This window comes from Hyla sarda, chromosome 2 (genome assembly GCF_029499605.1).
Source record: "Hyla sarda isolate aHylSar1 chromosome 2, aHylSar1.hap1, whole genome shotgun sequence".
NCBI classification, from domain to species: Eukaryota; Metazoa; Chordata; class Amphibia; order Anura; family Hylidae; genus Hyla; species Hyla sarda.
The window spans coordinates 149242969-149315057 of NC_079190.1; positions in this window are offsets into that span (position 1 = coordinate 149242969).

Sequence of the window (72089 nt, forward strand, 5' to 3'; positions counted from 1 at the left end):
ATGCTGAAGAGATAGGCTACGGGCCTAGATTTGTCTTGTAGGTATGCACGGTGCTGTGTTCTCTCTGTTAGTCCGGAACCCAAGAGCGAGATGATTGGAAACAGCGCCCTTATATGGCAAGGGGACAGGCTCAAAGCTTATTGGATCCCCAAACCTGTCAGTCATATTACAAAGGATTGTGGTACATCAGGTGGCACAATCACGTGACCTGGAAGGTCCTTAACCTTAGCATAACACATTTACTGTAGATCACATGACCTAAGGTCCTGGAAGTAACCTTTATAAAATATATACAATATACACGTTAAAATAAAGAAGGTAGAGGTGACTACGGATTATCCCATTAAGAGACTCCTATCAGGACGAAGGAACTCGGACTTTGGGGACTTACGACACAAGGTACAGGAACATTTCGAGTACCGGGATACCACACAATGGTCCACATTTTGTATGAGCACATCAGTCAGTAACAAATCAGGAGTAAAAAAGAGAGAGAGAGAGAGAGAGAGAGAGAGAGATGTCAGAGACAAGCTGGGGAGACAGGAGATAATGGTGGAAGGGAAATTTTTATTTATTTATTTATATATACTGTTTCTGTTATTCACTCCATAAAGCCCAAGATTTTTAATACACTCTCCACCTCCTCTTAGAACCTCAAATCCCTTCACTTTAGAAATTAAAGGGGTAATCCGCTGCTCCCTGCAGCACCTGGCGTTCAGCCATGAATGGAGGGGGCGTGGAGTGACATCACAAGGGGGCATAGTGTGATATCACGATCACTGCCGCCTGCACCCATCAATTTAAAAAAAAATTTGAAACGCCGGGTACTACAGGGAGCAGCGGAGTACACCTTTAAGTTTAACCAATTCCTTACATCCAGCGAGGCATTCGCAAACCACTTTCTTAGGACCAACAATTTACCAAAAATAAAAACATAATAAAAAGTTAACTACATTTTTCAAAAGTCCCAGTGTCACCCAGAATCACATTCAGGGCAGTACCCTTCAATCTTATGTCAAACTTTCTTTCCAATGTACAAAAAAATCTCTGTCAAAAAGTTTCTATTTTGGGGCACTCTCACTTTTTTTTCTAAATTAAAAAAAAAAGGGATACTAGTAGGAGACAAATTGATGGGGCAAGATTTGTAAATACATGGCCATAGAGAGAATCTAAATGTACTGTATGTACACACCAGTGTGATGCATAATGCTCATTTTGGTTCATTTTGGGGACATTCATGAGGTAAAAGTCAGTGACAAAAGGCTGGAAAAAAGTTGAAATCTGGAAAACAAGCCTGGTGACCGGAGGTAGAGATGAAGTTTGTTACAAAAATCTGCAGCTCTGAACAGCACACCAGAGGCAAAAACTAAAGTTATTAAATTTGATTTTTATATTTGATTATTGATTTTTACATTTTGTTATTAGTTCAATAATATCTATACACAATTTATGACCATTAATAATACATTTATCCCTCCATTTATGACAATGAGACTAGTTCTAATTAGAGAGAGGTATTATGATAAGCTACTACATAAATATTGTTCCAATAAGAGCATACTTGTATCATTGAGAGATCCTTGCATACAATGATATGCCTTCAAGAACCCATTTCTATATCTAATTATAGAAGCATGTAAGATGCATGGTTTTCAAGAATAATAGCTGGAAGATAAACAGTTTTTTTTCTGCATGATAAACTAATACAATTACTGAAAGGACATTTTCAGACCCTATGTGTAAATGGACATAGTATAGGTTTGGTAAAGCTTTTAAAATTCATAATGTTATGAGTCCCCTTAGAAATATCCAGTAAACATCTTTACAACCATGAAAAATAAGTCTTACTCTGACCAATATGGTGGTAGAATGCGGTGGTACGAGGCTTAGGCTCCAAGATCGTGGGTCTCCATAGCAGCCCAGGGCCTTCTGATTACCCACAGGCCAGACTTGTATGTGCCTCTATATAGTTGTGGCTTTTTTTTATTAAAAAAAAAAAAAAAAAAAAAAACAACCCAGCCCATTCAAGAGAAAAATAAGAAAGCTATGGGTCTTGGAATGTGGCAACATTATTATGCAAATTATCATGAATAAACTAATTTAGCAAATCTCCCTTATTATTAAAATATTATACAGTGGTACCTCAAATCACAATATTAATTGGTTCCAAGGTAAACATTGTATATTGAAATAATTGTAATTTGAGACCATGGGGGAGATTTTTCATTAGGTGTCTATTGTAGACACAGATCTACCCCTTTACACTGCTTGTCTAATTTACACTCTTGCTCAATATTTACTAAAGTTGTGCACGTCCTTAGATAAATTTTGTGCAAATATAGAAATGCCCCCCCCCCCGCTCCTGCTCTACCGTGCACTCCTTCTCTACCTCACACTTCACAGAGCTGTGGCATTTTCCCGCGGTACACTGCTCACATAACTAGAAGTGCTGGAGCAGCAGTGTGCGCCGAACAAGAGTACACAGAGGGAAGAGATTCTAAAATAAATTTGCACTAAAAAATAAAATAAGAACTATTTTGCCACGAAAAGTATCGACCACACTTTCAAAGAGCTTTTATGCCGCTGTTTACACTGTTCATGTCAGTTTTGTAAAAGTGGGCGTGTCCACGTATATTGTCTGCTTTACATGATATTTTCAAAGGGGTGAGAGTCCAGTTTACATCAAAAATTTCACATCAGCTTTTTGACAGTGTAGAAATCACAGAAATGGTTGTAGTTTTATTGTTTTTTCTTCTTATTTTAGATACGTAAATGCAGAGGACTACGTCAGGTTTGGCGGATTGAGATGATGAACAGGGTTATTTTAAATGTGCCAATAAAAGGGTTAACAAGGGATGTGGGGGAGTGTTTTTTTTTTAAATAAAATTTTTTTTTCAATGTGTTGTGTTCATTTTAACTGAATTTTCAGGCTTAGTAATGTAGACAGAATCCATTACTAAGCCAGGGCTTAGCATTAGCCCCAAAATAGCTAGCGCTAAACCCCAATTATTGCTCCCCAGTACCCAATGCCACAGGGGTGCCAGGAAAAGTCTGTACCAACAGGCCCGGAGCGTCAAAAGTGGTGCTCCTGGGCCTAGGCGGTAACAGGCTGGTGTTATTTAGGCTGGGGAGGGCCAGTAACATTGGTCCACACCCACCCTTTTAACCTTAGGCTGTTGCTGCTTGGTTGGTATCTGGCTGAGAATTAAAATAAGGGGAACCACACACATTTTTTGCATAAATAATTAAATAATAATTTAAAAAAATGCAAAATGCAAAATGCATTGTTACTGGCTATCCGCAGCCTAAATAACGGTAGCCTGTTATCGCCCATGAACAGGAGTGCCGCTTTTGACTCTCCAGGCCTGTTGGTAAAGTGTCTTCCTGGCATCCTTGTGGCAGTGGGTTCTGGAGTAATAATTGGGGATTAGTGCTAGATGTTTTTGTGGCTAATGCTAAGCCCGGCTTAGTAATGGACTCCGTCTATAAGACAGCTTCCACTGCTAATCTTGTTAAGAAAACTAAAAAAAAAAAAACACAACACGTTTAAAAAAAATTATTGCAAAAAACACTCTCCCACAACCCCTCATTAACCATTTTATTAATATTAAACAAAAAACAAATGCTAGTCTTCGACGTAGTCCACCAAATCCAAAGAAGTCCTCTGCCTACAGGGATCTCAAATGAGAAGACAAAAACACGGAAAATATGTTAATACATTTATGGTGCTTCCAGCAGTTGGTAAACTACAACCCCCATCCTATGGGAGAGGAGAGTTTTAATTTAGCAACAGGGAGCCTCCAGTTTAGCAACTGCTGGAGGCACCCTGTTCTTAAACTACAACTCCAATCATGGGAGTTGAAATTTAGCAACAGCCAGGGAGGCCCGCATATGAACCACCACCTGGCCACATGACTACAGCTCCAGCATGTCCTCACTGTAAAGGCGTCCTGGGAGTTGTAGTTTTGAGGTGCGGGCTGGAGGGAAGCTTGTCACCCACTCACACATCTCCCACCAGCCTGCACCACATGACTACAACTCCCAGCATGCCCTTACAGCAAGGACATGCTGGCAGTTGTAGTTGTGTGGTGTGTGGGCGCAGGTGATAGATGCGGGCGGGCGGTGGGGAGCGGAGCCTGACAGCCGGGAACCTTAAGTATAATACTACGGCATTGTTATTTCAGATTCCCCGCCCGGAGCTGTGATTGGCCGAGAGGTCTCAGTCAATCACAGCTTTAGGAGGGAAAATTGAAACTACAGTGCCATAGTTTCATATTCCTGTGAGCTTGCCAGGGAGCGGAGCCCTTACAGCAAGGACGTGCTGGGAGTTGTAGTTGTGTAGTGTGCAGGCGGCGGGCGGTGGGGAGCGGAGCTGGCCGGCCGGGAACCTTGATAATAATACTACAACATTGCAATTTCATATTCCCCCGCCCTAAGCTGTGATTGGCCGAGGGGTCTCCGCCAATCACAGCTTCAGGAGGGAAAAATGAAACTACAGTGCTGTAATTTCCTATTCATGGTAGCCAGTTAGGGAGCAGAGCGCTTGTCACTACAAATTGTAGTTGTGAAGTGCGGGCAGGTGACAAGCGCTCTGCTCCGCTTCCCAGCCGGCTATCATGAATATGAAACTGCGGCACTGTAGTTTCATTTTTCCCTCCTGAAGCCTTGATTGGCCGATACCCCTCGACAAATCACAGATCCGGGCGGGGGAATATGAAATTACAATGTTGTAGTATTATATAAAGGAGATATTTAGTGGTGAAAAACGTATCCCCTATCCTAAGTTTCAGATCGTAGGGGGTCCGACCGCTGGGCCCCCCCGCGATCTCCTGTACAGGGCCCTGACAGACCATGGGAAGGGGAATGTTGACATCCGTACGAAGCACCGTTTGACACGCCCCCTCAATACAACTCTATGGCAGAGCCGGAGCACCGCCTTTGGCAATCTCTGGCTCTACCATAGAGTTGTATTGAGGGAGCATGTCGGCTGCCACTTCGTGCAGTGGTCAATAGCGCTATCTGGCCAGCGAGCCAGGGCCCCGTACAGGAGATCGCGGGTGGCTCCAGCGGCCGGCGGTACATGCAGCTACACTGCACTGCATGCCGGCTCCTGTATACAATGTCAAATTTCATAATCCCCACCCAGGAGATGGGAGCTCTGATTAGTGAATAGCTCTTCAGAATCAGAGCTCTTGACAGCGGTGATTATGAATTATGAGCGGTGTATACAGGAGCTGGCGGCTAGCGCAGTGTAGTCGCATGTGCCTCCGGCCTTTACAGTTAATAAATGCGGATCGCAGTGGATCTCTGGAGAATGACCCGGTGTGATCTGCACCTCAGCCCCTGGGCTATAACTCCCATCATGGGCAGAGTCTGTCCATGATGGGAGTAGTAGTCCTAACTGTCCCAAAATAGTTAATATAATTCTCAGATGCTTTAGAACAATTTGGTATGTGTCCTACGAGGTTGTGTATATTTGCGCAAGAAAAGTGCATATGCGCATTTTTTTGCGTTTAAAAAAAAAACATTAAGGAGGACATGTATCATTGCCTTTAGACTACTTTTCATGTCAACAGATTTTGCGCAATTGCACTTTTTTTGCATTTGAGCTGCGTTTTTTTTTTTTTGGGTGGATGATTTTCTAAAGTTGGTGCACCATAGACAACTTAATCCAGTGGACTGGAATGTATCATTTGCAGAAAAAAAACTTACATTTTTTTTTGCGCAATTGTGCTTTTTTTTTTTGCAAAAATCAACTACAAATCTACGAGTGGTAGCAAGGACACGTAGAAAAGTGTCTGACGCTGGACCATGCAGGAGCCAGTACTCAACACTGCAATACTACAACTTCTCCCATCATGGGACAGAATCTGTCCCATGATGGGAGTAGTTGTAGTACCGCAGCGCTGAGGGACAGCTCTTGCACATCCCCTGGCTGCGGGACTCTAGTGGGACTGTTAGGACTACTACTCTCATCATGGACAGACTCTGTCCATGATGGGAGTTGTAGTCCTGGTGCTGCAGAGATCCGCTGCGATCCACATTTATTAACTTAATAAGCTGGCGGTACACTGCGCTGTCATAATTCATAATCCCCGCCGCCGGGACACGGGAGCTCTGATTGGTCAATAGCTATCCACCAATCAGAGCTCCCCTCTCCCTGCGGGGATTATAAATTATGACAACTGTATACAGGAGCCAGCGGCAGCGCAGTGGAGGGACAGTAGAGATCCCTGAGTGGGGAGGCCTGGCCCATAAAAAAACTGGGCAGGCAGGGACAGATCGACCAGGGGCTGTTGGGAACAGATGAGCGCCGTGCAGGCAAGCATGTCTGCTTCAAGCCCCTGTCCCTGCCTGCGTCCAGGCTATATTCAGTTCAGTGGCACCTGGGCTGCACAGAAGAAGTTTCCTCCGCCCCCATCCTGGCTCAGGCATCTAGTATCGCGAGGTCCACTGCCTCTGACCCCGTTATATCCTGCACCCAGCTGCTGATTTTCTGGAGGGTGAGTAGACGGCGAGGGGAAGGGGATGTGGGGGGTTGGTGTTGTTTCGGGGGGGGGGGGGGGTGGGTGATGGTGAGTGGGGGAGGGGTGTGGTGTTTACCTAGCCCAAAATTTATCAACTAAGGTGCCTCAAGTTGTTGCAAAACTACAGCTCTCAGCGTGCCCGGACAGCCATGCTCTGTCCTGGCATGCTGGGAGTGGTAGTTTTGCAACAGCTGGAGGCACCTTGGTTGAGAAACAGATGTATATGTATCTATGTATGATATTTATGTATGATGTGTATGTATCTATGTGTGATGTGTATGTATGATGTGTATGTATCTATGTATGATGTGTATCTATGTGTATGTATCTATGTATGATGTGTATGTATCTATGTGTGATGTATATGTTTGATGTGTATGTATCTATGTATGATGTGTATCTATCTATGTATGATGTGTATCTATGTGTGATGTGTATGTTTGATGTGTGTGTATCTATGTGTGATGTGTATGTATGATGTGTGATGTGTATCTATGTATGTATCTATGTATGATGTGTATCTATGTATGATGTGTATGTATCTATGTATGATGTGTATCTATGTATGATGTGTATGTATCTATGTATGATGTGTATGTATCAATATATGATGTGTATGTATGATGTGTATGTATCTATGTATGATGTGTATCTATGTATGATGTGTATGTATCTATGTATGAGGTGTATCAATGTATGATGTGGTGTATCTATATATGATGTGTATGTCTGATGTGTACATTCTTCAGTAGGGAGTAGTAGTCCTAACAGTCCCAATAGAGTCCCGCAGCCGGGGAATGTGCAAGAGCCGTCCCTCAGCACTGCGATACTACAACTACTCCCTTCATGGGACACAGAATGTCCCATGATGGGAGTAGTAGTCCAAAGGACAGATCGCACTGGGTCTCATTCCTGAGACCCCCTGCTACCTTTATTACTCTGCCCCTAATGATGACCTAGGCCTAGGCAGTAACAGGCTTGTGTTGTTTAGGCTGGGGAGGGCCAGTAACAATGGTCCTCGCCGACCCTGGTAACATCAGGCTTTTGCTGCCCATGCTCTGTCCTGGCATGCTGAGAGTGGTAGTTTTGCAACAGCTGGAGGAACCTTGGTTGAGAAACAGATGTATATGTATCTATGTATGATATTTATGTATGATGTGTATGTATCTATGTGTGATGTGTATGTATGATGTGTATGTATCTATGTATGATGTGTATCTATGTGTATGTATCTATGTATGATGTGTATGTATCTATGTGTGATGTATATGTTTGATGTGTATGTATCTATGTATGATGTGTATCTATCTATGTATGATGTGTATCTATGTGTGATGTGTATGTTTGATGTGTGTGTATCTATGTGTGATGTGTATGTATGATGTGTGATGTGTATCTATGTATGTATCTATGTATGATGTGTATCTATGTATGATGTGTATGTATGTATGATGTGTATGTATCTATGTATGATGTGTATGTATCTATATATGATGTGTATGTATGATGTGTATGTATCTATGTATGATGTGTATCTATGTATGATGTGTATGTATCTATGTATAAGGTGTATCAATGTATGATGTGGTATATCTATGTATGATGTGTATGTCTGATGTGTACATTCTTCAGTAGGGAGTAGTAGTCCTAACAGTCCCAATAGAGTCCCGCAGCCGGGGAATGTGCAAGAGCCGTCCCTCAACACTGCGGTACTACAACTACTCCCTTCATGGGACACAGAATGTCCCATGATGGGAGTAGTAGTAAAAGGGACAGATCGCACTGGGTCTCATTCCTGAGACCCCCTGCTACCTTTATTACTCTGCCCCTAATGATGACCTAGGCCTAGGCAGTAACAGGCTTGTGTTGTTTAGGCTGGGGAGGGCCAGTAACAATGGTCCTCGCCGACCCTGGTAACATCAGGCTTTTGCTGCTTGGTTGGTATCTGGCTGAGAATGAAAATACTGGGAACCCTATGCGTTTTTTTTTAAATAAATAAATAAAAAACGCATAGGGTTCCCCATATTTTCATTCTCAACCAGATACCAACAAAGCAGCAACAGCCTGACGTTATCAGGGTGGACGAGGACCATTATTACTGGCCCTTCCCAGCCTAAATAACACCAGCCTGTAACTGCCTAGGCCCAGGAGCGCCATTTTTTACATTTTGGCCTGTTGGCTCTGGCCCTTCCCGGCACCCCTGTGGCGGAGGGTACCAGGGTAATAATTGGGGTTAGCACTAGCTGGTTTGTGGCCCTGGCTTAGTATTGGATTCTGTCTACAAGATGCCTTCCACTACTAACCCTGAAAATGTAATTATAAAAAACACGACACATTGAAAAAAAATTATTTAAAAAAACACTCCCCCACAGCCCTCATTAACCCTTTTATTGACATTAAAAAAACTTTGGTCATTGTCGCAATCCTCCGAATCTGACGTAGTCCTCCGCATTCAGGTATCTGAAATGAGAAGAAAAGAAAAAAAGGTTAGTACATTTTTGTCGCACTCCCCTGGGGAGTGCGCCCATACTGCAGTGTAACAGGGAGGCCTGGGTCTCATTCCTGAGACTCCCTGCTACCTTTATTACTCTGCCCCTAATGATGACATCATTAGGGGGTGGAGCTACACAGTCCAGGTCTGAGGCCAGGGTGGTAAGTATGGCTCTGTTCTTATTATGCGTTTTACATAATGGGAACAGAGGGGGAGATTTATCAAAACCTGTGTAGAAGAAGAGTGGTGCAGTTGCCCATAGCAACCAATCAGATCGCTTCTTTCATTTTTAAAATGGCCTCTGAGAAATGAAAGAAGCGATCTAATTGGTCAATATGGGTAACTGCATCACTCTTTCTCTACACAGGTTTTGATAAATCTCCCCCACAGCCTTTCTGGCAGTGTGTTCCCAAACAGGGTGACTCCAGCTATTGTTTAACTACAGCCCCCCATGATGGGAGTTGTAGTTTAGCAACAATTGGAGGCTCCCTGTTTAGGAACACACTGCATTATGTGCGCTCTCCCCAGGGGAAAAAAAATACTAACCCATTTTTTGTGTTATTCTTTTTTTCTCATTTCAGATACGTGAATGCGGAGGACTGTGTCAGATTCGCTGAACTGCATTTTTTTATGTCATTAAAATGGTTAATGAGGGCTGTGGGGGAGTGTTTTTTTAAGTAAAATTTTCTTTTTCAATGTGTCGTATTTTTTATAATTGAATTTTCAGGCTTAGTAGTGGAAGTCATCTTGTAGACGGAATACATTACTAAGCCGGGCTTAGTGTTAGCACCAAAAACAGCTAGTGCTAACCCCCAATTATTACCCTGGTACCCACCACCACAGGGGTGCTGGGAAGAGCCAGTACCAACAGGCCTGGAGCGTCAAAAAGTGGTGCTCCTGGACCTAGGCAGTAACAGGCTGGTGTTATTTAGGCTGGTGAGGGCCAGTAACAATGGTCCTCGCCGACTCTGGTAACATCAGGCTTTTGCTGCTTGGTTGGTATCTGGCTGAGAATGAAAATACTGGGAACCCTATTTATAAATAAATAAAAATGCATAGGGTTCCCCAAATTTTCATTCTCAACCAGATACCAACCAAGCAGCAACAGCCTGATGTTACCAGGGTGGGCGAGGACCATTGTTACTGGCCCTCCCCAGCCTAAATAACACCAGCCTGTTACTGCCTAGGCCCAGGAGCACCATTTTTGACGCTAAGGCCTGTTGGCTCTGGCTCTTCCCGGCACCCCTGTGGCGGTGGGTACCAGGGTAATAATTGGGGGTTTATATCTGGTTTGTTGCCCCGGCTTAGTAATGGGTTCTGTCTACAAGACGCCTTCCACTACTAACCCTGAAAATGTAATTATAAAAAAAACACGACACATTGAAAAAAAAATTATTAAAAAAAAAAACTCCCCCACAGCCCTCATTACCCCTTTTATTGACATAAAAAAAACATTGGTCATTGTCGCAATCCCCCGAATCTGACGTAGTCCTCCGCATTCAGGTATCTGAAATGAGAAGAAAAGAAAAAAAAAAGGTTAGTACATTTTTGTCGCACTCCCCTGGGGAGTGTGCCCATACTGCAGTGTAACAGGGAGCCCCCAATTGTTGATGTCTACCTACTGTATCCTGTATATACAGTCATTTATAGATGGGTGTATATACAGGATAGCGCACAAAGACTTAACCCAGAACTGCTCAGCAGCAGCGTGGGTTAACGCTTTCTTTGTTGGGCTCCTGTATAGTATACTTGGGTACACTATGCACCCCTGTATACTATACAGCTGGCCAGAGGTAAGTAGTGATGCTCTGCACCCTGTATATGTGCATACTATACAGCCGGCGGAGGTGAGTAGTGATGCTCTGTACCGTGTATATGTATATGCTATACATCACTCCTCACCTCCGCATCCGACCCACAGAGCGGTACCTGAAGGCAGTGAAAAAAATCACCACAGGGTAAAAAAATGATTGTTTCCGCACACCAGCAAAAATGAAAGAAAAAACGCAGGAAAAAGCTGTGACAGTTTTTCTGGCCTCAAAGAATGGAATCTGAGCCTCAAAGCAGTAGAGCAAAATCCCTGTGTCCACTTTTCCTATTAGGTGTAGATCAGGTGTACAAATAGAACTGTGTGTAAATTTAGAACTTTGCACAAAATTTATCATGTGCCTTGCACAAGTATGGTAAATTTGGTGCAATTGCACCACATTTAGACCAACAAAACATAGCCCATCTAGTCTGCCCAATAATCTGAATCCTATGAATAGTCCCTGGCCTATCTTATATGAAGGATAGCCTTATGCTTATCCCATGCATGTTTAAACTCCTTCACTGTATTTGCAGCGACCACTTCTGCAGGAAGGCTATTCCTTGCATCCACTACTCTCTCAGTAAAGTAATACTTCCTGATACTACTGCATAAATCTTGGCCCCTCTAATTTAAAACTATGTCCTCTTGTAGTAGTTTTTCTTCTTTTAAATATGCTCTCCTCCTTTATCAAAATGATCTAAAAAAGACGTCTACCTACACCAACATTGATACATGTCCCCCTAAGTTAATACATTCAATTCTACAGTAGAAAGTGCTCTATGGTAAACATAACGGTAGATATGGCTATGAAGAATTCTATCAGATTATGCAAAATAAATGCAGAAAAACTCTTGCGCAAATTTTTGCGTTAAAAAATACACAAAAAAGCTCTCTATATATAATGATAAATTTCCCCCATAGAATGTATCTTATAGTCCATATATATAAAAATTTTCATCTTTGTTGACTTAAAGGGGTACTCCCCCCTTAGCATCTTATCCCCTATTCAAAGGATAGGGGATAAGATGTCAGATCGCGGGGGACCCACCGCTGGGGACCCCAGGGATCTCTGCTGCAGAGCCCCGCTATCATTACTGCACAGAGCAACCAGTGGTGGGAGCATCGTGATGTCACGGCCTGCCCTCTCAATACAAGTCTAAGGGAGGGGGCGTGGCGCCCATCACGCCCTCTCCCATAGACTTGTATTGAGGAGGCGGGCCATGATGTCATGAGGGGGCTTGACATCACGATGCTCCGGCCCCTGTATCGCCGGTCATTACAAACAGAGAGTTTGATCTGTGCAGTAATGATAGCGGGGCGCTGCAGCGGAGATCCCGGGGGTCCCCCTTTAAGTCTGATAGTTTGTTGTATATGGAATAAACGTTTCTCTCTTTAATGTAGAAACTTATAAACCTTCCCCTCCTCTCCCCTCTTTTCTACCTTTTTATATTGTAAGTACAGTTAACAAATACTGTGTGACCTGGACCAACTACAAGTGCTTAATGTGTGCTCCTTTTTCTTTTGCTCCCAAAATAATAGCAAAACAGTTTAAATTAGCTGTGGCAAGCCAACTGAAAGGAACTTGTTATGTAAAACAGAAGCCAAAAAGTACAGAGCACAAAATGTCATATTTCACATGCTCAAGAACAAACCCATTATGATTTTTTCAAGTATCAGTTAACCTGAAAAGTTCAGGCCTGCAGCAACAGTTTATGTAAAAAAAGAAACCTACAAGTTTAGTCAGGTTATGAGGCATAACAGGATCATTTGTGATTCATTTAAATTCTGATTTACCTTTATAAAATAACATAAGGACATTTACCAGAAAATAAATAAATCCTGGAGGACCTGTTTGAAAATGTTGTGACTGTTTAATAAAAAAAAAAAAAAAAAAAAAAAAAAAAATTATAATAATAGTAACAACTAGTTAATAATAATAATAATAATAATAATTGTGATATAGAAATTGTGTAAATGCAACTGATGATAACCATAAGAACTGGCTGCATATTGACTATATAGGTAGTTGTGCAAGACACAAAATTGTCATATATTAATAGTACGTTGCACCAGTTATCTATTGCATATAGCAGAACAACCTAAGTTAAATTCTGCAATGTAAATTTTAGCCACTTAAAAAACACATCTGAGTAAAACATATAAGATCACAATCAGAATACAGTAAGCCAAATAAATTGTTTGTCATACCAGACATCATTTTGCATCAACATGCAGAAAAATTAAGGGCTTAAATATTTGATATTTTCATCAGGAGGAATAGGAATGTTAAAGGGGTACTCCGGTGGAAAACATTTTTTTTAAATCTACTGTTGCCAGAAAGTTAAACAGATTTTTAAATTACTTCTATTTAAAAAACTCTTTATCCTTCCAGCACTTATTAGCAGCTGCATGCTACAGAGGAAATTCTTTGCTTTTTGAATTCATTTTTTTATCTTGTCCACAGTGCTCTCTGTTGACACCCGTATCAGGAACTGTCCAGAGCAAGAGGAAAACCTCAAAGAAAACCTATGCTACTCTGGACAGTTCCTGACACAGACAGAGGTGTCAGCAGAAAGCAATGTGGACAAGACAAAAAAGAAATTAAAAAATCAAAGAATTTCCTCAGTAGCATACAGCTGCTAATAAGTACTGGAAGGATGAAGATTTTTTTTTTTTTTAATAGAAGTAATTTACAAATCTGTTCAACTTTCTTGCATCAGTTCATTAAAGTAAAAAAAAATCCACCAGAGTACCCCTTTAAGGGGAGTATGAAAAAGAAGAGCAAACTAGCTCTGACTGTCAAGACAAATAAATAGCTTTATAATAAGTGTGTAAATTCGGCACACAAAACTGCCATGTAATTTTTTCTGGATAAGCTGGCTACACGAGACACACGGTCTATTCTTCTCTCATAAAATAGAAAAATAATAATTTGGTACAGTGGAATCTCCCAATAGCGGACACTCACGGGTCCACTATTGTGAGATGTCCCCTACTGGGAAAAAAAAGCTTAAAAATCTCTCTAAATGATGGAATACCATTCTGTACTCACTCCAGAGTGTAATTACCTAGAAAACACGATAAAACACTAAATATAAATCAATAATTTTTCACTGTAATAAAGCTTTTAAAAAAATCTCAACAATATAATTAACTAGGAAAAGTAATGCCAAATCATTCCCCTCACAATGCCAAACCATTAGCTTATCCCCCTGTTCTTCTTACTTCTTACCTGGCCAGCAGGCAGTGACAAGTGACACTCCTCTGCACTTCACTCAGTGAGGGCAGTGGCAGCTGTCAGTGAGTGAAGCACAGAGGAGCGCCACTCGTCACTGCCATTGGGGATGAGGGAATGGAGGAATGATTTGCCATTGGGGGGGGGGGGGGGTAGGGAATAATTAGGCATAAGGGAGATGATTTGGCAAGGGGACAAGGGAATGGAGGAATGATTTAGCATGGGGGGATGATTTGGCATGGGAATGAGGGAATGATTTGGCACAGGGGGGGGATGATTTGGCACAGGGGGGAGGATTTGGCACAAGAAGTATGCTGGAGCTGGTACAAGGGGGTCCAGCAAGGGCCAGGGCCCCCTGGGAACCCGAGCCACTTACTGGGCTACTGATGGCAGCCCTGTGTACAAGGAAGGGTGGCACATAAGCCTAGTTGTCCCCTGTTGGGAGTGTTTTGTCCCCTATTAGGAGAGTTTTGTCCCCTATAAGGTATGTCCATGACCACTATTGGGAATGACCCCGTATCGGAGGGTGCAAATACATTAAGTCCTGTGAGACTCTGCCGGGGAATTAAAAACTGTCTGCTATTGGGAGGTGCCCTAAGTATCTACTAAGGGATATTTCACTGTACTATAATAGGGACACACTGTAAAAAATATAATATTATATAATAATGGCACAAAGTTTGTACAAAAGAGGTATAAAAACCTAGATGTAATGCGTAACCCTAGGTATTTATTTAATACTTGACAGTTTTTGCTATTTAGCAATCAGAGTGCAACTGCTAAAATTAACAAGTATTGAATAACCACAGATAAAAAGCACCATTTCAGAGGTACTAACTGTATACAGCCAACTGTATTGCATTGTGTGTTTTTACTCACATGGCTTTGATTGTATCTAGGGATGGGCAAATCGAATCTGACAAATCCGAATTTGTTACGAATTTCAGGAAAAATTTGCTTCACAACAAATCTGAATATCCCCTCGATTCAATCACGCAAATCGCTTCATTATACTCCATTTAGTGCGTTTCAGGCATCTAGAATGGCGGATCCACATGTGAGGACATGGACTGGAATATTTACTGTCATTGGAATATTTACAGAGCTGGGAATCCTCCCATTGGTCCTGAATCACATGCAGCATGCAGCCTGCAGCCAGCCACCCCTGTGATGTCACAGCCCTATATAATCGGCAGCCATCTTGTGGCCAGTCACATCAGCATTTTATTTCAGAGAGAGCGATTCACTGCAGGGAGAGATAGAGCGTTGTATGGGTTGCACAGAAATATAGCTTCACAGCTGAGATTGATCACAAGCTCAAATCACTGCATAAAAGCACTGACAGAGAGAGAGAGAGAGAGAGAGAGAGAGAGAGAGAAAGAGAGAGAGAAAGTAAACTTTTGGGTGTTATACACTGCTGCAGTGGGGTGTACAGCAACTCTGAAGCTTAACCCCTTAAGGACGCAGGACGTACTCAAACGGCCCCTTTTCTGAGTCATTAAAGACTCAGGACGTTTGAGTACGTTCTGTCAAATCACGGCCCCCCGCCGCTAGCTGGAGGGGAGCCGGTGCCCGATGCCTGCTGAAATTGTTCAGCAGGCTTCGCTGCATATCGCCCAGGGGGGTCATGATGACCCCCCATGTCGGCGATGGCCGCAGATCGCTGGACAATTCAGCCCAGCGATCTGCGGCGGATTCCGGGTCAATCGGGTCTCCAGTGACCTGGTGACCTGGAATTACAGGTTGTTCGGGGCCGTCTCTGACGGCCCCAAACAGCCATAGCCAGCAGGGGTGAGGTGGCACTGGTGCCACCTCACGATCGCCATGATTCGACGGCCGGTTTACCGGCCGACCAATCAGGGCACCTGCTGCGGGTGTTACTCCCACAACCCGCTCCGCCCCTCTTCTGGAGGACGTGATCGGGTGCGGGAAGAAGACCCCGGCAGCTGGGGACCCCGATCCCTGGCGGCGAGGGACTGACCTGCAGCGGCGGCGTGGATCAGCAGTTGGAGATAAGTGACAGCCTCCTGCTGTTGCTTAGCAACAGCTCCGAGCATGCAAAAAGGGCATGCTGGGAGCTGTAGTTGCAACAGCAGGAGGCAGACCACCACAACTCCCGCATTCCCTTATGGGCATGCTGGGACTTATAGTTTTGCAACAGCTGAAGGCACATTTTTTCTATACAAAAGTGTACCTTCAGCTGTTGTATAACTACAACTCCCAGCTTGCACAAACAGCTAAAGTGCATGCTGGGAGTTGTAGTGGTGCATCTGCTGGTTGCATAACCACAACTTGCATGCCCAGCATGCCCGTTGGCTGTCGGTGACTGCTGAGAGTTGTAGTTTTGCAAAAGCTGAAGGCACATTGGTTTTTACCTAACTCAGTTTTTCACGACCTGTGTGCCTCCAGCTGTTGCAAACTACAACTCCCAGCATGCACCGTATATGCTGGGAGTTGTAGTTTTGCAACAGCTGGAGGCACACATGTTGGGAAACACCGAGTTAGGTCACAAACTCAATGATACACATCCAATGTGCCTACAGCTGTTGCAAAACTAAAAATCTCAAGTCTGTCAGCGCATGCTGGGAGTTGTAGTTTTGCAACAGCTGGATGTCCCCCCCCCCCCAATGTGAACGTACAGGGTACACTCACATGGGCGGAGGTTTACAGTAAGTATCCGGCTGCAAGTTTGAGCTGCGGCAAATTTTCTGCCGCAGCTCAAACTGCCAGCGAGAAACTACTGTGAACCCCCGCCCGTGTGACTGTACCCTAAAAACACTACACAACACTACACTAACACAAAATAAAATAAAAAGTAAAAAACACTACATATACACAGCCCCCTACACAGCCCCCCTCCCCAATAAAAATGAAAAACGTCTGGTACGCCACTGTTTCCAAAACGGAGCCTCCAGCTGTTGCAAAACAACTACTCCCAGTATTAGCAGACAGCCACTGACTGTCCAGGCATGCTGGGAGTTTTACAACAGCTGGAGGCACCCTCTTTGGGAATCACTGGCGTAGAATACCCCTATGTCCACCCCTATGCAAGTCCCGAATTTAGGCCTCAAATGCGCATGGCGCTCTGACTTTGGAGCCCTGTCGTATTTCAAGGCAACAGTTTAAGGCCACATATGGGGTATCGCCGTACTTGGGAGAAATTGTGTTACAAATTTTGGGGGGTATTTTCTGCTTTTACCCTTTTTAAAATGTAAAATTTTTGGGAAAACAAGCATTTTAGGTAAAAATATTTTTTTTTACATATGCAAAAGTCATGAAACACCTGTGGGGTATAAAGGTTCACTTAACCCCTTGTTACGTTCCACGAGGGGTCTAATTTCCAAAATAGTATGCCATGTGTTTTTTTTTTTTTTGCTGTTCTGGCACCATAGGGGCTTCCTAAATGCGGCATGCCCCCAGAGCAAAATTTGCTTTCAAAAAGCCAAATGTGACTCCTCCTCTTCTGAGACCTGTAGTGCGCCAGCAGAGCACTTTTCACCCCCATATGGGGTGTTTTCTGAATCAGGAGAAATTCGGCTTCAAATTTTGGGGGGTATTTTCTGCTATTACCCTTTTTAAAAATGTAAATTTTTGGGGAAAACAAGCATTTTAGGAAACATATATATATTTTTTTTACATATGCAAAAGTCATGAAACACCTGTGGGGTTTTAAGGTGCACTTTACCCCTTGTTACGTTCCCCGAGGGGTCTAGTTTCCAAAATAGTATGCCATGTGTTTTTTTTTGTAGATGTTCTGGCAACATAGGGGCTTCCTAAATGCGGCATGCCCCCAGAGCAAAATTTGCTTTAAAAAAGCCAAATGTGACTCCTTCTCTTCCGAGACCTGTAGTGCGCCAGCAGAGCACTTTTCACCCCCATATGGGGTGTTTTCTGAATCGGGAGAAATTGGGCTTCAAATTTTGGGGGCTAGTTTCCAAAATAGTATGCCATGTGTTTTTTCTCTTGCATGCTGAGAGAGATCAATGGAAGAAGAGAGAGGTGGTACAGGGCAAGGACGGCATCTGAAGGTGTGCCAGCAGTCTTGTACCCCATGGTAACATACATGGCCTCATCCGCACCCATCCTTGACAATAACAGCAGCTGATAAGTCCCGGAAGGATTAATATTTTTTAATAGAAGTAATTTACAAATCTGTTTAACTTTTTGGCACCAGTTGATTTAAAAATCAACAGAGGCAGAGAAGTGCCAGGATGTGCATAGAGGAAGAAGCCTAAATCAATCAGGTGCAGACAGAGGTCGCAGCAGAGTAGAGGCATGTGGCAGCAGGAGTCGCAGCGAGTGGTCTGAGTTCCCAGTGTCTAGCTAGCAGTCGTGTCTCAACCAGCAATCCACCAGCCGTGATTGATTTGGTTCACTCGATCACCCACTTCCTCCCAAGTGACATACGACATCCCCAGTCAACAGTCGATGGGTTCCTCAGACTCAACCCTCAGTTGGCATGGTCCCCATGCTGATGTTGCCACCTCCAGGCTCTCTCATTGTGCCGCCATGTGGTCTCCTCATGATGATGCTGCCACCTCCAGGCTCTCTCATTGTGCTGCAATGGTCTCCTCATGCTGATGCTGCCACCTCCAGGCTCTGTCATTGTGTTGCTATATGGTCTCCTCATGCTGATGCTGCCACCTCCAGGCTCTCTCATTGTACCGCCATATGGTCTCCTCATACTGATTCTTCCACCTCCAGGCTTTGTCATTGTGCCACCATTTGGTCTACTCATGCTGATGCTACCACCTTCAGGCTCTCTCATTGTGCTGCCATGAATACTGCCATAGGTGCTTGTCCCCAGTTACAGAAATTCCTCCGCATTAGACCACAAGGAAGTATTGAGGATATGAATTAGCTAAAACTTTTCTTAAAATAAAATACATGGACACAATTTTTTTTTTTTAAATCTAACAAAAGGAAAGGTGTGTAAAAAACACCATGTGCAAAAAGGTGTGCAAAAAACACCATGTGCCACCTACACCACAAGTATTAATGTAATGGAAGGGAACAATGTGTGGTCCATTGTAACAGGTAGGGGTAAAAACTTCCCCCGTAAGGCTCTTCTCTTGCACTATTAATTCCCTTCTTGGCAAGTGTTACTCGCCCTTAAAATGGTAGCCCCACACAGGAACCTCTCCCTATTTCCACCTAAAAACACTGCCATTTCCCAGGTTTTTGTTGGAAATAGGGAGAGGTTCCTGTGTGGGACTGCCCTTTTTAGAATGAATAACAATTGCCAAAAAGGGAATTAATAGGGCGAGAGTAGGGCCTTACAGCGGAAGTTTTTACCCAAACCTGCTACAATGGACAATAAGATGTTCCATTCCACCTTTTGGAGGCAAGACTCGTCCTTTAAAAGGGCTGCCCCACACAGGAACCTCTCCCTATTTTCAACTAAAAACCCTTGGAAATGGCAGTTATTTTAGGTGGAAATGGGGAGAGGTTCCTGTGTGGGTAACACTTACCAAGAAGGGAATTAATAGTGCGAGAGTAGGGCCTTACAGGGGAAGTTTTTACCCCCACCTGTTACAATGGACCATACGTTGTTCCACCTTTTAGAGGTTTTTGCATCGCATCAATACTTGGTGGTGTAGGTGGTATTTTTTGCACACCTTTCCTTTTGTTACATTTCAAAAAAAATTTGGGTCCATATATTTTATCCTAAGAAAAGTTTAATTTTAGTTAAGAAATATCTTCAATATCTTCAATACCTACATATGCACACCAACATTTTGTCAAAAGAGACCGTTTTCTTCTGCCTACCTGTCTTAACTATTATTCTGATCCTGCCACCCGCCTGATGCCACACATCTGATGCTAAGTTCTCCTTTTTTTACCCACCTTCGTCACCGGGTAATGGCATTAACACCCATCACCCCCACTCTACCAAAGTGTACCAAAGGGCCCGGCAGCGCTGACGTGTGGAGCTGTAACTACGGTCAGGGACAATACATGTCCTTTACGGCCCACTGGGTGAATGTGGTTCCTGCACAGCCACAACACCAACTTGGACAGGTCACAGCGCTTCAGCCTCCACCCTCTCTGGCCGTTGGTCCTGCGACAGTGTGCGACTCCGCCTCTTCATCCTCCACCGTGTCCTCAGCCTCCTCTGCACGGAAAAGTCTCAGTGCCCCTCCAGCATATAATGTGTGTAGGGCACGGCAGTGTCATGCTGTTCTTCACATGGTTTGCCTTGGCCAACGGAGTCATACAGGGGAGGAACTACTAAAAGTCATTCATCAAGAAATTGAATCATGGCTTACTCCACAAAAACTGGAAATGGGAACCATGGTGACCGATAACGGGAATAACATCTTGTCTGCGCTGCGTCAAGGAAGCCTGAGCCATGCACCCTGCACACGTGTTCAATCTGGTTGTCAAGTGACTCGTACACCACAGAGCACACCCTCCTTGAGCTGAAGGGTCAGAACGGTATCCCCCAACATAGTCTGGTTTGCGACGTTTCCACCTGTTGGAATTCCACCCTCCATATATTGGACCTATTATATGAACAGAGAAAAGCATCTCCGATTTCTTGATGATCCAAGCGGATAGGGGGACTCCCCAGTGTAACTTCAAAGTCAACCAGTGACAGCTCATACATGACACCTGCTGTTTGCTCAGGCCCTTTGAGGAAGCCACGTTATTAGTCAGTCGCCAGGATTACAGGATGAACTATGTCATTCCACTGCTTCATATCTTACAACACGTGTTGGATACGATAGCTGGTCAGGGTACCGGAGACCTGGTGCCTACATCTCGAGGCCACATGAGCCCTTTGGGGGCTGAACTGGAGGAGGAGGGGGACAGCGGTGCACAGGCAAGGTTTTGCGAAATAGGTGGTTTTTATAATCACCTGACAGGAGAGGAGGAGTAGGAGGAGGCTGTGGAGCTACAGGGTGATGAGGAAGATGAGATAGAGGACCCAGACACCCCGTGGCCATGTGGTCACCTCATGCTGCTGGCACATCTATTTTAAATCTTCAATTCAAATTTTCCAAAATATCTTTAACCTCTTAAGGACGCAGGGCGTGCCTGCGCTGGTCGCGGTATATATCGCGGGGTCCCAGCGGCTAATGACAGCCAGGAGCCTGGGCTAATAGCGTGCGGCACCAATCATTGTGCCACACGCTATTAACCCTTTAGACGCAACGTTCAAAGTTGATCGCTGCGTCTAAAAGGAAAGCAAAAGCTTTCCGGCAGCTCAGTCGGGCTGATTGGGACCGTCGCTGTGAAATTGTGATGTCCTGATTAGCTAGAATGCTGATCAGTGATTGATTGCTCGAAGCCAGAAATCAAGGCTTGAGCAATCGACCGCCAAAATACTGATCTTTGCCGTGTCAATGCACGGCAATGATCTGTGTATGAGATCAGTATGTTCAGTGTAATAGCCACTAGGGGGGCTATAACACTGCAAAAAAAAGTGTGAAAAAAAGTTAATAAAGATCATTTAACCCCTTCCCTAATAAAATTAAGAAGCACCCCCTTTCCCCATTTAAAAAAAAAAAAACTGTGTAAATAAAAATAAACATGTGGTATCACATATGTGTAATCGTTAATTAAACCGCATGGTCAATGGCGTATGCGCAAACAAATTTCAAAGTCCAAAATAGCGTGTTTTTGGTAACTTTTTATCTTATGAAAAAATGAATAAAAAGCTATCAAAAAGTCTGATCAATATAAAAATTGTACTGATAAAAACTTCAGATCAAGGCACAGAAAATTAGCCCCATAGCGGCCCGAACGTGGAAAAATAAAAAAAGTTATAGGGGTCGGAAGATAACTTTAAACGTATACATTTTCCTGCATGTAGTTATGATTTTTAGAAGTAATATAAAGTCAAACCTATATAAGTAGGGTATCATTTTAACTATATGGACCTACAGAATAAAGATAAGATGTAATTTTTACCAAAAATGCACTGCATAGAAACAGAAGCCCCCAAAAGTTACAAAATTGAATTTTTTCTTCAATTTTGTCGCACAATTAATTTTTTTTCCGCTTCGTCGTGGATATTTTGGTAAAATGACTAATGTCACTGCAAAGTAGAAGTGGTCTCACAAAAAATAAGCCATAATATGGAATTGTAGGTGCAAAATTGAAAGCGTGATGATTTTTAGAAGGTGATGAGGAAAAAATGAAAATGCAAAAACGGAAAAACCCTGCGTCCTTAAGGGGTTAATCTTTTCACTTGTGAGACCCTATGGTCTTGTCAGGCTGCTGCCACATCCAGGCTGGGTCATTCTGCCACTATATAGTCTCCTCTTGCTGCCGCCAATTCCAGGCTTTGTCATTCTGTCTCATTATGATCTCCTCATGCTGCTGCCACCTCCAAGCTGTGTCTTTGTGCCACCATATGGTCTCCTTATGCTGTTGGCACCTTAAATTAAACTTTAAAATGTTTAATCTATTTTAAATCTTGAATTCAAATTTACAAAATATCTTTAATCTTTTCTATTGTGAGGCCCTATGGTCTCATCGGGCTGATGCCACCTCTAGGCTCCTTGTTATACTGGGTTTTGTATACATACAGTATTAGTTGAAAGTAACGCTTCGGGCACCCGGGATATTAAACTTGTGAATTTAATCAAAATCTTAAATTTAAAAAAATTGATATAATCTTTTCATCAACGTCATATATTACCTGTGGAATTACCACAATAAATAAATGAAACGCCTCACGGAGGACTGCCAGCTCGATTTTAAGATACACACTTAAGTACACACTTTTTCACTCCAGACACTTCTAGCTTTTTGCGCCCAGTTCTCCAACGGCACAGAAGCTGAATATGCTCTGGTCCAAGTTGCTGGTACTCCCTTTTCAAGTGGACACTCAAAACATGGGGGTGTGCTGAGAGGCAGGGGCTGGGACAGGCGGTAGCTGGCCTCGCAACAGACCACCAGCTCAATTTTAAGATACAACTAGGAGCTTTCATTTTTAACAAGGCCTCTGCAAAATGAAAGAAGCAATCTGATTGGTTGCTATGGACAACTGGGCAACTTTTCCTTTGCAAAGGTTTTGATAAATCTCCCCATCAGTGTTTGGCAACCAGTGTGCCTTCAGCTGTTGCAAAAGTTACAGCTCTCAGCATGCAGTGACAGTCGGAAGGCATGCTGGGACTTGTAGTTATGCAACAGCTGGAGGCATACTACTAAAACTCCCAGCATGCCCTTTGGCTGCCTGTGCATGCCGGGGGTGTACTGTAGTTATGCAACATTTGGAGGGACACTGGTTGCAAAACACTGGGAGTTTGTTACTTAACTCAGTGTTTCGCAATCAGTGTTCCTTCAGCTGTTGCAAAAGTACAACTCTCAGTATGCACTTACAGCCGAAGGGCATGCTGAGACATGTAGTTTTGCAACAGCTGGAGGCACATTACTGCAACTCCCAGCATGCCCTTTGGCTTTTAGTGCATGCTGGAGGTTGTAGCTATGCAACAGCTGGAGGCACACTTTTTCATAGAAAAAATTCGCCTCCAGCTGTTGCATAACTACAACCCCCAGCACGCACAAACTACCAAAGGGCATGCTGGGAGTTGTAGCTAAGCAACAGCAGGAGGACAGCCTTACCTTCTGCTGAAGGATCTCCAGGCCTGCCACCGCTGACTCCGCTCCTGGGGCCCCCTATCCCACCACCGATGCAGGAGATCAGGGGTTCCCGCTCAAGGTACAGACACCCGACACCCGCTCTCGCCCTCCGTAATTGGGGCAGACCAGGTGCTGTTAGGGACACCCCCACAGCAAGAGTCCTTATTCGTCAGCCAGTAACGGTGCCACCTCACACCTGCTGCTACAGGGTGATAGGTGCCATCTTGGAAGGCACATATTACCCTTTTTCCGGGGTCATGGGGACCCGATTGACCCGGAATCACCGCAAATCGCCGAACTGAATTGATCGGCGATTTGCAGTGATCGCCAACATGGGGGGCGGACCCCCCCAGGCATTGCCACAGGATGTTTGCTGAATGATTTCAGCAGTCATCCAAGTCCAGTACAGGTACGCCCTGGGTCCTTAACCCCTTAAGGACCAAGGACGTACCGGTACGTCTTTGGTCCTGCTCCCGTGATATAACGCAGGGTTACACGGTAACCCTGCATCATATCACGGCGGGCCGGCGTCATAGTGAAGTCGGGACCCACCGCTAATAGAGCGCAGCGCCGATCTCGGCGCCGCACGCTATTAACCCTTTAGCCGCGCACTCAGAGCTAAGCCACGCGGCTAAAAGTGAAAGTAAAAACTGCTGGTTAACTCATTGGGCTGTTCGGGATAGCCGCGGCGAAATCGCGGCATCCTGAACAGCTTATAGGACAGCGGGAGGGTCCCTACCTGCCTCCTCGCTGTCCGATCGCCGAATGACTGCTCAGTGCCTGAGATCCAGGCATGAGCAGTCAAGTGGCAAAATCATCGATCACTGGTTTCCTATGAGAAACCAGTGATCAATGATAAAGATCAGTGTGTGCAGTGTTATAGGTCCCTATGGGAGCTATAACACTGCAAAAAAAAGTAAATAAAGAACATTTAACCCCTCCCCTATTAAAAGTTTGAATCACCCCCCTTTTCCCATAAAAAAAAAACACAGTGTAAATAAAAATAAACATATATGGTATCACCGTGTGCGGAAATGTCCGAATTATAAAAATATATAATTAATTAAACCGCTCGGTCAATGGCATACGTGCAAAAAAAATTCAAAAAGTCCAAAATAGTGCATTTTTGGTCACTTTTTATGTCATTTAAAAATGAATAAAAAGTGATCAATAAGTCCTATCAATGCAAAAATGGTACCGTTAAAAATTTCAGATCATGGCGCAAAAAATGAGCCCTCATACCGCCCCAATTTTGACGCACAATGATTTTTTTCCCGTTTCACCGTAGATTTTTGGCCAAAATGACTGACGTCATTACAAAGTAGAATTGGTGGCGCAAAAAATAAGCAATCATATGGATTTTTAGGTGCAAAATTGAAAGAGTTATGGTTTTTTAAAGGCAAGGAGCAAAAAATGAAAATGCAAAAACGGAAACCCCCCCGGTCCTTAAGGGGTTAAGGATCGGGGATGCAGGGCGTACCTGTATGCCCTGCGACCCCAAGAGGTTAAAAAAACTCAAACTTTTTTAACAAAATTAGTATGTTTAAAATCACTCTATTTTGACTACCTATTACTAATTTTTTGCACCGTGATTTGTTGTTTTTATCGGTACCAGGTTTTTTTGAATGTAATGTGACAAAAAAAAAAAAAAATGTATTTTTGGACTTTTTTAAGTTTATGCCATTGACCATATGGGATCATTAACATTATATTTTGATAGTTTGGACATTTATGCTTGCGGCAATACCAAATACCTCTGGCCGCCATGTTGGATGATCGGATCCCTGCGGCCATGATGCGAATGATCCGATCATCCATTCAATCACCTGCATTGCCGCAGATGCCATAATCTGTATTGATCACGGCATGTGAGGGGTTAATGGGGGACATCAGCATGATCACCATTACCGGTGGGTCCCTGGCTGCTGGTAGCAGCCAGGTCCTTCTGTGCATAATGTGAGCATAAATATACGTCCTGGTAGGTTAAGAAGGTTAAGAATCAGGGCACCATTAAGAACCAGGGCACCAGGGCATACATTTATGTCCTGTCTCCATAAAGGGTTAATATATAATGAATTGAGTACACCATATGTATGCACTTTATCATGTATGATGCATTGATTCATGTATTGTATGCACGACCATACACTGAGAGGCACTTCATATCATTTGTTCTTTTATGAATATTAATCCTGCACTTTTTGCTTATACACATTAATATGTATTAAAAGCATTAGGGTGCCAACATATTTAATTTTATGTGCACATTTCCGGACGTAATTGTGTAGGGTAAAATAAAATAAGTTGGTTGTCTGTATTATATTTATACATACAATGCTATTTTTTTTAAACATCATTAAAAGTAGTTCATACAATAACATAAAAAAGAAGGAATGTAAATATCAAATTATAGGACGATATCTCCAGAACCTGTGTTTAGCAATAAGCAATATGTACCGAGTATGATTGTATATAAGACAGAATAGTAAGTCCAAAAAGTACTTCATCTATATACATAGTGGATTTGCAACACAGAAAGCCACATAATAAATGACATGAACAAAGATATAGTATAATGCCTCTAATTAGATTGCTGGCTTAATCAAAATGTCATGTGCAAAATAGTGCCAGAATATAGAAACACAGACTATAATTATAAAGTGCAGGGTGCAATTATAAATCAATCAGACTAACCTAACAAGCTAGTGCAGCAAAAAATGCAGGTGTCGGGATAGCATCACTCCAACGCGCGTTTCACAATGTTTGACCTTCTTCCGGGAGAACTGAGTGTCTAACTGTCATTTGGAAAAACTTTTGACATGTAGCCCATATCAATCAGGTGGAATAAATCACCTATCTGCAGTGATTAGATAGCTAGCTAGATAGATAATCGAAGCTACAGGCAATGAAAGTGTGGTCAGGATAAATAGACTGCACTACAATAGACCTCTTTGTTTTGTAGAAAGATAGATAAATAGATAAACAGGTGCATAAAATGTCTTTTTGTTATTTGTGTTGCACTTTTAAAATCAACATGCATAATGCCTAGAAATCATTTAATTCCTTTATTAATTTCCAAAATGATGCTCATCTTTCGCTTGCGGAGGAGACTTCACTGGTGCTGCCCTTTTGTTTGGTTAGGTAATCAAACATGATCCTGATGAAAACACCTCATAGTAATTGCACCTCATTTAAAAGTACTTTTTCATCAGCTTCTGTCTTTGATTTGATTCAAGATTTTTCTCATTAACATTCACCACACGTGTAGGCATAAATAAAACCAGCAAAATAATGAAGCTACACTTGAGATTAATCTGCCTTCTTGGAAGAAAGTGTAATAGGCACACTATTAACAGGCCATTCATTCTTTCAGAAGTAATGTTAATTGTATTGGCCGCTGTATGGAAAAAGAAAATTTGTGCAGTGAATTTAATTTATTCAAAACATTAAGACTTTGAGATGCACCATTTAAAGATTTATAAAATAGAAAACACAATAGTTAATATAAAATATGTAACATCAATAACATATGGTTTTATATAAAAAAATTGTTTAGAAATGTGCATTTTTCAGTTTCAATACATTTATTTAACAACCAAATCTGCCTTGTGAAACATTTTTACTTTTCCATGATTAATGCAAGAAAAAACAAGAATACTGTAGTCTAAAACCTTTTTTTATAGTGCAGATTTGTTTTTGTGCAGACATTTTACTTACATATTTTGCAGTGTATAGCAGATGTGGATCAGGACAATATAGTGTGGGTCCAGAAGCTAAGCATGGAATTCTGGCTGCCCTAAGAAGGTCAGACAACACAACTTCAAGGGCAAATGTTTTATGGGTACCAAGTTACAGTGATGCACCTTATAACCACAGGATGCTTGATACAGTCTGCAGAGAGTAGTCAACACATGTGAGTCATTCTTAAATGCTCTTAATTTTATTATCCATGCACTGTCAAACAACACTGTGTCAAAAAAAAAACAAAAAAAAAAAAACATAACATTTCAGGCTTCAGAGAACCCTTCTTTTAAGCGAAGAGTCACTTAGCAGTGGGGAAAAAAAGCCAAATACATTCAGCATTTGTCTAAAGTGCAAGATAAGTCAAAACAACAAACAAAACACTGAATGTAAGGGAAACAGGTCAGAACACAAAGAGATATCCAACTGTACTGACAAACAGGGAACTAGGAATATAAAATGGCAGGTATACAGAGTACTGACAAACAGGGAACCGACGAGATAAAATGGCAGGTATACAGAATAAAGAATACTGACAAAAAGAACCAAGGAGATAACACAGCATGTATAGAGAGTACTGACAAACAGAACCAAGGAGATAAAATGGCAAGAATGCAGGGTACTAACAAACAGATCCAAGGCAATAAAACAGCTCATTTACCAAGTACTGACAAACAGAGCCAAGGAGATAAAACAAAAGGTATACAGAGTACTGACAAACAGAACCAAGGAGATAAAACAACAAGTATGCAGAGTACTGACAAACAGAACCAAGGAGATAAAACGACAAGTATGCAGAGTACTGACAAACAGAACCAAGTAGATAAAACAACAGGTATACAGAGTACTGGCAAACAGAACCAATGAGATAAAACAACAGGTATACAGAGTACTGACAAACAGAGCCAAGGAGATAAAACAAAAGGTATACAGAGTACTGAAAAACAGAACCAAGGAGATAAAACAACAGGTATACAGAGTACTGACAAATAGATCCAAGGAGATAAAACAACAGGTGTACAGAGTACTGACAAACAGAACCAAGGAGATAAAACAACAGGTATACAGAGTACTGACAAACAGAACCAAGGAGATACAACAACATGTATACAGAATACTGACAAACACAACCAAGGAGATAAAACAACATGTATACAGAGTACTGAAACAGGGAAATGAAGAGAAAAAGCAGCAGATGTGCATAGTACTGATAAACAAAGATCCGAGGAGAAAAAACAGCAGGTATACAGAGTACTGACAAACAGAACCAAGGCGATAAAACAACAGGTATACAGAGTACTGACAAACAGGGAACCAAGGAGATATAACAGCAGATATTCAGAGTTTTGTCAAATAAATACAGGGTACAGGTATATAGGACCAAATACAGGTCAGAATATAGATTCAGGTTCAAAAGAGAAAGCAGAAGTACTAACATACAAGGCAAGGCACAAATCAAGAAAAAACAATGAATCAGACCTATACTAAGATGAAGTACAAAACACAAATAAGAATACAAGTTTAGATAAAAACAAGTCCGAGCTACAAATCAAGAGCCCAGCCTGAAAGCTGAGCAGGAAACTAAATGTCCTACTTCAGCAGCTGATTGGTCAGATGCCTGTAACTCCTCAATGACCAGAGAGCAGCATGCACAGTCTGGTTAAGTGTGATCGTTGCACTCTGGACCTGATGTGTTTAGTGCCAATTGGAGGGTTTCTTCCTTCACCATATAGACAACCCCCCAACACAACATGATTAAGGTTGTCAAGGAAAGCAGAGGTCTAAAAAAGGCCATTCAACCTGTCATGCTAGTCATATTATAAGCAAAGGTACAGCTTCAAATAAAAATGTTATGACAAAAAAAGTTAATTGCACCTTCTTTTTTCATTTATCTTGTTGAAAAATAGAAACAACAGTACAACATACAATATATGGTTTTGCCATATTCAGAAATGTCAGAACTGTTAAATATCATGTTTTTTTTTAATGATTTAATATTGATAATATTGTAAAGTTACATAGTTACTTAGTTCATAAGGTTGAAAAAAGAGTCCATCAATTTCAACCTATATCCCTAATGAGTTCCTACCGAGTTGATCCATAGAAGGCTCATACTAGAGGTAAAAATTCCTTCCCGACTCCAAATATGGCAGTCAGAATAAATCCCTGGATCAAGTTCTGTCCCTATAATTCTAGTATGCATAAGTTAATAAGTAAATGTTTTAAAAACCTAACCCAAATTACAATATTGGAATTCCATTAATTTCCATATTTCTACACACATAGCTTTGAAAGAAAGAAAATAATGCCTAATGAAAGATTAAATATAAAAATAAAAAAGATAAATAAATAAATAGAATTAGTTGCATTGTTGAGAGATTTAACCTGCTGACAAAGGGGGTAGTTTGAAATCTAAAATCTAAAGATCTGGAAATGTTATTTAGGGTTTGGATCATCCAATAGGAACACAGACACTTACTGACTGAGGCCTTGGTAAGGTGTAAGTAGTTGGGCTTATTCTCCCCAGCCCATTCCCAGTTGGCCATGTTCTTGGGGATTCTTAAAGGGGTATTCCAGGAATTTTTTTTTTATTTGACTATGTTACAGGGGCTGTAAAGTTAGTGTAGTTCATAATGTAGTGTCTGTACCTGTGTGTGACGGTTTTTTCACAATTCTTCTGTGATTTTCACCCCAATTTTATTTTTATCAGCATACAAAGCGACTATTGTCTCAGATTTTTCCAAGGTTGCAATGTGGCCGAGACCTGACTCACTAGTCAGCTGATGACAGGGAGCCTGTCTGCTTCAATGGGTAGAGGGATCACTTGGTGGGAGAGAGATCAATCTGCAACTAATGTAACAGCTGTAGGCACCCTGGTTGAAAACCACAGGTCTTTTGATGGATGCAGCTCATTTATGTTTCAATGGGTGGGGTGGATGATGTGTGGGAGTGAGGAAAATGGAATTGTGGGATTTGTAGTAAAAAAAAGAAAAGTCAAACAGGAAATACAAGTTCACAAAAAGCTAGCCACAGTGTTATGGTAATCTCATGACATAGCCATTCAGCCCCAAGACAAGCGCAGATCCTTCATAAGCATGTCCATTACTGCCTGCCAGGTATGTACTAAAATCACTTTATGGTAGATAACTCCTTTAATTTCAAAAGCGTCTTCATCTTCTGAGATGTTATTGTTTAAAGGGGTACGTCGCCCCTGGATATCTCCTTTGGATAGCGGATAAGATGTCTGATCACAGGGGGACCCCCGCGATCTCCGGCCCGGCACCCCGACATTCTGAACATTTATGTTCAAAAAGCTAGATTCGGGCAGCCATGGTCATGATGTCACCCCACGCCCCCTCCATTTATGTCTATGGAAGGGGGTGTGACGAGCGACCACAGCCGTCATGCCCCCTCCCATTGACATGAATGGAGGGGTCCTGCGTGGCGTCATGACCATGGCCACCTGAACCCAGCGTTCTGAACAAAAAAATTTCAGGATGCCGGGGTGCTGGCCCGGATATCGTGGGAGGTCCCAGCGGCCAGACCTCTGCAATAAGACATCTTATCCTCTCTCCTTTGGATAGGGGATACAATGTCTATGGGCGGAGTACCCCTTTAAGGAGTAAATAGCTTCATGCTGGAAGTTGTCTTTTACAATAACTGAAGGCACACTGATTGGGAAACACTTATCTAAACTATTAAATAAAGGGTTCATTCTATTGTGGCCACAATGAAATTGTTATGTATTTACATTATTTCTTTAACTTTACTTTCTATTTTAATCATGCATAATATTGTTAGAATTGTATTTCACCATTTAGTCCACTGTTAATTTTTGTCATGCAGTTATTAAAAGCTCAGTTTTATGTAAGTATTATCTGCACAACTATCAGTTTGTTTCCTGTGAATTCCAGTTTCTTTATTGGCAGGTAAGCAATTAATGTATCATATTTGATGATTAAGTATGCAGAAGGAAGAGGTTATCCATTACGCATCATGATATTTAATAATGTTGTTTGAATGCCAAATGGTGATACACCATGCCAATATGCAAAGACATTGGCATTTGTAAGTGCTAGACTGAAATCAACTGGGAGTTACCCATCAGTCACATTCATGCCTAATCCTTTCATCAGAAAATAAAAGGTATGAACCTACTGATCACTTTTTTTTAGTTTTGTTAAAGGCTCTAGATTACTGTATTTTCCAGCATATAAGATTACTTTTTAACCAAGGAAAATGTTCTCAAAAGTCAGGGGTCGTCTTATATGCCGAGTGTCGTCTTATAGGGTGGATGCTGCAGTCGGCCGAGATAATCCATACCCAGGCGTCCCGGTGGAGATTAATTTCCCCGTTCACGTTCGGGACATCACTATGTCCTGAAAGATCTTTTCGGGACACAAAGATGTCACGGTTACCTTTCTGCGGCCCCGCGCTAACTCTAAAAACACAGGGGCCGTCGGGAGGTAGCACATGTAGAGACTTCACTGACGTCCCGTGCTTGCGCCCATACAAACAGAGAAGAGCGGATCGGAGCATCTAGGAGGTGGACGCTAGGAGGAGGGTGCCCTGGGACCCCTGACCAGAGGAGCGGTGGTCGGAGCACTGAAGTGGGGCAGTACACAGGCATACAACCTCAAGCCACACACTTGAAAGGTCCATCCTAGACACTGTGCTTCCTTATCTCTGGCTTTGCCCCCCCTCCCCACTGCTATGCAGAAGGATATCACTAGCCACGAGTGTGGGGACAGTCAAGCTTTGGAGTGTGTTGCTGAGGTGGTGGAGGTAGAATCAGTGGTCAAGCCCAGCACAAGCGGGACTGGTGGTGGTAGGCATGGTGGGAATACTGTAAGGTCTTGAGGTGGCTATGCTGAGGGGGAGAAAGGAGATCAAGAAGTCCATGCAGAAAGGAGTGAGATAGACCATGAGGAGTTTAATGTTGATGATGATGTGATGTTGGGCAGGACGTGAGAACCCCCTGGGCATGAGCTAATGTGTTCAGAGCTGGAGGGTAATGGCAGTGTCAGTGAAGAAGAGCGTAGCCGAGGTAGGGGAAGAAAACCTTTGAAATGTAACAGGCCTCATAGTTCTCGGTATGGCCATCAGGTGATGCTGCTGCATGTTCAGGTTCTGTTAAAAAAACGTCCAGAGGAGGGGCACAGACAGATGGTGCAGTCTTTGTCCTATTTTCTCATGTGTGGAACTTCTTTTCTACCTGCAAACAAAAAAGAAGCCGTGACCAGCGTCCGAGTGTAGGAACTACTGGGGAGATTCATCAAGACCTGTTCTGGGGAAAAGTTGAACAGTTGCCCATAGCAACCAATCAGATTGCTTCTTGCGGCCTTTTCAAAAATGAAAGAAGTTTCTATAGGCAACTGGTTGACTTTTCCTTTTCGCAAGTTTTTCTGAATCTCCCCATCTGTCTCTACGTAGGCATATGGAGGGTCACCACTGAGCGCTTGGGACAGTCGAGACGCACCACAACCAACCTGAGGAAAATGCTGCTACTACTGATGATTCTCCAGATCCCTCCCAACTGTCTAATAGCCAGGCCTCTTCCTCCCCAATCCCATCAGTTATCCATTGGGTAATCCATGTCCTCCAGATAACAGTATTCTCTCAGTCACCCTGTTGTAATGCACCTCTTCATACCTTCATAAGTTTTTGGTGGCGCAGGCCCTCCCATATCTTCTTGTTGACTCCACGGCCTTCAGGCAACTAATGGGGTGTGGCTAGCCCAGGTGGCGCATACCTTGTCACCGTTATATTATAAAGAAAGACATCCCTGCTTTGCACAATCATGTGGTGGAGAGGTTAACTCCGTGAACTTGTCTGTGCGCAGAACACCTGAATGGTTGCGCCTATCCTCCGCCTCCACGGACATCTTGCACCCTATGGGGAAGAGAATAGCTTATTTTCCTCCTTCTCCCCACTTTTCTTTCATTGCTGCAAAATCAAGCGCTGGCATGCTGTGTTACACATGCTGCCACACGACAAATGAGCTGCTGCCCTGTCTGAAACAAGAGTTTCACACATGAACTGACATTGGGAAATGTTGTCACCGATAAAGGCACAAACATCGTCAAAGCATTGTGTGTAGCTGGAATGACACACTCTCCCTGTTTGGCACACTTGCTAAACCTTGTGGTCAAACGTTTCTTGCAACTTGTCCAGGTGTTAAGCCAGTGGTGTCTATGTGCAGGAAAATTAGCATTCAGTTTAGCTGTTTGTATTTTTTTATGACTTGCTTCACCTACAGCACCAAAACGCTCTTCCCCAACACTGCCTTATTTGCAACGTTCCAACACGGTGGAACTCCACTTTACATATGTTAGACCGCCTCTACCAGCAGTGCAAAGCATTTAATAGCAGCTAATTAGAGACACTTGTCACATGCTTGTACCTTGTGAGGAGGCTACAAGATACATCAGCAAATAAAACAGTGGCATTAGGGATGTAATGCCTGTTATATTCCTTTTGGAGAAGACGTTGACACCAGTTATGGAAGAAGGAGGGAGCGAGGAGACTACACATCTTGATGACAGCAGTACGGATGCTCTCCTTGAGGAGGAGGAGTTTGACTGTAGTACTGAATAGCCACACTCTTAGACTCTCGGTATAAACCAAAAATGAGGGAATTTTTCTTGCCTTCTGAGAAGGAGGGTAATTGGTTTTGTAAAATGAGAAGCTACACAGCCAGCTTACCACGGCTTTCTAGCAACAAACACCTGCTAAAGGGGGGTCCAGTCTCTGCTCTCTGCAGAGTCAACGCTCCACTACCTCTGCCAGCACTACCCCAGAAAGAGGCAGGAGCAGCAGCAGTGACGGCATCTTGACATTTGAGCACATGATGGTGACGTTTCTGCATCTTTCATGCTCCCCTGACATGAGTCATTAAAGGGATGTAAACCACTACCTGAACAACCAGGTTGAGGCTTACTTCAGCAGTGCACTTTCTCTGACAGACACGATGAACCCAGACCCCATGGACTTCTGGCTCACCAGATTAGATTGTTGGCCACAACTTGCCCAGTTTGCCATGAGTGTTCTATCTTATCCACCCTCTAGTGTGGCTTCAGAGATAGTGTTAAGTGCAGCAGGTGGCGTGGTCACCCCAAAGCAAACAAGATTGTCAGCCAGCAGCGTGGAAAAACTGACTTTTACTAAAATGAATAAGGCATGGATCAGTGAGGAATTTAAACCTCCTGTTCCAGATGTCACTAATTAGGCAGTACTACCACCATCCCTGCTGGATGCTAGTGACATCTGTCTGCCATCTCATGCTGTACACTAGGGACATCTGTCTGCCATCTCATGCTGTACACCAGTGACATCTATCCGCCTTCTCATGCTGTACGCTAGTGACATCAGTCTGCCATCTCATGCTGTACGCTAGTGACATCAGTCTGCCATCTCATGCTGTACTCTATTAGCATTTCCATTTCATGTTGTACACTATTAACATCAGTAAGTCACCACCTGCTATATGCAGGCTACTACTAGTAACACAAACCCACCTTCACGCTATTTCCAGCGAGGCCTACACATACACAAACCATCATCCCCAGAAAAGGGCTAATTTTTTGGCTTTTCATACAAGAGCTATTTTTTCTTCAGTCATTACTATTTTAGAATGCCAATTCTGTTGCCACTCCCAAAAAAGGGATCATTTTTGGAACACTTGGATGAATCCATGCCGTCTTCTTCACTTGCTAGACTAAGAACCTCTTGCTACTCCCAAATATGGATAATTGTTGGAACGCTTGGAAAAATCCATGCCATCTTCTTTACTTGCTAGACTAAGCACCTCTTGCTACTCCCAGAAAAGGGATACTTTTTGGCAAGCTGGGATAAAGCCACTGCATCTTCCCATGCCTCCATGTGCATATACCAAAAATCAGGGATACTTTATGCGGCTTTATTTTGATCATAATAGGCCTAAAAATTGGTGAGCTTTAATAGTTACCATGGGTTACTGCATGTCACCATTAAGCTGAACACATACAGTACAACGGAATGCACTGATTTCAGTGTTACCTGTCAACCATCTTATGTGTATGGTGGGCCCTCCATCTCTGCTGAGAGCAGATGTTAGGAGGACAGAAGGATTTGACATGTTGAAGTTAAACTGCTTGATAATTTTGTTCTCAGGCAGATAAGCTACCACCAGAGGTGTCTGGCAGTCCAGAAGTGGTAGTGTTGTAAAAAAACAAGTAGAGTACTGAAGTTTGACACACAAAGGAACTATCCTGGCACTGCTCAGCTGTTCCACATCAACCAGCTATTACACACATTTGCTGCAGCAATCGATGTTATGCAGATCAATGTCGTAAGGGTGCATTCACACCACGTTTTCTTCATATGGTGACCGGATCTGGCAGGGGAATGTCAAAACCGGCTGCTACCGTATCCCCACTGCACCATTTGAATATTGTCTTACTTCAAAAGCTTTCTTCTTTGGCTCACTGATCCATGGGTAATTTTCTGGTGGATTTTCTTCATTCTGTAAATACAATTCAAAATAGAAAAAGGGTGAATTTAGGCGGTTATGATGTTAAAATAAAACAATGTATTACATGTAGATCTACCTATAACATACATAGTATTGTCTGTGATTGAAGATAAAACTATATAGTAAAAACGAAAAGACCCCTTTTCCAAACAATAAGAGAAAACCTTTGTTCTCTGAAAACCGGTGTAGTAGCCACACAATTGATCTATCATTTGTTAGAAATCCAGCCCTGAAGTTTACAGTCCTAGAAAGTGTTGAGCCTACCCAGAGAGGGTGTGATAGACATCACCTGTTACTGGTCAAAGAATCCAGGTAGATCCTTTGCCTAGACGCATTAGGTCGGCCATGAAGTCCAAAATGAATGTTCTTCTTTAAATGATTGATAACTGATAGGATAGTGATTTGAGACTTAAATGGGCACTGTTAGATCAAAAAACTTTTTATATGTTATTACTGATGAAAATGAAAGACCTTTTGTAATATGGTTGTTTAAAAATGTTTGAATCTACACATAAAACTGAATGTGTGTGTATGTTCCAGCATCACTTCCAGCTTTGATAAAACTTGGTACGCATGTTATTCATATCGACTGCAAATGTAGGATAGAAAAATGTACCCATACCCACCTCCTTTTGGCCCCTTCTATTTTTGGCCTATAATCTTTTCATTACAACTCAGCCCCACCTGAGGACAGGATATGAGGATGAGATATAAGGACAGGATAAGAGAATTGGATAACAGGTTGGGATAAGAGGTAAGTGGTTGGGATATGAGGGCTGAATATGATGATAGGATATCAGGAGGGGAAATGAGGACAGCATATGAGGTCCAGATATAAGGATAGAATAAGAGGTTGGTATATGAGCATGGGATATGAGGACAGGATATGAGGATGGGATATGAGGTTCAGATATAATGATGGGATAAGAGGTCGGGTTATGAGGATGGAATAGGAGGTCAGGATATGAGGTGAGGGTAAGAGGACGGGAAATATGAGGTCCAGATATGAGAATGGGAAATGAGGTAGGGGTATGAGGACGGGATAGGAGGATGCAATAAGAGGACAGAATATGAGGTTGGGATATGAGGACGGGATATGAGGTCGAGATATGAGGTAGGGGTATGAGGACGGGAAATGAGGACAGAATATGAGGTCTGGATATGAGGTTGGTATATGAGGTAGATGTATGAGGACACAATATGAGGACAGGATATGAGGACAGCATATAAGGTCAGGACATGAGGACGGGTTATAAGGTCAGGATATGAGGATGAATAAGAGGTCGAGATATGAGGACAAAATATGAGGTATGGGAATGAGGATGAGAAATTAGGACAGCACATGAGGTCCGGATATGAGGTCGGGATATGAGGTCAGGATATGAGGATGGGTTATGAGGTCAGGATATGAGGATGCATAAGAAGTCAGGATATGAGGACTGTATATGAGGTAGGGGTATGAGGACGGGAAATGAGGACAGCATATAAGGTCCGGATATGATGTAGGGGAATGAGGACACAATATGAGGACAAGATATGAGGACGGGACATGCGGACTAAATATGAGCACAGGATATGAGGTTTGGATATGAAGTGGGGATATGGGGTTAGGATAAGAGCTTCCTCTTATTTTGCTCCCCCCCCCCCCCCCAAAGATTAGGTAGGAAAAACTGGGCAAAAACGGTTACTCAGCTAGTATTTAATAAAGAAAATGGCTCCTGGAAATCCAACCATTAAGGGTCACCAAACCTACTGGGACATTAACCAGTCCTGCAGCATCAGGTTTGTCCATGAGTCATAGACAGCAGATGACTCATGGACAAGGCTGCATGAGCAGACACCAATCACCTCCGGTCACCACAAGGGAGGGACACCCCCCCCCCCCTTCCCTTGAGAGGATTTCTAACATATGAGCTAGTGAAAAGAGGTGTTTTTATAATAAATATAGGTGATAGAGGCACAAAAATTTGATGTACATGGGCAAGATTAGGTACTGAGTAACATATTATTTATTTTTTGTGATATTTGATAGTTACCTGTGTTATGAATCATGTGTTTATATGGTGCCATGGTGCCATCTGTAAGTCTGGTCTTTAAAAGCATACCTATTCAATGCCATGATGTAGAGGCCTGATGAAGCTACACATGCGCAACACAGTCCTTCGTCTGGACCTTCCTTCCTTGCACCTGTTTCTACACTGTTTGCTATGAAATAAAGAAACCTTTTGAGGCAAGATGTTACCTGGTGAGTGCACTCTTCTTTTTACTTTATTGGATTGAGTACTACAACACTACCAAAGTCACGGTCATTGGCTATAATGCTGTCACATGACACTCTGATCTTCGGGCGCACAACCGGTTGACCATGTAGGTTAGAGCTGCATGGAAACTTTGGTCACAACAAAGTTTCCATGCAGCTCTAACCTACATGGTCAACATATAGACAGTGAATAAAAGATTTTGTGACTTTTGGCTTGGCTTTTGACTTCCCTTTGATACTCTGTTACTGTACTTCGTGCACTCCAGGTTTAGACTCGACCCTCTGACTACGTATTTTTGTGTGTGCATGTTTGGGTTTGTTTTCTGTTAGTCGTGTATCTCCAGCCTTTCCCCACCTTTTGTCAATTTTGTAGTTTATTGTTTTGACTTTTTGACTGTCCCTGGAACCTGAATTTTACCACACATATTAGCAACAGACATGTCGAATTTTTAGATCTTTTAATCACATCCGCCCCTACTAAACTAGTTTACAGCACCTTCACCAAACCAACAGCACACAATAGTTTTATCCTCTTTTCAAGTTGCCACTTACCGACAGGGTTACTTAATATCCCATTAGCCAATACAGAAGGCTAAAAAGAAATTGCACTGACGAGACCCAATATCAGTTAGAAGCAGCCGATCTCACCAGAAAATTTGCAGCTAAAAACTATCCCACTAAAACACTTAGAATGTCAAAAGAAAAAGTTGAAAAATTAAACAGAATTTTTTGAAGAACAAACTCGACCATCCAACACTGATAATAAAACATGTCTAATTTTCCCTTTTAATCAAGAGTATAAAAAACTCAAACAAATCTGCTCGAAAAATTGGCACCTCCTTCTAGAAGACAAACTTATAGGCCCTCTTCTCCCCAGCACACCTCCCATAGTCTTTACAAGAGTGCCGAATTTGAGCATACAAGTGGCTCCCACCGTACGTAACACTAAGCAAAGGAAACCAGACACATGGTTGACCACCGGCGGTTTTCATAGATGTGGCACCTGTTCAGGTTGCAAAAACACCAAATTTTCTAAGAAAACAGAAAAAGTTACCTCTACATCAAATAACTTTCAGTGGTCCATTAAACAATTCCTAACATGCAATTCCAAGGACGTTATCTACATCATCACATGCAGCTGCCAAAAACAGTATATCGGCAGGACCAAACATTCCCTTAAAACACGTATAGCTGAACATATATATAATATAAAAAAAAGAGCGACAAACACCCGTTATCGGCCCATTTCCTTGAATACCACAATTCAGACCCATCAGAACTCACTTTTGCTGCTATTCAGACAGAAAAAAGTAAATTGGAGAGGTGGCAATTCTATTATACAAATGTCAAAGGCTGAAGCACGAAAAATGTATGAGTTCGGCAGCCTCGAACCCAAAGGCTTGAATGCAGAATTAGAACTATTATGCTTTTTATAAATATACCCTCCGTAATTATCCATTTCCCAGTCCTCCCCCCCCCCCTCTACCTCCCCCCCTATATTTTTTATTTATTTATAAAAGTTATTTATTTCTACTTAATGTTAAATAGGGTGCAAATTTTTATAGGTATAAATCATTACATTATTATATACGTATTTTATTGTAAATAAACACTATGTGAACATATAAATCTATTTAATCTATTCTATCGGCTCTATTCGATCACACCCCGTCCCTTCCCTTCACTACATCATATTTATACCCACATTTATTTTATCCTTCACTGCATCATATTTATACCCTCATTTTACATATAGCAGTATTCATATACGCTCTTTTATAAATAAATTCTTTACACTTTTATATTTAAATCACCATCTCCCAACTCGTTTTATTACCTCTGGTTTGTTCCTAGTATTTGAATTTTTACCCCCTCTTTTTGTTATCATTATATATTAAATATTAGCCCTATTGGCTTGTCTTTCAATCTGCACACACAGTGCTCAAATATATACGGCATTTCTTTTGATCACTTGATATTCAAAATACGAGTATCTAGTTAAAATCAGTCTTGACCAGGTAAATACTTTTAGATCTAGGCACAAAGTGCCGAAACTGTATAGCGATTGCCCTCTTGCATTCAGTCCCTGTGCCGTCGGGATAGAGGGGGCATCGCCTGTATCTCTCCACCTAAAAACGTTTATAGTGGGCCCCAATCTGGGAGGCTCCAGAGCTACTGAAAATTACCCTATTGGATTATTAACTTTTTGCCATGCACTTTCATATGGATTAATCCTGGCTCCTATCATTATTTTATGCTATTTTAGACATGTTTTCTCTTTCTCTTTTTTCCAATTTTTGACCATATATATTTTACTCTTACCTAGCCTAGCAGGACTGCCTCCCTTTTTATACTATTAGTACTCTTTGGGGAAAGTTGCAAGCTATACTTTACTAAGACCCCATTCATTTGATTCTGAGGCCCAAAATGTTGGTATTAGTATGTCTTTTTTTAAAGAAGGTCCCCAAGAGAGGGTATTTTCTCTTGATCCTGATGCCCTGGGTTGTCCTCTGAGGACTCTCTGTTTGCTGGTTTGGGTTTTCTGTATCCAGAACCTAACCGAGCTGCGTATACTGAGTCTCAGCTGTGTACATTAAAACAGGGACGTAGACCTGTCGAGGAATATTGCGCAGAATTTAGGAAGTGGTGCGTGTCTTCCAAATGGAACACCCCAGTTTTGATTTGCCAGTTCAGACTGGGGTTATCTGACATCCTAAAGGACATGCTGGTGACCTACCCCTCTCTCAACACCTTAGACCAAGCTATGACTTTAGTGATACATTTGGATAGACGTTTGCGTGAACACAGATGAGAATGTTGTTCTTCCTCGGTCTCCATTTTTGCCTGTCTCCTCTTCTGTTTCCCAACATCAACCCCTGTCTGAGGAGGAATCCATGCAGCTTGGCTTCATATCTACTCCAGATAAGCGTAACAGGTTCCGGTATCTCAATGGCCTGTGTTTCTATTGTGGAGTGGATACTTATTTCATCAGTACCTGTGCCAAGCGTCCGCGTCCAATTGGTTATCGTGGCGGCCACCTGGGTGCACAGGTATTTTCCGAATCCCAAAAATGTAAACCTACCAATTTGTCTCTGGGGGGAATTGATATGCCTGTTGTATCAACTAATGAATCTTCAGGGAGTTCTAAGAAGCCAGCTAAAATTGTTCATGTTGAACCTGTGTCTGAGGATTGTCATAAGGACAATTTTGAGCTAGATGACACCAATGAATGGTGTGATATAGAGGATGAGGACACGATAGAGGATATCGATGGTCCATCTGTCTCTCGACCCTCTAAGATTTGTAAGGGTCCGGTGGCCCCTCATAAAGGGGAGGGTACTGTGATGACTGGTTCTGCCAGAACCCATAGGGTTAATGATTTCTAGCCCTTTTGTTTGTTTTGGTTGCTGGGATGACGCCTCTGTGCTCCTGGGTGTGGTTAAGCTTGCTGAGCCAATTAGAGTCCTCCTGGTTGCAGGTCAGGCATATAAGGAGGCCCTTTTCAGTTATTCTCTTTTTGTAATAGTTCTTAGTAACTTACCTAGCTATCTCTGTGCTGATTTTGTTTATTCTGGTTTTGTGACTTTTTGCTTGGCTTTTGACTTTCATTTGATACTCTGTGACTGTACTTCGTGCTCTCCAGATTTAGACTCAGACATCTGACTACGTATTTTTGTGTGTGCATGTTTAGGTTTGTTTTCTGTTAGTTGTGTACCTCCAGCCTTTCCCCATCTTTTGTCAGTTTTATAGTTTATTGTTTTGACTTTTTGACTTTCCCTCACTTATTTAGGAAGGGACTGTCACCATGGTTACAGACCTGTCGTCTAGAGAAGGTATGTAAGTACTACCTACTTACGTACCTGCCCTAGACGACAGGTCCGTAACCACGGTGACAGTCCCTTCCTAAATAAGTGAGGGATAGTCAAAAAGTCGAAACAATAAACTGCCGGACAGGGGAGTGGGCGAGAATAGTGTGCACTCCTTCCCTGCCCAGACGTGACATATAATGGTGGTTTATTAGGATTAAATAAATATGACTGCTTTATTCCAAAAATAGCATCACTCCTGTCCACAGGTTGTGTGTGGAATTACAGTACAGTCCAGCCAGCTGAGCCACAGTACCATAGAAAGCCAATAGACAATTGTGCTGTTTCCGAAAGAAAAAGACATGATATGCTAATCCTCATTAATCCCTTTAGTTCTCACATTTAATCAGTTTATAGGGAGAAGGTAATATTTGGATTCATGTCTTGCCCTAAGCTTCATTTTAAGCCTACAAGAACAATCTTAATGCTATACAATTTACATATATAAATTGAGATTAAGAATCTTCTAATCTGTCCATCTATGTTGTATGTATGAACTACTTGTTAAAAGTGGTTTTATAAATATTTTTCTTCTCCTGGCTCTGTGCACAGGTTTACAAGAGTAAAACACCCTCTTTAAATCTTTTATAATTTAACAGTTTATTTTCTCTACAATGCTACTGCCTGTCAGTTCACCATGGCAACAGAGTTTGTTGGCAGGACTACATTGTCCCAGAGAGACCAAACCTACTTATACAATGGGCAAAAAGACAATAAGTATATACCTCAATGATCACATTATGTAACACCACATTAATATATTAAATATAAAATCACTGCAGGTATTATGCTAACTGTAATATTTAGTAGATCATTATCCAGGTGTGAAAACAGAAAGCCACAGTATAACTATTGTTTTGCATACAAAATTCTACTTTTCCTAGTCAGTATTCTACTGTACAGATGCAACACCAACCAACTTGCCGGAGGCATTACATCTTGCAGCATTCTAAAGCCCCCACTCCAGGCAAATGCAATGTACTGTATAGTGTATGCCAAACTAAAGAAGGTTGTAGTGACAATCTTTGCATTGTACTGTACTCAGGGCTTGAGTATTGCAGGAACTCATAGGAACGGCATCCCTGCCCTTTATCACAGCAGGAACACCGTTCCCTTTAGCTGTTGATCTGCAGGACCGACCCTGTGCATGAATCTTCTGGCTGCTAAGTTGGACTGTGGCCGCTGTTCCTTATCTTCCCCTGCACAGTGGGGTAGTACAGCCAGTATACTGTGCTAGGGAAGAGGCCCGCAATTACATGGAGAAGCTGAGAAGGTCCATAGCTTCTGGTAAGTATGACATCATGTTAGGAGCGGGCCTATTCCAGTAAGGGGTGGGGCTTCCTGGCTTGCACTACTGTGTAGTACTGCAGTGTACAGGAAGCAAAAGTAGTAAGTGTGTTTTATGGGGAAGTGATATTATATACATGGGACTGTATGTTAGAGAGAGGGTGTATTTACATGAGACTGTATGGTGTAGGGGGTTGTGTTACTGTATATACATAAGACAGTATGTAGGAGGGGAGAATAGTGTTATTACATGATACTGTATATTAGAGAGAGGGTGGTGTTATTTCCTTGAGCCTGTATGGTGGAAGGGGTTGTGTTATATACATAGGACTATATGTAGGAAGGGGGAGTAGTGTTATTTACATAAGAATGTATGTTGGAGAGAGAGGTGGCGTCTAAAGGGTTAATGCCTGATTTCACCGTAATCGCTTCTCAGCCTTTTGGTTAAGATCAAGTGTAGCACCTTTCCTTTTAGTTGGCAGCGTAGGAGACCACCAAGGCAGGATGGGGAACCACATAGCGGGAAAGGTGTAACAGGGATGGCTGTGGAGCAGCAGAAACTGTTTCTGAAGTAACCTGTTCCAGGATCTGGCCTTAAGGTCTGGGTAAAATAGGAGCCGAGGCGAAAAAGTACCCTGGGAGTGATGACCCCAGGGTGCCAGAATTCACTTAGGAGTTTGTCATTCCACTTAAAAGATGGCTCAAAGCAAACACTTTTTCTCTCACTCTTCTGGGCACTCATCCTTTGTATCCTGGCTTTCTGGCTAGGATCTGATAATTTTTATAAAGCCAGCTGGATGCCCGGGCAGTATTACACTGCGCACATTCACTTATTTATTAATTTATTTTTGTCACTGCATCCACGTTTTGTGTTCTTTATTTGTCACAAGGAATGGTCAAGGTGCGATAGCCCTTCTGGATGTCCCTCCTGCCTGCCTAGGGGAGGTGTGTGTGGCCATTAGGTTCCTCACCTCCCTGCCATGTTCTGGATATCCTTGCTTTGGCTGGGTGCCAAACCGTTTTACTTGTTCCTTGGTGAAAGCTTGGTTTTTGCCCAGTTGTTTGTCAGGAGCACTTTTGGTCCCTGAGTAGCTTTGGTGAAAGGGGACATTGTATCTGGAACCTTACAGGTGCCTTTTGGCCCTGAGGTGAAGGGTTTGCTTTATTTGGGGGGGGCTCTCTCCTTTTGGAGAAGGGCTTGTGATGGACTGCATCCTGCTCCTAAAACAATGAATAGAGTGTTGGCCGCACATGTGTGGTGCATCATAAACAGCAAAACAAAAATAGAGAAACAAAAACATAGCCACACATCCACTATTTGTATTTTGATCTACTTGCTTCTCACTATAATTTCAATAACTAACAGGCTGTTAGTATACATTTTGATCAAAAAGTACAAGCCCACTTGTCACGTCAAGACCATCTAGTCAGATTGGGTCCCTAACCTAAGACTGGGGTAGCGCCGGGGCGGTGACCACTGCCTCCGCAACACCAAGCCCACAGGGGGAACAACCCAGTAGCCAGGCAGCCCCACTGCTGCCCGACCAAGCCCTGACTTTGGGCTTCACCACCCCACAGACAAAGCATTACAACTACAATGGCTGCCACAGAGCCACATACTTTACCTTTCCACTGTATGTACTTAATGTTAATATGATTAAAACCCAATAAAAATTATTGAACTACAGCAGTCAAGGAGTAATGTCAAGGTAAATGTCTCTTTCACTATTGGTCTAGTGTAGTAAAGGTGTTGATTTCAGTATTCTAGGGAGTCCAGGGCAGTAATGGGGTTGCCATATAATGGGGTCCAGCACATTTCTTCCCAGTTTCTTGTGTTTTGATAGGAAGAATAGCAATGCAGGAGGCACTGTTCTTCCCATCAAATATGACATCATGTGTGAAAAAGGTTTATGACCGTAGTGTGAACAGGATCTTAATGTGTGCAAGGGAAGCTTTTTGAAATGACCATTAAAACATGTGAATAGGATTTAAATAGGCAATACATGGAAAATTGGCACTAAAGAGACAATGAGTTCTGTGCCCATTTGCCATTTTTGCTTATTTATTGTTCCTCTTTTAAGTGTCCCTTTCTGCTCAATTGCCATTTATTGCCCCTTTGGCACCCTTTCATCACAGAAAGGAAATAAAAAGGGAAAAAGTTCAATTTGCCAGTAGAGGGCATTGAATAGAAGCATAATAAAGAGGAAATAAATGGCATATGGGCACAAAAAGGCATTGTAATCTCGGCCTATTTGCAATATATTGCCTTCTTTCGGTTCCTTCATTTTCCTTCATCTCAATATAAAGTTCAAAATGACTGATTGTCACACTGCTAGGCAATGTGCACTGCTCTCTGCCCCTCTGTCACCACAAATTTTTTTCTGGTGCCCCTGCTCCATCAAATGTCCAACTTCCAAAAGCGGATACAGACTGGATACACACTGAAAAACTTCCAGAAGGTAAACCATTACTGCAGCACTCAACCAATCTGAGTTTTATAGCAGAGGATTCCTAAAAGAATGCCTTTTCTCAATAAAATATTCATGAAAGCCTTCATGGAGGTTGAAAAAAAAAACACCTAATGGACTCTAAGAGAAATTAGATTCTCTGGTCTAATGAAACCAACATTGAACTTTGTGATCTGAATTCTAAATGTCATGTCTAGAGGAAACCAGGCACTGCTCATCTTTAGAGATGTCGCGAATTGATCGCCGGCGAACAGTTTCCAGCAAATTTAGCATGTTCGCGTTCGCATCGCCGGGCGAACATATGTGAAGTTTGATCCTCCCCCTATACTTTAACATTGCAGTAAACTTTGACCCTTTGAGTCAGAATCAGCAGACACATTACAGCCAATTAGCAGCATTCCCTCCCTTCCAGACCCTCCTACCTCTTGCATGGACGCCATGTTAGCCTCAATCAGCATGCTGCAGGCTTAGGAAGTGGAGGGTTAGAGAAGCTGCTCCTGCTGTATAGGGAAAGCAATAGCTAGGTTGCTGCTAGGTGGTGTATTCAGGGTCCAGTTTACTTCTAAAGCACTAGTGTAACATCTGCTTTAAGGACAGCACCCAAAAAAGCCCTTTCTAGGGCTGAAGGATATCAGTCCTGGTTGGAAGGGAACCGCTGGTTAAAAGGGGTACTCCAGAATCAAACTTAAGTTCCTTCAAGCAACTAACTACTACAGTATTCAAAGGGCTGAAATATATCAGTCCGTGTGTTTTGCAACAGCTGGAGGCACCCTGGTTGGGGGCCACTGTATAAAAGGGGAACTCCACTGGCAAGCTTTTTTTCTTTAAAGCAACTAACTACTACAGTATTCAAAGGGCTGAAATATATCAGTCCGTGTGTTTTGCAACAGCTGGAGGCACCCTGGTTGGGGACCACTGCTTAAAAGGGGAACTCCGCTGGCAATCTTTTTTGCTCATTGTCAGACTAGTGCAAATCACATTAGGTGTGACAGGTGTGCAAATTAAAAAATTAAAAATACCTTTTTTGGCTGTTAAATAAAATCAGTCGCCACTGTCAGTTCACGTCACAGTTGCCATTTTTTTTTTGCCTGCAGGGCAAATTGTGTCACCCTAGTGCAAATCACATTAGGTGTGATAGTTGTGCAAATTAAAAAAAAATAAAAAAAATTTGGGCTGTTAAATAAAATCAGTCGTCACTGTCAGTTCACGTCACAGTTGCCTTTTTTTTTTCCTGCAGGGCAAATTTTGTCACCCTAGTGCAAATCACATTAGGTGTGACAGTTGTGCAAAGAAAAAAAAAAAAACTTTTTGGGCTGTTAAATAAATTCAGTCGTCACTGTCAGTTCACGTCACAATTGCCAGTTTTTTTGCCTGCAGGGCAAATTGTGTCACCCTAGTGCAAATCACACTAGGTGTGATAGTTGTGCAAATAAAAAAATACCTTTTTTTGGCTGTTAAATAAAATCAGTCGTCACTGTCAGTTCACGTCACAGTTGCCATTTTTTTTGCCTGCAGGGAAAGTTGTGTCGCCCTAGTGCAAATCATATTAGGTGTGACAGTTGTGCAAATAAAAAAAAATACCTGTTTTGGCTGTTAAATAAAATCAGTCGTCACTGTCAGTCCACGTCACAGTTGCCAGTTTTTTTGCCTGCAGGGCAAATTGTGTAACCCTAGTGCAAATCACATTAGGTGTGATAGTTGTGCAAATTAAAAAACAAAATACCTTTTTTGGCAGTTAAATAAAATCATTCATCACTGTCAGTTCACGTCACAGTTGCCAGTTTTTTTGCCTGCAGGGCAAATTGTGTCACCCTAGTGCAAATCACATTAGGTGTGATAGTTGTGCAAATTTAAAAAAAAAATAGCTTTTTTGGCTGTTAAATAAAATCAGTCATCACTGTCAGTTCACGTCACAGTTGCCATTTTTTTTGCCCGCAGGGAAAATTGTGTCACACTAGTGCAAATCATATTAAGTGTGACAGTTGTGCAAATAAAAAAAAATACCTGTTTTGGCTGTTAAATAAAATCAGTTGTCACTGTCAGTTCATGTCACAGCTGCCAGTTTTTTTTGCCTGCAGGGCAAATTGTGTAACCCTAGTGCAAATCACATTAGGTGTGATAGTTGTGCAAATTAAAAAACAAAATACCTTTTTTGGCTGTTAAATAAAATCAGTCATCACTGTCAGTTCACATCACAGTTGCCATTTTTTTGCCTGCAGGGCAAATTGTGTCACCCTAGTGCAAATCACATTAGGTGTGACAGTTGTGCAAATTTAACCAAAAAAATGACAGGCAGAGGAAGGCCACCCCGCAGGGGCCGTCGTGGTGCTGGGATTCCCTTTGGCCCTAGAATGACCAGTGTTCAGAGGCCACGTACCCTGAACCCCAAAAAATCTGAGGACTTAGTTGACTGGCTATCACAAGACACCCAATATACTACAGCTTCCGCTCGGAATCTTGATGCACCGTCCTTCTCCTCCTCTAGCTTAGCTTCGGGCACCTCTCATGCTACCACTTGCCCGCCTGCCACCACCACCAACACTAGCACCACAGCAGCTTTACTTGATGCGTCAGAGGAGTTATTTACACATCAGTTTGAAGACATGAGTGATGCGCAACCATTATTGCCAGAGGATGTAGTTAACAGGGATATGTCTTAGTCAGTTGTACCCGCTGCTGCTTCCTTTCTTGAGGTGTCAGATAGCGGTGAAGGTGTTGATGATGACGATGTGTCTGTGGATGCCACGTGGGTGCCCGCTAGAAGAGAAGAAGAGGGGGAAAGTTCAGATGGGGAGACAGAGAGGAGGAGGAGATGAGTTGGAAGCAGGGGGAGGTCGTCGCAAGGAGCTAGTGGCACAGTCAGACAGCATGCATCGGCACCCGGGGTCAACCAGACGGGGCGCCAATCAACGCATGCTGTTGCCACCACCAGAATGCCGTCATCGCAGAGCTCCGCAGTGTTGCATTTTTTTTGTGTGTCTGCCTCTGACAACAGCGAGGCCATTTGCAACCTGTGCCAGAAGAAACTGAGTCGTGGGAAGTCCAACACCCACCTAGGCACAACTGCTTTGCGAAGGCACATGATGTCACATCAAAAACTCCTATGGGATCAACATGTCAGTACAAGCAGCAAACAAAGTCAAAGCCGCCATTCTCCTCCTGGTCCAGCATCTTCAGCCAGGTCAACCACTGCTGCCCTCCTTGCCCCCTTTCAACCCTCCGCCTCTCCATCTCTCGCCTTGAGCAGTTCCTGCTCATCTGCCCACAGTCAGGTGTCTGTCAAGGAGATGTTTGAGCGCAAGAAGACAATGTCTCAAAGTCACCCCCTAGCGCGGCGTCTGACAGCTGGCTTGTTGGAACTGCTAGCCAGCCAGCTTTTACCATACAAATGTGTAGCCATTGGGACACCTCAGTGGAAGGTACCCGGCCGAAATTTTTTTGCACAAAAGGCAATCCCCAACCTTTACTCCATAACATCCTCGGCCGAGTCCTCTTCCACTGCTGCATCTTGCTCCACCATCACCGGCACCCCCCCCCCCCAGCTCCCCAGGTGCTATTTCACATCCCGGATACGGCAGTGTAACGCCATCTTGGGGTATACATCGTATATCTACTGCCCAGCAAGAGCTTACAGTGAGCCTGCAATGTGTATACAGTATACACATTGCTGGCTCACTTAACCCCTTGCTGAGCTGTGCGCTATGTGCAAGCCCAGCAAGGAAAGAGTTAACTTACACTGCTGGACAGTGTAGGTTAACCCTTTGGGCGGTATACACTATATACAGCTATCTATAGATAGCTGTATATAGTGTATACAGAAGACGACGTCCGCTTACTTCCCTCGAGTACCGGGCAGATCTGTGTAGCTCCGCCCCTAGTGATGACGTCATTAGGGGCGGTGCTACAGAAGGGAACTAGGCTAGTTAATCTGAAGCTCTGTTCACATTGTCCGTTTTGTATAATGTGAACAGACCCTTCTGGCAGTGTCTACCCAGACAGGGAGACTCCAGCTGTTGCTAAACTACAACTCCCAGCATGCCCAGACAGCAAAAGGCTGTCTGGGCATGCTGGGAGTTGTAGTTTTGCACCAATTGGTGGCTCCCTGTTTGGGTAGACATTGCATCATGGGTGCTCCCCCCCCAGCGGACAGCGCCAAAAATGTCCTAACCAATTTTTTGAGTTTTTTTTCTTCTCGTTTCAGATCCATGTATGCAGAGGATTACGGCGGATTCGATGGATTACAGTGGATTATTTTTTTTCTTTTAATAAGATGGTTAACAAGGACTGTGGGGGAGTGTTTTTTTAAATAACATTTTTTTCCAATGTGTTGTGTTTTTTTTTTTATTGAATTTTCAGGCTTAGTTATGGAGGCTGTCTTATAGATAGAATCCATTACTAAGCCAGGGCTTAGCGTTAGCCCCAAAAACAGCTAGCGCTAACCCCCAATTATTACCCCGGTACCCACCGCCCCAGGGGTGTCAGGAAGAGCTGGTACCAACAGGCCCGGAGCGTCAAAAATGGCGCTCCTGGTCCTAGGCGGTAACAGGCTGGCGTTATTTAGGCTGGGGAGGGCCAGTAACAATGGTCCTCGCCCACCCTGGTAACTTCAGGCTATTGCTGTTTGGTTGGTATTGTGCTGAGAATGAAAATATGGGGAACCCTTTTTATTTAAATAAAAAAATATAAAAAAAACACATAGGGTTCCACGTATTTTCATTCTCAGCACAATACCAACCAAACAGCAACAGCATGATGTTACCAGGGTGGGCGAGGACCATTGTTACTGGCCCTCCCCAGCCTAAATAATGCCAGCCTGTTACCGCCTAGGCCCAGATGCGCCATTTTTGTCGCTCCGGGCCTGTTGGTACTGGCTCTTCCCGACACCCCTGGGGCGGTGGGTACCGGGGAAAAATTGGGGGTTAGCGCTAGCTGTTTTTGGGGATAGCTCTAAGCCCTGGCTTAGTAATGGATTCTATCTATAAGACAGCCTCCATAACTAAGCCTGGAAATTCAATAAAAAAAAACACATTGGAAAAATTATTTTATTTAAAGATCACTCCCCCACAGTCCTCGTTAACCATTTTATTAAAAGAAGAAAAAAAATAATCCGCCGTGATCCATCAAATCCGCAGTAATCCTCTGCATACACAGATCTGAAACGGGAAGAAAAAAAACACAAAAAATTGGTTATGACATTTTTGGCACTGTCCGCTGGGGAGAGCACCCATGATGCAATGTCTACCCAAACAGGGAGCCACCAATTGGTGCATAACTACAACTCCCAGCATGCCCAGACAGCCTTTGGCTGTCTGGGCATGTTGGGAGTTGTAGTTTAGCAACAGCTGGAGTCTCCCTGTCTGGGTAGACACTGCCAGAAGGGTCTGTTCATATTATACAAAACGGACAATGTGAACAGAGCTTTAGATTAACTAGCCTAGTTCCCTTCTGTAGCTCCGCCCCTAATTACATCATCACTAGGGGGCAGAGCTACACGGACCTGCCCAGTACTTGTGGGAAGTAAGCAGACTTCGTCTTCTGTATACACTATATACAGCTATCTATAGATAGCTGTATATAGTGTATACCGCCCAAAGGGTTAACCTACACTGTCCAGCAGTGTAAGTTAACTCTTTCCTTCCTGGGCTTGCGCATAGCGCCCAGTTCAGCAAAGGGTTAAGTGAGCCAGCAATGTGTATACTGTATACACATTGCAGGCTCACTGCAAGTTCTTGCTTGGCAGTAGATATACGATGTATACCTACAGCTCAGCGTCAGCTGTTCTCTCGGCTCTGTAGCCCTGAGAACAGCTGATCCCCACATTCACATGAGGACGATCGCAGCGGGTGTCAGAAGGAGTGACATCCGCTGGGATCTGTCCCTTACTGCAGGTACTAATACTCCCAACATGGAGCACACTCTGCTCCATGCTGGGAGCTGTATACCTGCATTAATAGACATATCGCAGCGAGTGCAACTTCTCACACCCGCTGCGATCTGTCTATTAATGCAGGTACTACAGCTCCCAGCATGGAGCAGAGTGTATTTCATGTTGGGAGTAGTAGTACTTGTAGTAAAGGAAAGATCACTGCGGGTATCACTCCGGACACCCGCTGTGATCCTCCTGTATAATGTATGGATGTGGCGGCCGCTCTCCTTTGGTCCCATGCACGGCCGTATATATACACATATTCCTATTTGTCACAGAAAGCTGTGATTGGCTGGAACCATCTGGCCAATCACAGCTCTGCGGGAAATATGAATATGTGTATATATACGTGAGTGCAGGGGACCATAGAAGAACGGCCGCCGCATCTATACATTATACAAGAGGATCGCACATTTTTAGTGCTTTACCCGCTCACATAAATTGATCCCTGTTTAAAAATTAATAAACATTTCATACTAAAAAAGATACATTTCGTTAGATACATTTTTTTCATCACTACTGTATCTTGTTTATTATTATTTTTTTATGGTACCCTATGAAATTTTAATAAAAAAGGTATCTCCATAATTTTTTAAGATCGCTAAAGTCCAAAAAAGAATAAAAATATTTACCGAATGTACCCGAATACCAAATGTATCTGAAAGAAGATAAAAAAAATAACCAAATACCGAATGTATCCGAAAAATCTAAACGAACACCTAAACGTTTTCCAAAACGTTTTCCAAAACGAAAAAATGAACCGAAACGAAACGAAAATTTTTCTAGTGCACAAGTCTAATATGCAGGGTGCAGAGCATCACTACTTATCTACGCCGGCTGTGTAGTATACAGGGGTGCATAGTGTACCCATGTATATTATACAGGAGCCCAGCAAGGAAAGAGTTAACCCACGCTGCTGCTGCTGAGCAGTTCGGGGTTAAGTCTTTGTGTGCCATCTTGTATATATGGCTGCCTATGGATGACTGTATATACAGGATACAGTAGGCAGACGCCAACAATTGGAGGTTCCCTGTTTAGGAAAACCCCAGGGGAGAGCGCCAAAAATGTACTAACCTTTTTTTTTTCTCATTTTAGATATGTGAATGCGGAGGACTACGTCAGATTCGATGGATTGCAACGATGAACAGCATTTTTTTATGTCAATAAAAGGGTTTTTAAATAAACAATTTTTTTCAATGGGTTGTATTTTTTACAATTGAATTTTCAGGCTTAGTAGTGGAACCAATCTAGCAGACAGAATCCACTATTAAGCCGGGGCTTAGCGTTAGCCCCAAAATCAGTTAGCGCTAACCCCCAATTATTACCCTTGGTACCCACCGCCACAGTGTTGCCGGGAAGAGCCGGTACCAACAGGCCCAGATCATGAAAAATGGCGCTCCTTTGCCTAGGTGGTAACAGGCTGGCGTTATTTAGGCTGGGGAGGGCCAGTAACAATGGTCCTCGTCCACCCTGGTAATGTCAAGCTGTTGCTGCTTGGTTGGTATCTGGCTGATACTGAAAAAATGGGGGAACCACACACCTTTTTTTTAAAATTTATTTATTTATTTAAAAAAAAAAAAGCATAGGGTTCCCCCTATTTCAGCCAGACACCAACCAAGCGGCAACAGCCTGACATTACCAGGGTGGGCGAGGACCATTGTTACTGGCTCTCCCCAGCTGAAATAATGATAGTCTGTTACCACCTAGGCCCAGGAGCGCCATTTTTGACACTCCCGGCCTGTTGGTAGCAGTGTAATAATTGGAGGTTAGCACTAACTGATTTTGGGGCAAACACTAAGCCCTGGCTTAGTAATGGATTCCGTCTATAAGACAGCTTCCACTACTAAGCCAAATAATTCAATTATAGGGGCGGAGCAGTAAATGTCGCAGGGGTCTCAGGAGTAAGACCCCCTTTCGATCTGTCCCACTGCCCTTGGATTACTACTCCAATCATGGAACAGAGTCTGTCCGATGATGGGAGAAGTTGTCAATCCCATTATGGGAAAAGTTGTAGTACCGCAGAGCTGAGGGATGGCACTTGCACATCCCCTGGCTGCGGGACTTTTAGGACTACTACTCCCATCATGGACAGACTCTGTCCGTGATGTTAGTCCAAGGGCTGAGGTGCAGATCGCAGCAGGTTATATTTCTGAGACCCATTGCGTTACACATTTATTAAAGGAGATGTCCTGTAAGGACTATTCCTATTCCATCCTGCCCGGGCTGCAAAAAAAGAGAAAAAAAACTTTCACTAAACCTTTCTATGTTCCCCCAGAGCTCCGCAACAGCTGATCAGTCGGCCAGGCTGTCTACTTCCTACTTCCCTTAGCCCGAGATGTCACACGGCGCTTCAGCCTATCACCGGCCGAGGCGGGACATTGCTGCAGCCGATGATAGGCTGAAGCGCCATGTGATGTACCGGGCTAAGGGAAGTAGGAAGTAGACAGCCTGGCCGACAGATCAGCTGTTGCAGAGCCCCGGGGGAATGTAGGAAGGTAAGTGAAAGTTTGTTTTCTCTTTTTTTTTGCAGGATGGAATAGGCTCCACTGTGTTCCCCACCGGCTCCAGGTGGGGAATATTGTATACGCTGTCATAATTCTTAATCCCCGCTGCCGGGCGACCAGAGCTCTGATTGGTGAATAGCTATTTACCAATCAGAGCTCTGGTCTCCCGGCAGCGGGGATTATGAATTATGACAGGGTATACAGGAGCCTGGAGCCACCGGGGAGCGCAGTGGAGCCGCATGTGCCCCCGGCTTGTTAGCTTAATAAATGCGGATCGCAGCGACTCTCTGGAGAATGACCTGCTGCAATCTGCACCCCAGCCCCTAGACTAAAACTCCCATCATGGACTGAGTCTGTCCATGATAGGACTAGTAGTCCTAAAATTCCCACATTTCAAGTGCCATCCCTCACCGCTGCGGTACTACAACTACTCCAATCATGGGACAGACTCTGTCCATGATGGGAGTTATAGTACAGGGGCTGAGGAGCAGATCGCAGCAGGTCATTCTCCAGAGACCCGCTGCGATCTGCATTTATTAACTGTAAAAGTTGGTCGGCACATGCGGCTCCACTGCGCTCCCCGCCAGCTCCTGTATACAGCTGTCACAATTCACAATCCCCGCGCCAGGAGACAGGAGATCTGATTGGTCAATAGCTTTTCCCATCTCCCGGAGGCAGGGTTTATGAATTGTGACAGCGTATACAGTATTCCCTGCCGGGAGCAGACGGGGAGTGCAGTGTAGCCGCATGTGCTGCCGACTTTTACAGTTAATAAATGCGGATCGCAGCAGATCTCTGGAGAATGACCCGATGTGATCTGCCCCTCAACCCCTGGACTATAAATCCCATCATGGGCAGAGTCTTTCCATGATGGGAGTAGTAGTCATAACTGTCTCAAAATAGTCCTGCAGTCTAGGAGATGTGCAAATGCAGTCTCTCAGCGCTGCGGTACTACAACTACTCCCATCATGGAACAGACTCTCCCATAATAGAGTACTTACTTTTTGCTAGTAGGGGAGAGTACTTACTTTTTGCTAGTAACAAAAAAAGAGTACATACTTTTTGCTAGTAACAAAATAAAGAAAAGCATAAAAAAAAAAACACAGTCAAGTGAACAACATCACATTTGATGTGATATATTTGGGTGTAAATACCCTTTTACCATATATACTTGAATATAAGCCGATCCGAATATAAGCCGAAGCCCCTAATTTCACCCCAAAAACCTGGAAAAACATATTGACTCGAGTATAAGCCTAGGGTGGGAAATACATCACCCCCCCTATCAACCACACCCCCCTGTCATCATCCCCCATCATCATCCAGACCCCCCCCTGTCATCATCCCCCTGTCAACTCCTCTGTCATCATCCAGACTCCTCCTGTCATCATTACACTTTGTCAATATCCCCCCCTGCCGACGTCAATGCAGCATCACTAGTCCGGTGCTGGCCCAGAGCGGAGAAGAGGGCCTCCCGGTGAAGATGGACAGCTTGGCACCTCCCCCCCACCCCCCAAAACCACTCCACACCTCCACCGGTATGCCTGAAGCGCTTTTATTTTTCACTCGAGTATAAGTCAAGGGTGGCGTTTCCAGCATGAAGAATCATGCTGAAAAACTCAGCTTATACTCGAGTATTACAGTAATTACCATCAAAAAATCATTTGGTTGCACATTGTTTAGTAACATAATTTGAATCACAGGATTTTTGAATTTAGTCAAGAAACTTTTATAACAGCAAATATGACTTAGATGTCATAACTGTTGTGCTTGAAAGAACACAAGATAACCACTGAAATGTCAGCATTTTATGTCCTCAGTAAATGTCAGGACAAAGAACATTTTTTTCATTGATATTCAAAGGAAGAAGATATTGACTTTAAATACTGAACGAACTCCAACAAAACTTGTAATGATAAAAATGATGTCCAATGACATTATTCTTGTTGACTTATTCATTTAATTTCACTTATACCTGACAAGGGTGGTCAAGTTCAATCATTGTGAGTCACTAATTAGACCTTAAATCCGATCTTTATGGTCGTACGTGTATTAATGACATTCCAAAAAATCAACCCTAGTGAAGGGCTTTCAAGGACTACCTCTATTAGATTAGCATTACACACATATTTTCCTGACACTTATAGTTGAGATCTACAGTAGCTCAAGGCCTATTATTTATACAGGCCCATCTGATTTAGTTTTTCTTTAATTTTCTGTAAATCAAATCAACCTTGTATACAATGAAATAGTCAAAATAACAATACTTTAAATTCATATTTACATGAATTTTCATATTTTCAGAAAGTAAAGTGAAATAAATTCAATTATTTATTTATGATCATTTAATTTTTAATCTTCAGCTTCCATTATACCATGAACCCCTAAACCAATAAATCTGAGTAGTAATGAGTAAATGTGTTAATATTCTGCTCTGCATTTTTTGATGCCTCACTCTCCTACTACAGAGCAGTATTTTCCATAAAGGTTCTATTGTCTAATACAGTGTTTTCCAAACAGTGTGCTTCCCTCTGTTGCAAAACTACAACTTGCAGCATGCCCGGACAGCCTTTGGCTGTCCGGGCATGCTGGGAGATGTAGTTTTGCAGCAGCTGGAGGCACACTGGTTGGGAAACACTGGTGTTATATGAAATACAACACTATAAAAGTACTTGATAGCAGGAGAATTGAGCAATGTGGGGTATTTATATTTTAATCACATCCTGTGGATATGCTATAAATGACCCATAGATGCAAGTGTTCCCTTTGGAACCTGCAGTTATCTGTTGAATAAGGGCCCCTGAGTCCCATCTAGCCTGGTCGTTGCAGCCAGAATTCTGGAAACAATTCAGTGGGATGTTTTATGCTGCTTACCTAATTCCCAAAGAAGTTGCACCATGGGCTGTGCTGTTTTCATAACCTTCGAAGGGTGTGTTCACATGTGCATATTTTCTGCTGCAGATGTACTGCAGATTTGCTTCAGCAGATTTTGTTGCCCATTGAAGTCAAAATCTGCAGCAGCAAATCAGCTGCAAAAATATGCATGTGTGAACGCACCCTAAAAGTGTAGATGGTCCAGAAGAGTATGCAAAGTGTCTCCACCTATACTAAACACTTGCATGATACTTACCGTATTTATCGGGGTATACCATGCACCGGCCTATAACACGCACCCTCATTTTACCAAGGATATTTGGGTAAAAAAAGTTTTTTTACTCAAATATCCTTGGTAAAATGAGGGTGCGTGTGTGTGCATGTGTATACCCCGATACACTGTTTCTGACCCCGCAGAAGCCCCCAGGAAAGGCAGGGGGAGAGAGGCCGTCGCTGCCCACTTCTCTCCCCCTGCCTTTCCTTGGGTCTAGAGCCCTGCTGCCGCCGCTTCTCTCCCCCTTGCTATCAGCGCCGCTTCCCCTTCTCTCCCCCTGGCTATCGGTGCCACTGCCGGTGCCGATAGCTAGGGGGAGAGAAGGGGCAGGGGCACCCATTGCCGGCGCCGCTGCCCCGTTGCCTCCCCCCCTCCCCGGTTGTATAATTACCTGTTGCCGGGGTCGGGTCCGCGCTGTTTTTGGCCTCTGGTGTGGTGTCCCCTGCGTCGTTGGCATGCGCTGCGAGACGCAGTGACGTCACTCGTCATTGCACCGCGCCGTGCAGCGCATAGCAACGACGCAGGGGACACCACACCGGAGGCCAGAAACATCGCGGACCCGACCCCGGCAACAGGTAATTATACAACCGGGGATGGGGGAGGCAACGGGGCAGCGGTGCCGGCAATGGGTGCCGCTGCCCCTTCTCACCCCATGGCTATCGGCGCCGCTGCCCCATTGCCAGCATCACTTCTCTCCCCCTGGCTGTCGGCGCCGCTGCCCCATTGCCAGCGCCGCTTCTCTCCCCCTGGGCACCGATAGCCAGGGGGAGAGAAGAGGCAGCGGCGCCGATAGCAAGGGGGAGAGAAGCCGCGGCAGCAGGGCTCTAGACCCCAGGACGGGCAGGAGCAGAGAAGCCGGCAGGTCTCTGCACCTGCAAAAGCCACTGCAGTTCATTGATTTAAAGCGCCCGCTTTAAATAATTGAACTGCAGTGGCCTTTCGGCGTATAACACACAAATAGACTTTAGGCTAAAAATTTTAGCCTAAAAAATGCCGATAAATACGGTATTTAGTGTGGGCATTTTTTGCAACTACTGGTGTCCTTATATAGGCAAAATTATGATTATTGTCCTAACATACCTAGGAAACTATAAAGTAGTGGCTAAAATAAATATTGGGTAATATATATATATATATATATATATATATATATATATACATATATATATATATAGATATAAATTTACATTAGCGATGGACAAAATTTCCAAAAATTCGATTCGGCCGATTCGCCAAAGTTTACGAAAAAATTTGGTTCCATCCGAATATATTCACGGCAAATCGCTATTAAAACAGCTATTTACAAGGTACAGAGAGCCTCAATAGGGATGTAGAACACTGTGCCTTGCCGTAATGCGCATAGAATGTGTGCTGGGGTAGTTAAATAATACTGTTATACAGTTTGACATGCAGATTACAGACATTTCTATTAGAACTACTGCCACGGAATATGGGGTTTGGAAAGGAGGTTTGGATATGAGGAAGGGATTTAAGGACGGGATACGAGGACAGGAAATGGGGTCGGGATATGAGGTCAAGATATGAGGTCGGTATATGAGGATGGGATATTAGGACAGGATATGAGGAAAGGATATGAGGAAAGGATATGAGGTGTGGATAGGAGGTCGGGATATAAGGTCAGGATATAGGGAAGGGATATGGGGTCAGGCTATGAGGACGGTATATGAGGACGGGATATGAGGTCAGGATATGAGGATGGGCTATGAGGTCAAGATATGAGGTCGGGATATGAGTACAGGATATGAGGTCGGGATATGAGTACGGGATATGAGGTCGAGATAGGAGGACGGGGTATGAGGACAGGATAGGAGGTCGAGATAGGAGGTCGGGATATGAGGATGGGACATGAGGACAGGATATGAGTACGGCATATGAGGACGGGATAGGAGGTTGGGCTATGAGGTCAAGCTATGAGGATGGGATATGAGGTCAGGATATGAGGACGGGATATGGGGACGGGATATGGGGTTGGGATATGACAATAATATATGAGGATGGGATATGAAGACAAAAGGTTCCTCCTTTGTTGATTTCCCTCCCCAACAAGGATTAGGAAGGAAAAACACCAGGTACTCAGCTAGCATCTCATTCAGAGTTTTCTTTATTTTCATGAAAATTATAGATTCACATTGAAGGCATCAAAACTATGAATTAACACATGTTTAATTATATACGTAACAAAAAAGTGTGAAACAACTGAAAATATGTCATATTCTAGGTTCTTCAAAGTAGTCACCTTTTGCTTCAATTACTGCTTTGCACACTCTTGGCATTCTCTTGTTGAGATTCAAGAGGTAGTCACCTGAAATGGTTTTCACTTCACAGGTGTGCTGGTGTGGAGGAGGAGGTGTGATGGTGTGGGGTGCTTTGCTGGTGAAACTGTTGGGGATTTATAAAAAATTGAAGGCATACTGAACCAGCATGTCTACCACAGCATCTTGCAGCGGCATGCTATTCCATCCGGTTTGCGTTTAGTTGGACCATCATTTATTTTTCAACAGGACAATGACCCCAAACACACCTCCAGGCTGTGTAAGGGCTATTTGACCAAGAAGGAGAGTGATGGGGTGCTGCGCCAGATGACCTGGCTTCCACAGCCACTGGACCTGAACCCAATCGAGATGGTTTGGGGTGAGCTGGCCCCGAGTGAAGGCAAAAAGGGCTAACAAGTGATAAGCATCTCTGGGAACTCCTTCAAGAATGTTGGAAGACCATTTCAGGTAACTACCTCTTGAAGCTCATCGAGAGAATGCCAAGAGTGTGCAAAGCAGTAATCAAAGCTAAATGTGACTAGAACCTAGAATATTACATATTTTCACACTTTTTTGTTATGTATATAATTCCACATGTGTTAATTCATAATTTTGATGCCTTCAGTGTGAATCTACAATTTTCATAGTCATGAAAATAAAGAAAACTCTGAATGAGAAGGTGTGTCCAAACTTTTGGTCTGTACTGTATAATATATATATATATATATATATATATATATATATATATATATATATATATATATATAGATATATAGATATATATCATAGATAGATTAGATACTAGGGGTGGGAGAAGAGATGGAATTGTAATGCAATTTTAAGGCTTAAATTTTATTGATTCCTCAATAAAAATAAATAGTTGCAATTGAATGAAGGAGAAAGAGTAGGATATAGACCAGGCACTGCTCTGATAAATGTTGTCCCAGTATAGCGCTCTGGTTACATCAGTATTCACTGCAAATAGCTGTATTCTTGGGTGAAGACTTCAAAAGTATAAGTAGCACGAACAGTAGAAAATGAATGAAGTCGTACTCACCCGAATATATCTTCAGCGTGACAAAGTCTTTTATTCCGACATTGATGACAGTGAAAAAAGGAAGTTACAATTCCATAGCGTGGAGCGAGAGCTGGCAAGCTCACAGACGCGGGGTACACCACTGACAGGCTACCAGTTTTGCGTCACCTGCGGAGGCTTTTCATGAAATTTTCCCATGAAAATTTTCATGGGAAATGGGAGTTGTACTTTTGCAACAGCTGGAGGCCCACTGGTTGGAAAACCTTCAGTTAGGTTCTGTTACCTAACTCAGTATTTTCCAACCAGTGTGCCTCCAGCTGTTGCAAAACTACAACTCCTAGCATGTAGTGCATGTTGGGAGATGTAGTTATGCAACAGCTAGAGGTACGCAACTACAACTCCCAGCATGCCGAGACAGCTGTTTGCTGTTTGGGCATCCTGGGATTTGCAGTTTTGCAACATCTGGAGGTCTACAGTTTAGAGACCAGTGCACAGTGATTTCCAAACTGTGACCCTCCAGAAGTTGCAAAACTACAAATGCCAGCATGCCCAGACAGCAAACAGCTATGTGTGCATGCGTGTAGTTTTGCAAGATCTAGAGGGCCCTCCAGCTATTGCAAAACTACAAAATCCCAGCATTACAGCTGTCTGGGCATGCTGGGAGTTGTAGTTTTGCAACATCTGGAGGGCAACAGTGTAGAGACCACTGTATAATGGTCTCAAACTGTAGTTCCCTAGATGTTGCTAAGCAACTTACTGGCTTCTGTCGGATCCAGGGAGCCGTCCTCTTCTGCCGCACGACATGCCGCCCGCGCCGATCTCCGACACCGTTCGTTGCCCGCAGCCGTCGCCGATGGGTAAGTGGACTTTAGCGCTGGTCCTCCGTCGTTTCCCCATCCTGCCCCGCCTATTGTGGGTGGGCACAACGGGGAAAACGAAAGTTAACCCCCCCGCCCCCAATCTGCTATTGGTGGTCGCGTCTAGACCACCAATAGCAGGGATAGGAGGGGTGGCACCCCTGCCACCTCACTCCTATCCCTTCAGGGAGATCGTGAGTGTCTTGGACAATGGCGATCCCCCTTATTTTCCGGGTCACCGGGTCACCATAGACCCGTAATGACCCTGAATTCACTACCGATTTGCGCCGATCGCCAAAATGGGGCACCTGGACATTTGGGCGGGGTACCTGCTGATCGATATCAGCAGTCACCCCGGCCGGCCCGCGGCAGGGACCGAAATTCCCACGGGCGTACATGTACGCCCTTGGACCTTTAGTACCAGGGAGCAAAGGCGTACCTGTACGCCCTTGGTCCTTAACAGGTTAAGGGGTTAAATAATAATTCTTGTAATTTACAGATTTCTGTCTCTCACCAGCAGCACATTGAATCTTATCTGAATTTGATATAGAGGGCAATGTTATGTCAAGCTCTATTAATATCAATACATTTAGGAAGTAAACTCTACTCTGTATGCCACCTTGTCCCCATGTTCTCAAAAATTTGACTGTAGGGTAGATGAAACATGTAAGATGAAGAAGGATAAAGTTCAAGCCAGGTTGATGCAACAAGGTTATTTGAATTAGTCAATAAGGAGGGCTAAGAACATTGCTGGAAATAGAAGCATGCATGATATGACCGGGAGCACAGGTCAAAAAGTGACATCCAAGGTTTCTATAGGCTTCAGTATTTTCGATAGTCTATAGTGCTAATTGCAAACAAACAGCAATAAAATTCTAAAGTATATGCCATTCATTTCGTCAGATGCTGAAAGAGGTAACAGATTTGTTCCAGCCTTTTTTCTTCCCCACCTAAGCAGCCTCCACATGGCTTCATTATCTGGCTTGTTATAGGTATGGGCATGAATGTTTCATACTAGTCTCATGCTACCAAACATTCATTCTCTATAAAAAAGTACATTAACAGCAATGCATGCTATATAATTTACCTGTAATGAATGAACACGCCGTCGCACTCAGGACACTCAGGAGCTGCAGGCGTGGACCAATTATCTACAGCTCTAGAAAACATACCCTCTATAAATGGTTGCCGTCTGCTTTCAGTCATTGCCTGTGAAAATGCATTTTTCCTTACACCCTGGCTCTGCTTTTCTATATCCTGTGTATCTTTATATTATCTTGGCTTGTTCTCTGACTACTCTTCTGCTTACAGTATGCATACTGTGATGCCTTAATCAGTAACAACTTGGCTTGTTTGACTGATTTTATGTTTGTATGGGGATTCCCTTTCTGTTGTTGCTTTCTGCTTTGCTGTTAATTAACCCTTTTGTGAACTGACCTTTTTCCTGACTTTTCTACGGTGTTTGTTTATTACTTTGATATTGCTATGCCCTGCACTTTAGTAGTGTAAGGTCCATCACCATGGTTGAGGCCACCCTATTAGGGAGGTGACCAACCCAAAAGGCAGGGACAAAGGGTGTTACTAGACACTGTGGGGGAGATTTATCAAAACCTGTGCAGAGAAAAAGCTGACCAGTTGCCCAGAGCAACCAATTAATTCATTTTTGAAAAGGCCTCTGCAAAATGAAAGAAGTGATCTGATTGGTTGCTATGGGCAACTCAGCAACTTTTCCTCTGCACAGGTCTTGGTAAATCTCCCACTATATCTAGACACTGTGCAGAATGTCAGCCTGGTTATTTCTCTAGTATGTCTCACAGAGGATGTCATGAAGATGATTCATCTTCTATGTCCATTCTGTCTGCAAAAAGAGGCGATCATTGACAGAAACTTCTCAATCTAGAAGTCTCCTGGATCCTCAAATTTGCCACTAGATCTTCCAAGGGGCCTCAATGTCACACATCATGTGTTTTTTTTTCCCCCACTATTGAACACTTTAATGTTTTACACATGCTCCGATGATCTGTTTTAATGGTTAAACATATGCTTTTTGCAAAGATATGTATGTGAGTACAATATAATTTATGTTTATATCTGCTTTATTTGAGAGATTATTTCAAGCTGAGCTGTTTGTCTTATAACCTTCTACATAGTTACATAGTACGGTTGATGAGACATATGTCCATCGAGTTCAACCAAGGAATGAATCTATATTTCTGCATAAGCAGTAATGTTATTTTGCTCTAGAAATGCATCTATCCCTGTTTTGATGCCTACTACTGTTCCTGCTGTGACCAGTTTCTGAGGTAGACTGTTTCATAAATTCACAGTTCTTATGGTAAAGAGAAGGCGTTTCATCCTTGAAAACGAAACCTTTTTTTCTCCAGATGGAGGGAGCGCCCTCGTGTCCTTTGAGGTGGTTTACCTTGGAACAGTTTTTCCCCACATTTTTTGCATGGGCGATTTACAGTATATACTTACATACATTAATCATATCCACCTTAAAGGGGTACTCCAGTACCACAGTTTTATGGTTATCTAGCATGTTTGTAGCGAGTTTAGCCCTTTTGTAATTCACATGTTATACATCTGTCCACAGTATATACCGTATTTATCGACGTATAACACGCATTTTTTAGGCAAATTTTTTTAGCCTAAAGTCTATCTGCGTGTTATACGCTGATAAGCTGCTGCAGTTCAATGATTTAAAGCGGACGCTTTAAATCAATGAACTGCAGCGGCTTTTGTAGGTCCAGAGACCTGCCGTTGCTGCCTGATTTTCTGCCCCTGCCTATCCTGTGGTCCAGAGACTGCCTCCCCCATCCCCAGTTTTTCTGACCCCGCAGAAGCCCCCAGGAAAGGCAGGGGGAGAGAGGTCGTCGCTGCCCGCTTCTCTCCCCCTACCTTTCCTGGGGTCTAGAACCCTCCTGCCACTGCTTCTCTTCTCCTAGCTATCGACGCCGCTGCCCCATTGCCTCCCCCATCCCCGGTTTCGTAATTACCTGTTGCCGGGGTCGTGTCCGCGCTGCTTCTGGCTCCGGTGTGGCGTCTCCTGCATCATTGCTATCATTGCGCAATGACGAGTGACATCGCGTTGAAGACGTTACTCGTCATTGCGCCTCGCAGCGCATAGCAACGACACAGGAGATGCCACACCAGAGCCAGAAGCAGTGCGGACCTAACCCCAGCAACAGGTAATTATAAAACCGGGGATGGGGGAGGCAATGGGGCAGCGGCGCCTATAGTCAGAGGGAGAGAAGCGGCTGCAGCAGGGCTCTAGACCCCAGGAAAGGCAGGGGGAGAGAAGCGGGCAGCGACGGCCTCTCTCCCCCTGCCTTTCCTGGGGGCTTCTGAGGGGTCAGAAACAGTGTATCGGGGTATACACATGCACACACACACCCTCCTTTTACCAAGGATATTTGGGTAAAAAACTTTTTTTACCCAAATATCCTTGATAAAATGAGGGTGCATGTTATAGGCCGGTGCGTGGTTTACCCTGATAAATACGGTATGTTTTTTACTGACATCTTTTCTGTGAGGGGAGTTAAGTTGTTTTTTGGGTTGCTTTTGACTGTCGTCCACACTCACAGCCATGTTTGTTTACTGTTGTGGACAAGACCTCCTTCAATGGTTTCATCCTTTTTCCATACCCCTGTAATGAATATTCCTTGAATTTTTGCAGGAGAATGGATGTCTCCTCCCGCTGTCAACCAGCCCTACGCCTGGCTTATAAATGTACTGAATACCCTGTATCAGCTCTGCGGCTGACATATAACCCCAGGAATCAGGGGAATCAGCTAGCATGATTCCCCCCTCGGGCACACGGTCCCCATGGCGGGGGAATTAGTAACATGCCAGCTGCAGCGCTATCATGCAGTCCCCACATCAAGGAATGAATGAATTGTCATCCGCAGCGCGCTGTCCCCACATCAGTGAACTAATCATATGTGACTTGCGGGTGCTGCTCTCCTTCTCCCCCCCCCCCAATGAATTGTCATCCGCAGCGCGCTGTCCCCACATTAGGGAACTAATCATATGTGACCCACAGGTGCTGCTTTCCCCACAGAGTGCTGCGGATGACAATTCATTGGGGGGGAAAAGCAGAGCAGTGCCCGCGGGTCACATATGATCAGTTCCCCCATCACAATTCATTCATTCCCTTATGTGGGGACAGTGGGGTGAGAAACTGACAGTGAGGGTGGGATGAGTATAATAATGAGCAGGGCGGGGAAAGGGACTGCTAAAGGAAAAAAAAAACACCCACAAACAGGGCTAAGCGGCAATGCAAAACAAGTTGGGCATGGCACTGAAAGAGAAGATAGGCTACAAGAAATGCTGGGAGCTGTATGTGGTGTCCCGGTACCGTATTGCATACCGTACCTTGAATGATGGTCCCCAAAGTCAGAGTAACTACGCTCAGGTAGGGTCCTAGTCGCCTCTCCTCTATGCTAATTTTGCAATGTTTATACATGTATATATTTAATAATAATGTATATTTAATATAATGTATAGTATGCTTACCTTGCTAGCGTCGCAGGACCTTCGGTCATGTGACAATGTTAAAATATCTATGGTATGTTGAAGGACCTTTGGCGGTCCTTGGGTCACATGTTACCCATAATGCTATGCAAAGGTGACTAAAAGCAGTATTGGACCAATAAGCTCTAGTCCAGCCCCTGCCCATATAAGGGAGCTGTAGCCAATTATCGCTCTCTTGGGTTGCTGCTCTCGTGGATGCCGGACTAGCAGGATGGATCTGCACAACTTTCAAAGACAAGCTAGGCCTGAAAACCTACCTGCCTCAGCCTAAACTAAACCGTGAGTTCTAAACTAATCCCCGCTAAAGCTAGCGTGACTACTGGACCGCAACTAAATCCCCTAAATCCAGTGGAACAGCGCATTTCAGTTTAAATACTCAAAACTGCTTAAGGTCCCAATCTTTGTCAATCTCCAAGAGAATTTGCATTTGTTGAGACTGTTCCTGTTGTGAAGTTACATAAAATCTTCAGTAAAAGTTCCAACTGTTTTCAGCAAACTCTTTGGTTGTGGACATTCCATTATTCTATACCTCCCTATGGCTCTTGGGAAGGGTGGCGGTAGGACAAGCATTACAGAGGAGCCCTCACCCTGTCATCACAAATAGAAAGGGTTAACCAGACACCCTTTAGTCACCGCACAGCTACATCCCATATACCCTACTCCCCCTCACATGTAGTTTCTAACACAAAGGCAAAACGGAAATAGATGCTACACTACATGGACATACTTGTGCAAAGAAAGGAAAACAAAGACAAACAAAGAGCAAGCACGAGACCAGAGATAACAAGAAAACTCACCTGCAAGGGTAAGTAGAAACTGAAAAAACACATTGGCCACCAGAGTACCCTTTAAACGTCTGTTCTCAAGACTAAACAAATGTAATTATTTAAATATTTCCTAATAGCTAAGATGTTCAATGTCCCTTATTAGATTAGTTGAACATCTCTGTACCCTTTCCAGCTCCAGAATGTCCCTTTTATGAGCTGGTTCCCAAAATTTAATTTTCCAGGTGAGGCCGTGCCAATGCTTTATAAAGCGGTAGTACTATGTCGCTGTCCCCGGAGCCCATGCCTCTTTTGATACATGACTAGTGTTTAACTCGAATATTCTAAATCCAAATTTTTTACAGAAAATATCGGCACTTCGCAATTTCGCAAATATTTGGAATATAGTGATATACATTTGTAATGCCGAATATTCATTTTTATGCAAATGTATGCAAATATTTATGCAAATATTTATGAGAATATCGGCACTTCCAGACTGGACACGGATCCCTTCCTTCTTTTAGGCGAGATATAATTGAGCATGCGCACTTTTATTATGAATTTTTGCATGAAAAAAAGAGAGAATGAACATTGCGAAAATGCCAAATTTGTGAATATAGGACGAATATTCGTCCAAATATTCACAAAATATCGCAAATTCGAATCTGGCCTATGCTGCTCCTCACTATACATGACAATATCCTGCTGGCCTTAGAAGCAGCCGCCTGACATTGCATGCTGTTCTGTAGTCTATGATCTACAAGTACACCCAAATCCTTCCCTATTGTAACCCTAGACATGTTGCATGAAGGTTATTAGTACCCAGATGCACAACTTTACATTTATTCACATTGACCCTCATTTGTTAAGTGGCTCAGTCTGTCCAGGTCACCTTGTAACTTGTGCACGTCTTCTATAGACTGCACTGTGCCACAGAGCTTGGTTCATGAATCTAGTGTAATATAATTCATAAATCTAATGTAATATAGAGTCATGATTTTTTGTATACATGTTTGGTGTTCAATTAGGTTACTAATTTCTTTCTACAATATATAAAGGATTAACATGTTCTTCTACCTTGTGGGCGATTGCATGGCCATGCTGATTGCCCAGTGGGCCCCCATACATATGTTTCCTATTTAAATCTGTTTTGTGCATTAAGGTCTTGGTTAATGACTAAGAGGGTCAAGAGCCCTTGAAACGCATCACACTTTTTGCTGCTCCTGTGTCCTGCCTTGTATCATATACATTAAAAAAAAAAAAAACATTATAGTTTTACTGCACTTCTAGTGCTGAATTTTCTTTCTTATCTATGGATTCCGGTATTGTTCTGCACTGTCCATGCACTACACGTATTTGGGTGAGTTAATAAATGTGCATGTGTGATTTTACATTCTTAAAATTTGTATTGCACTTTGCCCATTTTTCTGCTAGGAAGCTCACATTTAATAGCAATGTAATTTGATTTTTACTGCCTTATATTGCAGAGTCCTATCCTTTAACCCCTTAAGGACGCAGCCCTTTTTCACCTTAAGGACTGAGCCCTTTTTCGCAATTCTGACCACCGTCGCTTTACGCATTAATAACTCTAAAATGCTTTTACCGAATATTCTGATTCTGAGATTGTTTTTTCGTGACATATTCTACTTTATTTTGGTGGTAAATTTTCAGCGTTATTTGCATCCTTTTTTGGTGGAAAATCGCTAAATTTCATGAAAATTTTGAAAATGTAGCATTTTCCTAACTTTGAAGCTCTCTGCTTGTAAGGAAAATGGATATTCCAAATACATTTTATTTTTATTCACAAATACAATATGTCCACTTTATGTTGGCATCATAAAATGGACGTATTTTTACTTTTTGAAAAAATTTGAGGGCTTCAAAGTAGAGTAGCAATTTTCTAAAACATCATTAAAATTGCTAAATCTGAAGGGACAGATGTTACAGAACTACAACTCCCAGCATGTCTGGGCAGTCTAGGCATGCTGAGAGTTGTAGTTTGGCAACATCTGGAAGGCTACCGTTTGGGCACCACTGTAACAGTGGTCTCCAAACTGTGACCCTCCAGATGTTGCAAAACTACAACTCCCAGCATGCCCAGACAGCCTTTGGCTGTCTGGGCATGCTGGGAGTTGCAGTTTGGCACCCACTGGGAAGGGCAGCAGTAAATATTGCTTACTGCCCCCTTCTTCCCCCCCCCCTCCACCCACCATCGTTTCCCTACCTTCGCCTGTCTCCAGCGACGATCTGCAGTCCCCAGGCCATCTTCTTCTCAGGTAACGGCCTCCATCTTCTCCCCCCCGTTCTGCCCGACATCCAGGGGTGGGCAGAACGGGGGTTGCCTTGGCAACCCGGTGTCCTGCACTGCTATTGGTCAGAATCAGTTCTGATCAATGGCAGGGGATAGGAGGAGATCGCAGCACTGCGACCTTGCTCCTATCCCTCAGGATGATCAGGGCTGTCACTGACAGCTCCGATCATCCCTATTTTCCAGGTGATCGGGTCACCAGAGATCCGATCAGCCCGGAATAGAAGAAAATCGCATGTTTGAATTGACATGCGATTTTCGGTGATCACCGACATGGGGTGGTCTCAGGACCCCCCTCGGAGATGTGCCAGGATGCCTGCTGATGATCAGCAGGCATCCCGATCCGGTCCCCAACTGGCTAGCGGCGGGGACCGTAATTCCCACGGGCGTATGCATACGCCTCACGTCCTTAAGGACTCGGGATGCAGGGCGTATGCATACGCCCGGCGCCCTGAAGAGGTTAATGGCTACTGGGGTGAGATACACTTCTAGTTAACTTTCACCAGGTGTGATATGAGATTTTCTCATACCTGGCTGTTTCAGTATGTATTTTGAGTAAGATCTAGTTATATATATGTTTTGTTTTCTTTTTAAGAAACCAATAGACCCCAAGTGAAGTCCTAAACATCCCACAGTTCTTTCCAAAATACTTCAGACTGGAAACAATTACAGTAAATGTCTCTTTGAATAGAAGGAAAAAGATGGCTTGAAAAATCATCAAATTAAGACAGTCAGTACAAAAACTTTATTGCATAATTTATCACAGGCAGCTGTAATTTCCCTGTGAAAAATGTATTGTGTTTAATGTGTAAAGAAGATATCATTAGATGATTGCAATTATACATTATGAAACATCATGAGCATAGTTTTATATAGAATATAAACAAAGGTTAAGTAAAAAATAGGACCAAAAGAGAAAGAAAAAACATGTATTCAAGCCAGACTATCATTAGCCAGCAGATAGGATCATGTGATGAGCCAGTATACATTCCAAGGTACTCACACTGCCTCTGAGGTATTAAAGGGGTACTCCAGATGGAAAAAAAAAATTCAAGTCAACTGGTGCCAGAAAGTTAAACAGATTTGTAAATTACTTCTATAAAAAAAAAATCTTCATCCTTCCAGTACTTATCAGCTGCTGTATGCTCTACAGGAAGTTGCCTGCTCTGTCTGTGTCAGGAACTGTCCAGAGCAGGAGAAAAATCCCCATAGCTTCTTTCTCCTACTTCAAACAGTTTCTGACATGGACAGAGGTGGAAAGAACTGGAAAGAACTACTCAACTTCCTCTGTAGTATACAGCCCCTGATAAGTACTGGAAGGATTAAGATTTTTAAATAGAAGTAATTTACAAACCTGTATAACTTTCTGGCACCGGTTGATTTGAAATTTTGGTTTTCCTCTGGATTACCCCTTAAACCTTGGTAATACACTTAATACTCTTAAGAACTCATAAGTTAAGAGTCATTCAGAAGGTTGGGATGGTAGCTTCCTGTGGCTGGCAATAAGATGTCTAGCCACTGTCAAGATATTTAATAACAGTTTATAGAATTCTTTAACAGTTGGACAGGGGGAATATTTAGTAAACATGTACTTTGGTATTTATGAAAAAGGGTATGTGTGTGTGTGTGGGGGGGGGGGGGGAGTTGATGGATTACTATTTTGTATTTGTCTCCTCTTCTCTATACATATGCTCCCATTCGCTTTCCAACTGATTAAAAATGAATGAAACTAATGTTTAAAAAAAATATATGATTTGATTGGTCTATTTATACACTGCTCAAAAAAATAAAGGGAACACTAAGATAACACATCCTAAATCTGAATGAATGAACTAATCGTATGAAATACTTTCGTCTTTACATAGTTGAATGTCAATAGAAAGAAGGCAAGTTACACCGATACCTTAGTCAGGCAGCTCCCAGAGATGGACAACAGAAAGGCATTGCAGGTAACTAGGTAACTCCAGCCATGGCGATGCTATGACAATACGATAATAGATATCAACACTAGTACAACTAAGAACTGGATAGCCGTCCTGCACTTACCGCATAGGTAATGGTCACTCGGCTCCCATCTCGGGCTGCTCCTCCGGATCGGCTGACAAGGTAGCATGGGGCACTCAGAGGCGACTGCCGGCGGTTTCACACATAAAATTGAGTTTATTCCGGCCTCGTTTACGTCATCGTGCTGTGCAATAAAATAATGCAGCATAGTGGTCATGTGATCCTGTGATGTAATTGCAGAAAAAAACTGAGGTAGGAAAAACAGAACAAAATACATCTCCTTGTTATCTGAATGTGAGTATATATTAATTACTCTTCACTACTTTCTTAATAACATGATTATAATTCATAGAAAAGGAAATAGATCCAGCCTATCATTTAACCCTAACGGGCCCTGTGAGTTTAAGTGCAAAATCCAACGGGCCTCAGCTTGTAATAATAACAGACTTCAATCTAGCCTACTAGATTCTTTTTTTTTTACTAATTCCAGACCTCCAAATTTCAAGTGTGGACAGTCACTGTTGTGAATTGCCTGCATATGATGAACAAATTTTGGCGATCCTCCACCTTTTCTCACTGAATATATATGCTCCCTTATCCTGATCCTGAGTTGCATCTCCGTCTTCCCAATGTAAAGTTTTTCACAGCTACAAATCATGAAGTACACCACAAATGTACTCCAGCAGGTTATCAACTCTCTTCCCTTACAAAATAATTGTGTCCTCCTAGAATGCAGCTGGAAGAATTGGGATTAAACTTGCCTTGAGGACAGAATTTACACTTTTTATTCCCCTTCGGGGCACTTGAGGTTAGGCACTTCTCTTCCAGCTTATATTGTTTCAGATTTTTATGTTTTTAACCCCTTAAGGACCAAGGACGTACCGGTACGTCATGAGTCCTGAGTCATGAGTCATGAGTCGTGGCCCCGGGTCATAGCGG